This window comes from Lactuca serriola, chromosome 3, assembly GCF_051521515.1.
Source record: "Lactuca serriola cultivar US96UC23 chromosome 3, Lser_US96UC23_V15, whole genome shotgun sequence".
In the NCBI taxonomy this organism is placed as follows: domain Eukaryota; kingdom Viridiplantae; phylum Streptophyta; class Magnoliopsida; order Asterales; family Asteraceae; genus Lactuca; species Lactuca serriola.
In genome coordinates, this window is record NC_136410.1 from 267,437,258 (window position 1) to 267,509,346 (window position 72,089).

The 72,089-nt window shown below is 33.5% G+C and overlaps 3 protein-coding genes across 3 annotated transcripts; 2 read left to right on the forward strand and 1 right to left on the reverse strand.

The window, feature by feature from the left end:
• Positions 1 to 22,610: 22,610 nt before the first annotated feature.
• Positions 22,611 to 25,921, forward strand: LOC145093981 (ras-related protein RABD2c-like). The gene is made up of 8 exons (XM_079032234.1): positions 22,611 to 22,792; positions 23,744 to 23,816; positions 23,952 to 23,999; positions 24,092 to 24,139; positions 24,249 to 24,320; positions 24,540 to 24,695; positions 24,771 to 24,874; positions 25,577 to 25,921. Exons 1-8 carry the CDS (start codon positions 22,779 to 22,781, stop codon positions 25,668 to 25,670), a joined length of 609 nt encoding a protein of 202 aa, XP_078888360.1. The 5' UTR covers positions 22,611 to 22,778; the 3' UTR covers positions 25,671 to 25,921.
• A 4,415-nt stretch (positions 25,922 to 30,336) lies between these two features.
• LOC145093982 (RGG repeats nuclear RNA binding protein A-like) lies at positions 30,337 to 33,387 on the reverse strand. Its single transcript, XM_079032235.1, has 7 exons — positions 32,960 to 33,387; positions 31,875 to 32,217; positions 31,587 to 31,652; positions 31,379 to 31,508; positions 31,142 to 31,300; positions 31,010 to 31,066; positions 30,337 to 30,919 (listed from the first exon to the last, which is right to left on the reverse strand). The coding sequence occupies exons 1-7, from the start codon at positions 33,147 to 33,149 to the stop codon at positions 30,710 to 30,712; spliced, it is 1,155 nt and encodes a 384-aa protein (XP_078888361.1). The 5' UTR covers positions 33,150 to 33,387; the 3' UTR covers positions 30,337 to 30,709.
• A 10,730-nt stretch (positions 33,388 to 44,117) lies between these two features.
• LOC145093983 (RWD domain-containing protein) lies at positions 44,118 to 47,448 on the forward strand. The gene is made up of 7 exons (XM_079032236.1): positions 44,118 to 44,452; positions 44,945 to 44,983; positions 45,141 to 45,278; positions 45,366 to 45,511; positions 45,609 to 45,709; positions 45,944 to 46,056; positions 46,852 to 47,448. The coding sequence occupies exons 1-7, from the start codon at positions 44,312 to 44,314 to the stop codon at positions 47,230 to 47,232; spliced, it is 1,059 nt and encodes a 352-aa protein (XP_078888362.1). The 5' UTR covers positions 44,118 to 44,311; the 3' UTR covers positions 47,233 to 47,448.
• The last annotated feature ends 24,641 nt before the right edge of the window (positions 47,449 to 72,089 follow it).

The following is a 72,089-nucleotide window of genomic DNA, read 5'->3' on the forward strand; positions in this document are numbered from 1 at the left end:
AAGTTACCTTCCATTAAAATGGATTAACAAGTTCAACATATTTCTCATGGCCTAAAGCAAGTAAGTCAACACGAGAAGGAATTTAGTCAACACAAACAACAACTTGCCACTCTTTTGTAACAATGTAAACATCAAGTGTAAAAGTTAATACAAACAACACCAAGTCTAAACCAATATCAAAGAAAATGAAGTAATCAGAATGTGCACATGTACACATGGCAGTTTAGCAAGGATAAAACTGGATTAGACAAACTTACCTTTCTGTAATGAAGCTAAGCTTCCACTCTCCCCTAAAGTACATAAAAGATGTACAATGATTGAAAGCCTTATATGTTCAGTAACATCAGGTAATATATTTGATCAAATACTTTCTTGGAGTGACTGTCCCACTGCAAAAAACAACTTGTATTAAAAAAACGACACATTTACAGATTATGAATACAATTTATCATAAAGATTAATATATTATTACCTGTTGTTACTTTCTTTTTCTTTTTCCCATGTGGGGTACCAGTTGATGGACTTGATTTATCCGAAACATAATCAAGCACGAGTCTCCTCAGTGATGCACCATGAATTTGGAAATGTGCTCAACTATAAAGATTAAAATATACTTTTTTTAATTCATAAAAGAAATATTAAAAAAAATTAGGGTTGTGGATGCTTACATTGCTGAGAAGTTTTGCTCCATACCATGCAGAATCTACACCATAAGGGGAAGTGATAACACGAATTCCATTGGATATGGAGGGAGGTAGAAGATCATGTAATTCCTTTTCTAATCTTTCTACAATTAATTGAAACATGAAGCATTTATAAATAAATATTATATTAAAAATTGAAAACATTTATATTTATAAATTAACTTATACCTGGTAACCCTGGTAAACATTACCATGCAGTGCCTCCAGCCAACACAACTGTCCTGAACCAAGTATGATCGGTTCTCATTTTGGCATCATGGCAACGCTCAATGCAATCTGCCACTGCCTGATGTAGACTCATTGTATTTCTGAGACCAAAAAGGGTAAAATTGGAAATTATATAAAAATAATTTAAGGGCATAAGTTTATAGATATTAAAGTGGATAAAAGATTACATTCATTTGTTGATTCTGTCATTGTAAACACTAACTTAATCCTTGTAACATGATTCTTGCGTATTAGTGATTATGGTAAGAGGATGAAAGACTAACATACCTGTCGCTCTGTTCCAAGAAATCCGGGCATCAAAAAGTCAAAAAAAGACCACAACTCCAACACATTATTCTGCATAATAGTTCCAAGACATCTGTCTCAAATGCTAAACATCTATACAAATCACATTGTAGTTTTGAAACTGTGAAGATATATGATGTGCACGGAAGTACTCACTAATTTTAATATTTATAACCTAACAAACTTAGACTAATTATGCACTTATAGGCAGTGTACCTAGTCAGATTACAGTATAGCTTAAGTAAGTCGGGTGTCGATCACAGGGAACGGTGGTGAATTAATTTAAAATATTTGATTATAGGTTACAGGACACACGAAAGGAATAAAGAAATGGTTATTGAATCTCAAACGAACAATTAATTAACAAATCTCGATAAACTAACAGGAAAGCAAATCTCTTCAGGTACTTTGGTTTAGATAAATTACATCTAAAAAGCATAGACAATTGCATACACAAATTTATTTATTCATGTTCACTGATTCCTAAAATGATTAGATTTGCGTTCACTATAACTAATCCTTTAGCAAACAAGTCAATTCAAACAGTGATCAGTTGATTAAACTAACATGCTTCCTAGTGTTTAGTTCGTATCGAGCAAGACTTGTAATAATAGTTAATCAAATTGGCCATTCAATTAACCTCTTGTTGATGGTCATCAAACAAGGCTCACACATTAACATACTTATTTCCAAGTTAATCCTAGTTTCGCATTCGCTATTTCTAGACTTATAATCTTGATGGTCATCAAAGTCATAAGACACAAGCAATCAAGCAGATGTTCATACAACTTAATTTACTTGACAATTAACAACAAATAATTATCATTAACACATAAGGATCTTTTAACAAGCTTGGCAAGATAAATTAAACATAAACAAACAATTCAATATAGCAATTAGTCCAATAATCAAGGTTTCATTCAACCATAAATAAAAGGTAAAAGGTTTTTACACCTAAATCAGAAACTAAACACATAATAGTATCACAATGGAATGCTAACCATGGTCACGTTAACAACCCATATGATTACCGACATGTATCTGCTCTCCAATCCTTCCGATCTCCGCTCCCGTTAGCTTAACGGCCTTCCGGCCGCCTTCTAGACCCTCAAAACGGCTTAACAGAAGTTAATTATCGACTAAATTAGGTTAGAAGTCGAATCCCCCCCTCTGGTTAGCTGATAATCGCTTTTTATAACCCTTGGAACCGACTTACGTACGTTGGGCGTAAGTCGGATTACGCTGGGCGTACTGAGAATTTTGTCGCGAAGAGGTTATCCGGATGCAAGCCGTTACGCTGGGCGTAACCATATACTACGTTGGGCGTAAGTCGTATTTGGCCATTACGCTAAGCGTACTTAGCAATTACGTTGGGCGTAATTTCCTCTTCCAGCATTTTTCTTTCTTTTAGCTTCTAAGCCCTAATTCCGCTCCAGTCTTTTCTTTTACGCTCTATTGACAACTAATAGCAGCAAATCATAATTTAAAGCATTGTAAGTACTTTTAGTTCTAAAAGAGAATAATAAAGGCTAAAATATTAAGATATAATATATAAAAATATTCATAAAAATACACATATCAAAATACCCCACACTTAGCTTTTGCTTGCCCCCAAGCAAATTTAATTTTATTTTACCAATATTGCACTAAACAATCCATTTTAAACTCAGTCATTACGTCAAGACCGCAACGCATGCATTTGTGTCTAAAATTTTCCTAAAAACCCCCCAATATTCCAAATACTTACAATCCTCATAAACATTCACCCACTTATCCCGAACAATGCTCATTTTATGCATCCCTCCGAATCCATCCGCAGAAAACCTCCTATCCTCAAGGTATTTTTGGTTGAGCAACCCAAGCATACATAATCTAGAATTACAATTTATGATACCACTATGGAGCTCTTTTGAATTCTTCACTTCCTTGATAATTTGATCTTTGATTTCTTTGAATTCATCACCTTGTTTGATTTGATTTCTGGTATCTTCAATTTTTGAACTCTTGGAATTTTGATCTTTTGATCTTCACTTTATTTGCTCCAAAATTCTTCAAACTTTTCTTGCAATTCTCTCTTTTTTTTTTACATGTACCTCACTTTTTTCACTCAAAACCCTACATGCTTAAGCAAGGGCACTCAACTTCAACCTTTATTGGCTAAAGATAATAATTTTCCTGGATACATTTCTGGTACACGATGCTAAACATATTGCATCCTTCGGGCTAAGCAAGGTCGTGTTTTTATCTCATGATTTCACTGGAATAAGGAAGCCACAAATGCACTAGAACGTATATACGCTCAACTAAACATTTGAGTTCTCATCGGATCATCTCATACAATATTAGCAAAATTTTAAACTATCACTAGATTTTTCTAAATTAAACTATTATTTCAAGTTTTTAAAATTTTTAAATTTCCCTAAATCTAGCAATTTTCAAACTATTATTTCTGTAGTGACAAAGAACATGGTTTGACATGCGGAATTAAAGCTTGCACAATTGAACATGGTGATTTGGGTGTTTAAGAGATATATTGAATGTATATGGTGTTACAAAAAAGGACTAGATCTAGACTACATAATTAACACACACTTACACACTCACTTTTACATCTCTCAAGCACACCTCTACAAGTGGACAAACCCACTATTTATAGAGGTGTTTACATGTCTCTCTCCCACTCTCTAACAAATGGGTCTAAAGGCTAAAGCACCACATGCAAGTGGGTTTTACAAAAGTCAAACATTTACAAAGTCATGAATGAATAACTTTGCAACCCCAACATTCTCCCCCTCAAAGTTAGGAATGAATGACCCACTTCAAATCTTCCAAAATCAAGCACTACGCGGTTCGAGCCTCAAAGGTGACACATGTCGAAATGATCTTCAATCTTCAATTCTTTCATGACTCTTCAATTTGGGCTCTAGGATGTGAGACCATACAAACCAAGCAACAACGAATGATTAATTCCAAATAATCACCCAAAAGTTGCGCATAAAAACACACCCCAAAAATCTTCAATAATACCAAACCCATTTCGAATACATCACTTCCGAACTTCCAATTGCATCATCTCGTAGCTTCAAAACTCCAAGATCACTTCGGTCTTCAAATCCGCGTAATATGAAAAATTCAAGTTCGAATTTCCATATAAAACTTCTCCCCCTTTTTATAATCAAAATTTGATTATAAAACTCCATGGAAAAAGAACGTGCTCTATTCGGAATTTTTCATGTCAAAACTCCCCCTTAACATGTGGCATAAACATTGTGCTTCAATCCGAAAAATCCAAAAAATATTGAATTTTTAGCTTCATTCACGGATCGCCTTTGACAAAATTTCTCAAAAATGGGTAGAAATTGTCAATTTCAAAATTCTGCAGTGACCCGTTGCGCCAAAAACAGCCAAATATGCGAAACACACTCCCATTTGCGAAACTGGGTAAAATGTGTAAATTCGCACAAACTGCAAGGACCAGATTTGAAAATTCTGCAATTTCAGCATTTTATGACCCCATTTGCGAAGTTGGGTATAGACTGTCAAAAATGCGAAACTACAAGTACTCGTTTTGACAATTTTCTGAATGTTCTTCAAATTTGCGAAGTTGGACTACTTGTGTTATTTCTTGAAAAGGACAAGGACCAAATGCGAAACTTTTTAGCTTTCTTCCCCAATTCGCATTCTACTGTAAAATTCGCATTTTTATTTGCACAATTTTCGCATCTATCTCACCAAATGCGAACAAAACAAGATCAAATGCAAATCCAATGAAGATCCAGATGCGAACTCAAGATTTTAAATGCGAACATTTTTCTTGAGATCAGATGCGAACTTGATACAGATCTTGGACTCCAAACGTGCGAAACAAAACCATCAACATCATTCAGTTTGTTCATCCAAATCCATCCAAAATCCAGACTCAACAACCAAACACAAATGCGAGTCCAGACTCAAAATCTATCGATTTCATCAGACTTTGCATCTACTTGCGAAAATCAACAAACCAAAATCCAAAAACTTTCGCACATCGACCCAAGAACAAAAATCTTCAAAATCAAATTCCAAGTCTTCGTTAAAATCAAATGCGAATTGCTTCAACTGTTCGTTCTTAACATCCATCCAAATCATGCGAATCCTTAGAAATCAAAATTAATTTTTCGTCATCTGTTCATCAATCGACACCAAAACACAAACTCCTCATCAAATCATCAATTTCTTCATCTGTTTGTTTCATCGACTACAAAGATATCGATCGACTCCAAAATCTAGATTCAAACTTTCAACAATTAATTCCATTCAACATTTGATTCCAAATTATTCCATTCTTTCCATTCGAAGAACATTCATCCAAACATCGAATCCATCGTCAACAGTTAAAATCAAAATCACAGATCATCACAAATGAATCTTGATTCTAAACCAAATAACCCATATAGACAATACGATCAGATATCGAACTTAATCTGTTGTTACCCAATCATTGACCTTCGAAATCGATAGTTAACAAATAAACTTGACCTCAAAAGCAAATCGAATTACAGAATTCGATTTTGACTAAATCGACTTCATCATACCAACAGAAAACACTATCAATATCAACGGCTTCAATATTTTCTTCAATCGAAACCCAATATCATATCCTTCATAACCGAAATATCAAATTTTGACTATCTGAAGTTCGTTTGACTTGTAATTGAATTTGATATAGATCTCTTGATCATAATCAATTTTACAACAATCGATTCACAAGATAAATGAAAACTCATCGATTGATAAAAACGACAAGAAGAAATCTCATTCGCTATTAAGATCAATCGAAAATACAACATCTGGGAGCGAGTGAAGAACAAGAATGAACGAAGTATTTCCGATTACGATTAAATGATATTTTGTGCTTCATGAACAGTAGATAATTCTGATTTTGGGCTCAAATAAAATAGACATGAACAGTAAATGCTCAATATTCATGAATTTGATATTTGGGCTTATAATGTTTATCGAATGAACAGTATATGATCAAAAGAATGGACTCGGATTTGAAAAAAATATTCAATTAGGAATTTGGGCTCAAATTAACCAAACAATTTTAATCGAGATCGAAGAACCAAATATGAGATTGAATCGGACATGATCAACAAAAAATTTATTGGATCACAACAAATGGGTTTTTCAAAGAAAAATTTGATCCAACGAGTCAAACGATCAAAAATTTAAAAACGTAACGCACGATTCAAATATTACGAGAGATCATAGAGAGAGAGACTCACCAAAATTGTTCAAGTTGCGACAAAAATTGCCAAACCGAGAATCGTTCTTCAAAAATCACCTTGATCTTGAAGACCCGCTCTGATACCAATTGTAGTGACAAAGAACATGGTTTGACATGCGGAATTAAAGCTTGCACAATTGAACATGGTGATTTGGGTGTTTAAGAGATATATTGAATGTATATGGTGTTACAAAAAAGGACTAGATCTAGACTACATAATTAACACACACTTACACACTCACTTTTACATCTCTCAAGCACACCTCTACAAGTGGACAAACCCACTATTTATAGAGGTGTTTACATGTCTCTCTCTCACTCTCTAACAAATGGGTCTAAAGGCTAAAGCACCACATGCAAGTGGGTTTTACAAAAGTCAAACATTTACAAAGTCATGAATGAATAACTTTGCAACCCCAACAATTTCAGCTTTTTTCTTTAATTTACTTTTACCGACCCCCTACCCCACACTTATTTCATACAATGTCCTCATTGTATGCATAAAACTAATTAAGCACATAAAAAGGGAGAAAAAGGAACAAACTCCCCTGGGGTAGTTGTGGCGAGATCGAATGGGGCTGCTACACGTTGCTCCAAATATTGCTGAAAGACTGAAAACTGGAACTGCTGCTTCTAAATTTTCCGATAAATAAAATCAAGAATGCCGACTTCGAAAATGTGGTGCAAAAGATTGCAAACAAATGCAATGTATAGTAACCATGACGTGGGAAAGTGTCGACCACGTCGTCTCGTCAAGAATGATAGCCTCTTATCGCAATGAAAACTCCCCCACAACATAGGAAAGTGTCAACCATGTCGTGGCAGCCGGGATAATACTTCTACCTCGCGTCGAAATAAAACTCTATGGTGTAGGAACAGCTCATCCATACCATAAGAGTTAAAAATAAAATGCCACTCTTCTAAATAATCGCTCACGAAATCAATATGCACCCCACACTTATGACAAATCGTGGGTCTTGACTATAATCTTCGAACTCTCACACGGCTCTCTTTAGCAACAGTCAGACCTAGCTGCTGAACTTACTGCCACCTTTCTAAGGGCGAAAATTCTGCAAAGATCTAAACAACCAAAGAGCATCAACATGGAAAACAAAAGTAAAACACCCTAAATTAAACTTAATTACATACCAAATAAAAATAATAATACTAAGCAACACAAAAATAAACTAAAAATAACACAAACATAAAAATAAAAATAAAAAGGATAACTAAATCACTCGTCATCCCCGTCATCATGTTGCTGTGTCCCAGATGTACCGGCTCCATCAGGTCGTGACTGGAATGGTGGAGGGAAAGGAACCGAGTACTGAAACCCCTGGTGGGCAAAGAATGCGGTCAACACATCCCCATACCACTGCTGTTGTCTCTCCACGTGTGCAACACACTCTCCCAGGCTCTGAAATCCCTTGTCCATGCGCTGAGCCAGGTAACGTATATCAATCTCCGGCTCAGGTCCCTGCTGCGCTCCTCGAGGAGCAGGTCTACGCCGCTGGGCTCGTCGCGACTGTGGCTCGACTGCACCCTCCTAGTCCGCCACGTCATCTGGTCGTACCCGCAAGACACCATCCTCGCCCCGCTCAAGTACACGCATCGACTCCAATAACTGAAGGCTCATCGGCCTCATATCATGAAACACCATCGATCTCGTAATCTCACGCGTCAACAACTGATAGGATCAAGCTAATCGCGTGATAAAATGTCCCCCGCAAATCGGGCTATCCTCCTGAAGTCCCCTGGCCCTCCTACCCAAATACGCGGCTCAAGCAACTGGAAGGTTCAGGTGCCTCCCTAGAGTAACAAGTGCCCATAAGAAATACAAGTCTGTAGACGACACTCTCTCACTATTCTTATGGTGCGTGAGAGATATGGAAATCAGACGGTGCAGCAATCTGTATGTGATAGACCGAATCATCATCCCTCGTGCAGTAGATCGCGTGTACACTCCCCCTGTAATCTCGGCCCAAAAAGTGTTTTCATTGTAGTCATCTGGCCGGCCCGTGAGACAATCAGCAAGGAATGTCGGGAAGTGGACATTCCTCGTCTCTTCTGTTGTACATATCCCAACTCGAGTGGCAAGCTCAATCACACTGCACTCCCGACTCACACCACCCAGTCTGAAGGAAAAGGCTGCCTATCATCATGTGTCTTCCTAGGGTCATAGGAAACTGTAGCATAAAACTCTAGCAAAAATTCCCGATACACAGGCTCCTGGATCCTGAACAGTCTTGCCCATCCCTGACATACGAACAAATGCACTCCACTCGCGTTCGAGTGCGTGTATTGCAAAAAATCATGGATCAACGCAGCAAGTCCAGTCCGGGTTGCCATTTCCCAGTCAAATGAAGGTGCCATGTCGATCTCCTTAGTGAGCAGCAGACTCAGATTGTTGACATATCGGGCCCGGGTTGCATTGTTTAGAGTTTGCGGGAATTGTAAGAAACGGTGATCGGTCACGTCCTCGGGTGGGTTGGTCCATTGAGTTCTTCGGGCCATAATCTGCACAAATAAACACCAAACACAAAACCAAACAAAACAATCACAACATTAACAGATTTAGACTGAAAAAAATAATGGTGTTGGGTAAGACTGTACGCTGGGCGTACATCCAGCATACGTTGGGCGTACGTCCAGAGGCTCGAAACTGTCCCCCTGTTTGTTCTAAAGTCATAATAATACACTACACAAGTATATGTGCAGTCCCTGTTCGTTCAGAAATCGTAACCCATAACAATGTGAAAACACACATGGTAGTAAACGAAGTTTGTTTAAACATGGGGGGTCGTAATAATCGCAATCAAGGGCAGTAAATTAGGGGGGAGGTCGAACACATGGCTAACGTCTAGAACTGTATGCGTTCAATCGACGGTTAATACACGAGTTTAAGGTCAAATTAAGTCCCAAGGTTTAGTCGAAGGACCGAAATTGGCCTTATTAAGAGACAAACAAACTCAGATTCGTGTGAAATCGAACCTAATTCAAGAAGTGCATAAACCCTAGATTTGTTTTAGGCTTAATACCTCTATTTTCATGAAAATAATCCCAAATCAAAGCAATAGGGTATCCGAATAACATACCTTTGTGTCGATTCTACAAGAAAAGAAGCAAAATTGAAGATCTTGTGGGGTATGCGATCGTCTCAATGCGTGTGCGAAGGAAGAAAAGTTTGAAAGAATAACAAAAAGTCAAAGGGTAAAAAGATATAACCTGTCGCCGATTTACGTTGGGCGTAAATTCACATGTACGCGGGGCGTACCTCCAATTCCGAGAAGAAGGCATCCGCGATCAGAGGTTGAGTACGCTTGGTGTAATTACAGTTACGCTGGGCGTAATTTAACTGAAAATTTTCCTTTTCCTTATTTGAAATTCCTTTTTCCAACTAATAAATTTGGGAACTTCTAAATATAAATTTTTTAATTGCTTCAACAACAGCCATGACTTTCCAACGAGTGACATATTAAAAAAAAATGAGACATCATGATCACTTGTTTTTGTCGAGATCAAACAACAACGGTTGATTAAAACCCTTGCACGCAAGAATTGGTTTCTGAAAACAACCACTTTGGGGACCCGTTAGAATATTTCCTTTGTTTTCTTCGCACCTTTAACTAGAAGTAGAACAAGAAGTGACCTTCCTAGTCAAGAACAACAAGAGCTCGGTCTTCTACTTAACCACCACAATACGCCTTGCTATACTACGCCCCATGGATTGAGTTGGAAAAATCAACAAAGTAGTAGGCTAAGCAGGTCAAAAATTCCCTAATCGCTTGCATTCTCGAAACCCATGCAAAAAGTAAAACCAAACAATGTGTATGATCCCAAATTCCTGCAAATAACAACAAGAACCTTCCCGACAAGTGAAATGGTATCATCGAAAATAAAACTAAAAATAAAAACTAACTAAACTAAAAACAAATAACGAATAATCAAATAAACTAAATTAATTAAAAGCCGTTCCCCGGCAACGGCGCCAAAAACTTGATGTGCACGGAAGTACCCACTAATTTTAATATTTATAACCTAAAAAACTTAGACTAACTATGCACTTATAGGCAGTGTACCTAGTCAGATTACAGTATAGCTTAGGTCAGTCGAGTGTCGATCACAAGGAATGGTGGTAAATTAATTTAAAATATTTGATTATAGGTTACAGGACACACGAAAGGAATAAAGAAATGGTTATTGAATCTCAAACGGACAATTAATTAACAAATCTCGATAAACTAACAGGAAAGCAAATCTCTTCAGGTACTTTGGTTTAGATAAATTACACCTAAAAAGCATAGACAATTGCATACACAAATTTATTTATTCATGTTCACCGATTCCTAAAATGATTAGATTCGCGTTCACTATTACTAATCCTTTAGCAAACAAGTCAATTCAAACAGTGATCAGTTGATTAAACTAACATGCTTCCTAGTGTTCAGTTCGTATCGAGCAAGACTTGTAATAATAGTTAATCAAATTCGTCGTTCAATTAAGCTCTTGTTGATGGTCATCAAACAAGGCTCACACATTAACTTACTTATTTCCAAGTTAATCCTAGTTTCGCATTCGCTATTTCTAGACTTATAATCTTGATGGTCATCAAAGTCATAAGACACAAGCAATCAAGCAGATGTTCATACAACTTAATTTACTTGACAATTAACAACAAATAATTATCATTAACACATAAGGATCTTTTAACAAGCTTGGCAAGATAAATTAAACATAAACAAACAATTCAATATAGCAATCAGTCTAATAATTAAGGTTTCATTCAATCATAAACAAAAAGTAAAAGGTTTTTACACCTAAATCAGAAACTAAACACATAATAGTATCACAATGGAATGCTAAACATGGTCACGTTAACAACCCATATGATAACCGACATGTATCCGCTCTCCAATCCTTCTGATCTCCGCTCCCTTTAGCTTAACGGCCTTCCGGCCGCCTTCTAGACCCTCAAAACAGCTTAACAGAAGTTAATTATCAACTAAATTAGGTTAGAAGTCGAATCCCCCCTCTGGTTAGCTGATAATCGCTTTTTATAACCCTTGGAACCGACTTACGTACGTTGGGCGTAAGTCGGATTACGCTCGGCGTACTGAGAATTTTATCGCGAAGAGGTTATCCAGATGCAAGCCGTTACGCTGGGCGTAACCATATACTACGTTGGGCGTAAGTCGTCTTTGGCCATTACCTTAAGCATACTTAGCAATTACATTGGGCGTAATTGCCTCTTCCAGCATTTTTCTTTCTTTTAGCTTCTAAGCCCTAATTCCGCTCCAGTCTTTTCTTTTGCACTATATTGACAACTAATAGCTGCAAATCATAATTTAAAGCATTGTAAGTACTTTTAGTTCTAAAAGAGAATAATAAAGGCTAAAATATTAAGATATAATGTATAAAAATATACATAAAAATACACATATCAATATAATAAAGGCATCAATGAAGATATAACAGAGGAATCAATGAATTTTTCAATCTCATATACCCAGTGCCCCATATCATCACATAAAATTCCATGAAGGTTAAACCTTTTTAAAAAGGCTAACCAGTTTATACCCTCTTGCTGAACCAGGGTGACTTTCAACTACTTCTAGACAACAGGCATTCACTCAATCCAGGAGGAGGAGAGACACCACGTGCAAGGGGTAAAAGAAGGACAAGGTCAGCAAAGTTGTGCGTGACACTTCTTCTAACAAAATGATCACAATCACTCATACACCTTAAAAGAGGGACAACTAACACCCTTGCATAAGGAACAAGATCAGTGCCTAATCCTTGAACAAGCAGACTCATTAGCATCCATGCTCCTTGTCTAGCATTCACAGATGCCATGTCACCTAACATAGGGATTACGTTTTCAATTACTGAGCCCATGATGTTGACTGTCATTGACTTTGCCATTGATGTGATGCATCTTGAAGCAGATAGTCTCACAGCAACATGAGAATGGCGAACACAAGTGAAAATGCATGGGAGGAGTGTCATTAGTTAGGGGCGTAATGTCTCATCTGATACTACCTCTCCTCCACCTGATCTCTTTCCAGGAAGCTTAAAGTACAACGGCGAACTGTGTAAAACCAATTTCAATCAGTAAAAGAATAAAGTGACTCATCAACACACACATATACACATATAGATAGACTAAGAGGTATCTAGTTCATAAAATTACATTTTTAATAGGAAAAGGCCATGAAATAAGAACAAAAAATGAAAAGGTTTTACTCTAAAACCAATTATGGCCCCTGATTCTTAAAAAAAATAATAATAACCATGAATAAGAACCAATTATGGCCCCTGATTGGGATAGCTCTTCCTCCCTTTGAGCTTGTTGCTTAGCCAATATCTGAAGGTGTGGAAGGTGCAACTCCTCACCAGGTTTGTGTTGAGGAACACTCAAGATAAGAGCAGCTAGATCCCAGGTGGCAACTTTTGATGTAATACGGATGCCTTTTGATGTACAATTTATAAATAAGAAAATACAAATACTTTTAAAATATTTTTCCATTTAAATAAAGAACAAATTTATCGACTTCCTAATATAGAATGTATGAAAATTAATAAACAAATAATGAAATATTACATGGTTTTCACATATGTTGCTCGAAAAATCTAGATTTTGTTCGAGTCATATACAAAAAATATTTTACAGGAATTTTATATAATAATTTATTAACCCAAAAAAATAATATATGCATTATTTCTACGAGTAGTGCAGTACAACACATCAAAGTATACAATTTTTTTTTTACTATTTTGCCCCTGAGGCCTTGACAGTTCAGTGTTGTTGTCATGTTCATCGTTTATGAATTCACAAACACCATAAACTGTTAGTTTGATTTACAAGATGCAGCACAATGAATTCACAAACAACAACAATAAAGAGAGAGAGTGAGTGAGAGAGAGAGAGAGAGAGAGAAAGAAAAATCATACAATAAAAGCTAGTATGATAGCAATTGCAAATTTAGTGCCACCAATACCATCCAAAAAACCAATAGTAGTAGCAAGAGCAGTCACAGTTGCTGAATGTGATGATGGCATGCCACCAGATCCCACAAGCTGCTCAATATCCCATTCCTTTTCTTTATAACAAATGATAAGGTTAAATGTGGCAAGCATCAAAATCAGAGTTTTGGGAAAAAAAGTTGGACTGCCAGTGCAATTTGGCAAGCATGGACCATTTCTGTTACTTACCTTAGATTAAATTTGGCAAGCATCAAAATTAGAGTTTTGGAAAATACTATGTGTATCATTATGTACCTATGGTGGCAAGGAAGAGCAACATATGTGATTGTTGGATTGGCCTTACATATGGGGCATAATGTATCATCCCCCTCAGAACCTGAAGACTTGTCCTTTGAAAATGGACGAAAAAGACTTTTCATTAAAGATGAATGGAGAATAGGAAGTAGCAGCAACAACATTTCCTGCAAATGCATAACAATGGGCATGTAAGTACTTCATTTATACAAAAGAGGGAAGATTGGTAAAATTTCATCCATGAAGCAAAATAAGTGGATAATGGAATTGAAATCCATGAGTTTATGGAAATGGAATGGAATTGAATTCCAACATAATTCAGTTCTTTAGTCATTTGCAACCAAACACTGGAAATGGAATGTAATTGAATTCCAATTCCAACTAACCAATATTCATAAGAACGAAAATTACTGAGAATTCATTCCACGATATGGAACCAGTGATTCTTTTGTGAAACATTTCACGATTTCCATCTCTTCCATCACTAATCTCTATTATGATTAATGATTTAGAATGTTTAACAACTCAATCTGATCTCTGATGCTGTTTCTATGAAGATATACCTGAATGCTTTCGCAAAAAGGATGAGAGACTTCTCCAACATGAATCAATGGGTGTGTGTTGTTTGCTCTGCATTTATGAACCTAGAACCCTATATTTTAGGGGAATGAATTAAAACCCAATATACATATATATCAAATCACGCAACATGAAACAATTGAAAAACTAAAATTGCTCTTTAGCTTTAATTTTATAATTAGGATAATGACAATTTACCTGGGAATACAAATGAAGACGAACAATCACCAGCCATCATCTCCTGACAACCCCTTGACAACCTTCGAACGCCACCTCACACCCTCACCTGCAAATCGAAAAAAAAAATAAGAAGGGAGAACAAGGGTTGTGATCGAACCAGAGGAAGAAAGAGGAAGAATATGCACATCTTTTCTTTCTTCTTTTTTCTTTTCGCTCTCAAACTTTGGCTGTAAATAGGAAAGCGCGAGAGATATTGAGAGAATAGACACAAGAGAGACAAAGATATTGATTCAGGTACGGTTGAGAGGTAAGAACATATAATCATTTGAAGAAGAAGGAATTTGTATGCGTGAGGGTAGGGACGAGGAAAACTTGTTTCCTATGAGATCCAGAGCACAAAAGCCCTAGTTCTTCCAATTTTGGGATGACGTGTCTTTAACGTCTCAGAGGGAGAAAATGGTGGATAAAAGAGGATAGTCGACATCGTTGACCACTGTATGGCTGCCAAGCTCCAAAAATACGAAAGGGAGGAAGAGTTACAACCACATAATGAGGTCTAGGGTTTACAGAGAAAAGGAGAAGCAGATAATGAAGGTTGTCGGCTGGTGGAGAGGATGAGTTCGTTATTCCTTCCCGAACAACAACAAATTGATCAGAGAACAAAACCGAGGTCTAGGGTTTACATGGAAACCCTAAAAGATGGATGAAACGCGGGGTTTTTAATTTTTTAGGATTTCATTCCCCCCTGCTATTAAAGGATGGAACGCGCGTTCCGTTAAAATTTATAAAGCGGCATCCTTAGATGACACACATGTTCCCTCCGTGTTTTTTTTTTGTTTAGACACTAATTTAAACGAACGCAATAATGCGTGACTTAAATCCTTAATTTTTTTGAATAGATGACACTCTTTTAATGTCACTCTTTTTCGGGTAACATAAATCAATGAGTGTCGTGGTTTGCGCGTCGTAAAAGGGTCTTTTTCTTGTAGTGACACGCCATCCTTTTGGAGTTGGGCGATGTGTTTCTTGTTGATGTGCCCAAGACAACAATGCCATGGGCATGACTTGTCTAAAATATTAGAAGAGTCAATATTATACACATTTTTCCTAATTTATTCACACAAACAATGGTCTCATGCACACCATCACAAGGATAAGCTTTAAAAATAAACGCACCATTAAAATATATTGAAATAGCACCATCATTATTATCAAAACCATAATGACATCCTTGTCTAAATAAAGCATGAAAATACATAACGTTTTGATCCATTTATGGCGAATAACAATTTTCCAAATCAACCTTAACACTATAAAACATAAGCTCATAAGCCCCAATCTTGGTAACAACCAATCTTTGCCTATTTCCCATGATCATGTTTAGCTCCTCATGCTCGATCTCTTCACTTTTCTTTAGTCCCTGCATATATGAACAAATGTGTAAACCACATATTGTATCAAGAAACCAATAATTAGAAATACAAGTGTTATTAAATTGAATAGAATACGTACCAAAAAAAGAGCCCAGTGCTTTCCCCTTGGCCTATTTCACTTCCTGCAAGTACTTAGGGAAGCTACTTCTCCAATGACCCGTTTGGCTTTTGGACATAATAAAAACACACGACCTATTTTGGATCAACAACATGGGGAGTATTGAAGTTGGCATTTCCTTTGGATCCACTAGACTCTCCATAATGGGCCTTCCCTTTCCATTTAGATTGAGAAGGGGCCTTTCTCTTATTTCCTCCGCTTAGTTGGATGGCCATGATAGGGGCAGTTGCAGAACTATTGGAATGAGAATTTTTCATTCCCGTCTCAGCCGTTTGCGACAGATTATGAAGCTCAATCAATGTGGTCTCAGTATTGTTCAAATGATAAGTTAAAATGAACTGATCATAACTGCAAGACAGAGAACTGAGGACCATGTCAATGTCAAGGTCCTTGTCAAATTTCATGTTGATCTTTTCTAGCCTTTCCATGTGCCTTTTGCATTTTCTGCACATGAGCGCACATACATTCCCCTTCTTGCAACTTGCACGCCATAAGACACTTGACCACTTCATAATGCTCTTGTCTCACCTTTTTATGAAACATTTGAGACAAGGTCGTGTTAAGCTCATATGGCCAATAATCCTCATAAGTTTTTTGGAGCTCAGGTGCCATGGTTGCAATTATAATGCAAGAGACCTTGGTGGCATCATCCACGTGTTGATCATAATCAGCAAGCTCCTCAGGAGTAGCAGTTTCTTTGTTAATTTCTAGAACTAGAGTAGTGAGAACATACTCTTTGTTCTTGTACTGAAGCATCATCTTCATATTTCTCATCACGTCCATGTAGTTTGGACTGACAAGCTTGTCCTTAACCACACACGCCCAACTAACGACTCATAAAGATTGATGTGTGTTTTCATGGATTAACATACATTTTCACATTTTCCTAAAGTAACTAGAGTGTGATTTAAAAAAAAGGTTCTATTACTTTATATCATTATACTTTTAATGAGATTATGTCTTATCGAACCCGTTCTGCTAACAACCCTCCACCACATAGGAGAGTGGTGGGTGAAAATGACACTCATTCAACAGTCATTTTATAGGTTGTTTCCTTATACCCTCTCTATAGCATGGCTTCGTAAATGAGGCGTACTAGCAATTCGAATGATTCATATTATACATATAGTATTAAACATTTAATACATAAGTATAGGGGTGTATTTTAAATATTTTAAAAAACAAGGTTTAGAAACTAATTATTTAAACATTTTAATTTATTAACAATTTAAACCAATTATTTATTTTAATATTAATTTTTTAATCAATCAAATAATTAAATGTAATTAAAATCATTAAACTAATTCACAAATTCAAGATTTAGGAAATCAGATTACCAAGTTAAATATTCAAATTTTATACAATTAAAATAATATTAACTAATTTGTTTTGTTAAATTCTACTAATAACGATTTTGTCAAACCCCACGTCGTGGCTGCGACAGAATAACGATTTTGTCAAACTCCAAATTTGTTTTGTTAAATTCTACTAATGCGCTTTCAATTGTTAGACAACCTAATATTTTGATACCAGTAATGGGTTTAACATGTAATAATGTAGAAAAATTCCTTATATTCTTAAGGGTACATGCAACCTAATAGATATATGTCATAACACTATTGAAGCAAAATACTATTGAATAACAAAACTTTAAACCCTAGTAAAAATTGAAATACATAAAAGGTTACATACCTCTGATTTGTTATTATAAACAAATCCTTTGATTCCAAAAATATCAATATGAAAGTCTATTTGAAAACAAGCTCCAATTGTATGCGAGCCTCTAATGGTTCACACCCACAACACAAGAACCCTAGAAAGATTAGGAGAAAGGAGCATATTTTCGGATTTGGTATAGAGAATAGAGTGGCCGAAAATTCCAAGGTATCATACCCTATTTATAGATGATTAGGAAACATCTAGAAACCCTAATTTGAACATAAAATAATATTATTTCAAAGAAGGCATTTATCTAGTTCGTTGATTATCTAAATGGAGGCTTCCAGAAACCCTAATAGGGTCTCCTATAACCGTCCATAGGAAGAAGGTTCTGGGACCTCTCCTCTGCTCAACTTTTGAACAACTACAAATTTAGTCGTTCAACCTTTAATTAATTATAATTAACCCATAATTAATTGCAAATTAATTCTAATTAAGTCTAAATTAATTATAACTATTTCTAATTAATATATTAATAATTCATTTATTTATATCTCCTATAATCAATCTAAGCAATTTCTTGGTTACGAGGGCAACCCAAAAAGAACTTTACTTTTATTCATCAACATTGTACCAATTTAGTTAAGACCTTAGACACCTTAATCCAACAACCTTGAATCTCTTAGTTGCAAGTGGTGCTTGACCATGCACCATCTCTTTCTTCCTCCGTCGGACCTCTACTATGGACTTTAGGATCATATTCTCGATCTGCATTGGAAACACCCACCCTTCTCAAATGGGATCAAAAATGCGACTTGCGACATGGTCTCCACTATGTTCATCAGACCAACAAAAAAATCATATCTCGAATATCCCTTCATTGTAAAACAAAAACAATTCACAGCGAATTGGACTTTGTCTCCTCGGGGGCAGAAACTGGTGTGTAAAACACTTTCCCTCTCTTTTATCTAGCGACTGATAACAATCTGATATCTTCTTTCTCGAACATGGGAGGCTAACATATGTAACCCTATAGCAACAAATGAAAACATAAGTCATTAGTCGACCATCCTGACAAGGGTTGCAATCTTCATGTCGATCATTAGAATTGTCTCCTTCTTGAATTCCACTACTTAAATTGGTCTGAACCATTCAAACCCAATTCACCATGGCCACTTAGGCCCAGATAAATACTATAATCATTCTTATTTCACCTTACTATAGGCAAACAACCGATAGAGACGAAGACAAACTACAAACAAACCCAGTTTCATACCATGCTATCTACCATCTACCAACTCCTTACTAACCTTTTGACTCTTTATGATCCCCGTACGGATCTTGTGCTTCTGGTAGTACGAACCCATATTACCTTCCATACTTATCCGCACTCGTCCCAAGAATTACCCTAAAGTTTCAAAGTCACTACACTCGACTATTGCTAGGTTTACTAACACACACCTATATGATCAAAATAGTTACAAGTTAATATTCATAGACTCTTATTTTAGGATTTTTTTTCCAACTACGCTCTCGTACTACTAGAAGTCTCTACTAACATTAATGGCCGCCTTCTTTATTCAAGCTATATATAACCCAAGATTAGATAAACAGCTGAATAAATGATTCCACCCTAAGTGCACAGCCAAACAAGGAGCATGAAATAAGGCTAAATCAAGCATTCTAAGGCTATAGAATCCTAGTCATACAACTCTAAGCATACACTTAGAAACTAACAATGTCAACATAAACTTCAATTAACACATAACAAGGAATTCCCATGCTACAAGACATATTAAATATTAGGCAATTATAATACGCGATTCTTGAAAGATGCTTAGCCTACTTACCAACATGCATTTCTAACAGAACACATATCAACATATATATATATATATATATATATATATATATATATATATATATATATATATATAAACAAGTATGGATATTTCAGGAGATCACTTTCCTTCGAGCTTCGGTTGACTGTACACATCACATATCTTTTCCCTTTTTATTAAATTCTTTTTTCGAAAACATTTGTAAAAATTCTCATGTCCTAGTTTAAGTTTGGAATCACACAAGTGTTCATCCAAATCCCTCAAAACAAGGCTTTCATTCCAACTTGTAACGCCCCAATTTTCATAATAAATTTTTAATTTTTAATTGAAGATAACTACCCAATTTCATGAAGCTAATATCAAGATAAAATCATTTGCTCATAAAACATACTCCAAAATCTTGGTTATAAAGAAAACATCGCGGAATCTCAAATCATAAAATTGTTGATGTATGTGTACAATCACATTTTTGCCTTCTCACAATCCGAAGAAGTATATGAAAACATTTACTCCACAAATATAAGCATAAAGCTTAACGAGTTCTCCAAAATATCACATACAACACATAATATCCAACATAATAATAACGAGTATGTTTCAACTAACCGGTGTGTTTCAACCTAACGGTATGTTTCAACCCAACGACCAGTTTCAACCCAACAATCATGTAAACATACACGCAACAAGCATAACCCTACTAGTCTAGTTAAGCATACAATCATGACATAGCAATTGTCTTAAGTAATACATTGAGGAGACTCGCCTCAACGAAATCCATAAATCACTATTGTACGCGGATAAATGTAAAGGCCGATCTCACAAACAACCTAGACATTAAATAAAGGTCAAACCTCTAAGCAACCAAGATCTAAACTTTAAGCCTGTAAAATGACTAAACGTACCATAAATCTTGCATGAATTAATATGATTGCACAAGGTCCTAACTTTCCAAGTCCAAAAGGTCTAGAGAGCATTCCAAGGTACTTAAAACGTGTTGGAGTTCTCTCAACTCCATTGACATAAGAAAAATGGACCAAAAAGTGAAAATACAAGAATTAACTAATTCTAATGAACTAAAGAGCAACGTATGAACTTTATACTCACAAAGGTTCAAAAATTAAGTGACTTTGTTGAATCTAAACTTGGAACTACCTTTCTTGTAACAAGGGAAATCTTCTTGATCTTCAAGCTTCACCAAAATGGAAGAAATAAGCTCTTAAATCACCAAAATGCTCAAGAATAAGAGGGAGAGGGTTAGTGTTTCTTTGGAGGCTGAGAATGACATCTCCTAGGATTTTGTGATCTTTAAATAGGCCTAATTCTCGAGAAAAGGCCATTAGCCCACAGGCAGGATGCATCGCGTCCTATTAAGTATGTCCCGTGTCGTTCAGTATTTCTAGTATTGCAGATTCCAGAGAATTAAGCATTTAATCTTCTAACTTTGGTTCATACTTCTACCTAGGGATGGGTATGAGATGGAACCGGTACCGTTACCGATTTCTAGAAAACCGAATTTGATCGAAAACCAATCTCGAATACCGAACTGAATTAACATTACCGATACCGATATTGTGAATGGTACCAGTTTTCGGTACTAGTACTGGTACCGACAGTACCGAATCTCAAATTTCATGATTTTGGAGTACCGAGTATCATCACATGTTTTTAAATTCGGTACGGGATTAAGATTTGGTACAAACTGCTCATCATTACTTCTACCTTTCCTTGGACTTTGAAACCACCATTAAAATAATAGAAAAACACAACTGGAACCAGGGTGTTACATCAAAACCCTGCCTAAAGCTTAAATCCCTCAAAGTTTGACCAAAAGTCAAACTAGTCAAAAAGTCAATGGTCAACGTGTAGTGACCCATCTTATGGCTGTGTCGCTAACACTAAAAGATAAAACAGTCGCGATTGGCCATCACGACTTGTGTCGTGACACCTTAAGGTTCGCGTCGCTAATTTCGGTCAAAACAATAAATTTTCACCAAGCTCTTAATCTCTTAAGTCCAAAGCCTAAAACTTCAAATCTGAACCTCATAAAGATTATAATGGATAAAGTTTCCAACTTTATCCAAATCGAATGCTCAATCTTTCACAAACTCTAACTCTAACTCAAAATGAGTTCCAAAATGACTTGATTCCTTGCATGGATCCAAAGGAGTCCCAAACATGCATTCAAAAGGCCTTGGAAATGTTTAGAGGTCGATTAATGACAAGTCTAATGTTCCAAAGTTCTCCAAACTCCAAAAGCTTCTAGCATAAGGGACTAAAGAGACCAAGAACACATCTATATTTTAGATCTTAACATGAAAACACCTAAAGCAAGGATCTTGTTCACCTACATAGGTCCATAAACAATGTGGAAGGTTTGATCTTCTTTGAAATGGACTCATCACTGCATCAAATGACACCAGATGCTACTTTTCTTCACCAACAATCCACTGAAGGCTCAAGATCTCCCAAAACATTCAAAAAGGGGGTAAGGCTTTACTATACGAGGATGGAGGTTGAAAGATAGATCAAACCCTAAAAATTTTGGTTCCTTAAATAGGGTCTAAAATCCAAGACCTAGGGGTTTGGGCCCTGGCGTCCACGCATCGTAACTCACCCCAACATCGTGTCGCTACTTATGACAAAACCTATATCTCGCGTCAATGATTCCACCCCCCCCCCCCCCAAAAAAAAATAAATTCGAGAATAACCCGTTTGCGACGAAATTTGTAACACGTGTCTACCTTGGTATATGTGGTGTCATTTTGTTTTTTCTGATTTTAGGAATTCTTTTGTAAATTTATTTTATGTAACTTTTTATATAGTTGCTACATGTTTGTTAAATACTCGATATATATTTTACACATGCAACCTATCATTCGTCAAATACGTTGTCGTGGCCGCAAAAACTAAGTTAATAACCGTACTAAGTTATAAACCTAAAAAAAAAAAAAAAAAATCATGTTTTATTTCCTTAACATAATAACTTTACTCCATTCACGTGCGGATATAAATAGACCTCGATCTTCTTTACCAAATGTCTTTTGCTTCGTTCATTTTCCTTTACGTGTCCCCCAAATCTCTCTCTCTCATAGCAGCTTGGCCCCCGGCGGTGATCCACAAGATTCGGTGGTGTTTTTTCCATCACAAAACCTCATCTTCTTCCTGTAGATTCTCATATATTTCACCCGATCATAATCCACAGCCATGACTCCTGAGTAGTAAGTTCTTCGCCTTGCATCAGTTTCAAATCTTTTTACCGATTGAGTCTTCTTTTAGTATGACCAATTCTTCTTCTTTTTTCATAATAGCCTACATAATTCTTCAATCAGGCGATTTATGTAATTGGATCGTGGTTTATAGATTTGATTTAGATGATTAAATTATGATATATGAGAGATGGATAAAGTTAGGGTTTTGAGTTTTTGACGTTTGATTGCTGTTGGATCGGGTTTGATCGTATATAATTTGTATACATATCGAGACGCGAGAGGGTAGATCACATAAGATCGACCTTAAAGAGCTTGTAGAGCATTATACAATCGATCTCATAATCTGCTACTCAAGAAAGGAGTATCAGATCAGGTGAGTTCGTAGTGTGTCAGATGGAGTATTAGGAGATAGATTCCAAGCCTTTTCTGCTCGAAATTGAGAGTTTGATGTTTGGTGCAAAATTTCTACCATAGGCTTTGGTCTTTTCTATCTGATGCAATAAGATTTTAATTGACCTAGCTTTGTTCTATAGCATAAAGCATTGAATGCTTGCTGTTTGCACTTGTCATTAAGGATCAATATATCCTTTTACCAGTGTTTTAGTCATTATAGAGAACAAACAACCTTGCTTTTGGTTTTGTTGCTTGTACAAGGTTAAGATTTGATAAGTTAGTTAGCGGTTTTTTCTTTAGAAAGTTTATTAAGAGATTAAGATCCAATTGAGAATCTTATTACTCAAGTCTTTTGTGGATGTGCCATTTAGCAGCTCTCAGTAGGCTACACATAGAGTATTCTAGTCATTATTTTATCATGTGTTACAATTTGATGCAAAATCTCAACCAGTGTGATTCAAGATATTTTGTTCTGTTTTTTTTTCTCAGACACTATTGGAACCATATCATTCTGTTGATTTTAATATCTAAATTATTATTTATTTACCACCATCATTATCTTTGCAGTGACTACCTATTCAAGCTTTTGCTTATTGGAGATTCTGGTGTAGGAAAGTCATGTCTACTCTTGAGGTTTGCTGTAAGTGCCTTCAATCTTATACACAATTCATCTTATTTAATCTACAAATGTTTATATTACTTCTTTTGAGATATCCCTTCAATCTCTTGATTTTCTTACCTTTTTTTTTTTTTTTTTTTTTTAAATTTGTTATAGGATGATTCTTACTTGGACAGTTACATAAGCACCATTGGAGTTGATTTTGTAAGTAAACATTCCTACAAGTTAATTTATATAACCTGAATACAAATCTTGAAATTCAGTTTAACCTTTTTTTTTCTTAAATTTTCTGATAGAAAATCCGCACTGTGGAGCAAGATGGCAAGACTATTAAGCTTCAAATAGTAAGTTCATGTCATGTTTTTATCTCTAATTTAAATTACACAGAATCTTCTTTCTTTGATTTGTGATTATACTTTTTCTTTTTTTTTTTTTTTTTTTACTAATGTGTAGTGGGACACTGCGGGGCAAGAACGTTTTAGGACAATCACAAGCAGCTACTACCGAGGGGCACATGGCATCATAGTGAGTGAACTTCTTGAATTACCTATTTTGCCCCTTGTGACATTATCATCTTTGCAAATTACTATTTGGTATTGACTTGAATCTATAAGCTAGTGTTAGTATCATGGAATGTAATGACTCATTCCATCCAACTAATTTCTTTATTTTGTCTATAATGAAGGGTATTTTAGACATTTGACAAAGTGATATATGATTTTTTTTTTGTTGTTATGTGATCAGGTGGTTTATGATGTGACAGATCAAGAGAGTTTTAATAATGTGAAACAATGGCTGAGTGAAATTGATCGTTATGCAAGTGAGAATGTGAACAAGATTCTTGTTGGAAACAAATGTGATCTTGTTGCAAATAAAGTTGTTTCAACTGAAACAGCCAAGGTATAAATTTTTCTAAATTGTATGTATAATTAATTTAATTACCAAATTTATATTGTTTATATTTTATATTTTCAGGCATTTGCTGATGAAATCGGAATTCCTTTCTTGGAAACAAGTGCAAAAGATTCCACCAATGTGGAACAGGCTTTCATGGCCATGACTGCTTCCATCAAAGACAGGTACTCAATCATTTATAAATTTCCAAAAAATTATAAATCTGTTTTTGTAATGAAGTGGATTTTTTACATGCATAAATTGGTATAAAAAAATTATAACAAGTTAAAAGTTGGCTTTATAAATTTGTAAGAAATTCAACTTTGTTGCATAAATTGGTGAAAAATAAGTCCAATGATCAAGTCATGAACACTTTCCAACACTAAACCCTAAAGGCGTGTTTGGTTTGCGGATTCCAACGGAATTGGAATTTGAGATTCCATTCAATGGTTGCCAAATAGACTTAATTTATTTTCATTCTTTCTTTTTTATTAAAGACCAAAATGCTCTTATTATATACATATATACTCTTGAGATAAATAGAAATATATTATTGAATTCCATTCCGGCTAACCAAATTTTCCGATTCCGATTCCAATTCCAATCTTGAATTTACCTATTTACCAACCATTAATTTTCAAGCCCTCCTCAAGAGTTCTTTACCTAACAAATCTTGGAGGGCATTTTAGACATTTACCATATGACAAAAACACTTTAGCACAAACACAATTTTCTTCCACAAATGGGAGTAGCACTCAAACTACAATTTTTCTAGGGCATTCTTGATGAGAACAAGGAGGGCATTCTCGTCTTTTGTCCTATGTCCATGTCAAATGCAGTTTAACTTGTTTTGTACTGTATTTTAAAGATTTGATGTATGGATGCAGGATGGCGAGTCAACCCTCATTGAATGCATCAAAGCCACCAACGGTCAACATTCGTGGTCAACCCGTCTCACAGAGCAGTGGATGCTGCTCTTAGTGTGATTGCTTGTATTTGGATGGATGACGTGGAAAAAAAATGTAAAAGTATCGTTTGTGTTAGCCATGAATTCTTTTTTTTTTTTTTACTTTGTTGGGATTGTATAAAAGTCAAGAATTCTTTAGTTTAATGTTTTTAGTGGTTTGTTTGGTATGTCCAAAAAAAACACAAATTTGTTGTCATCGATTTATGTGTTTGATCAGATACTATTTCGAATTTGTTAAAATCGTGGTTTAAAGTTTTTATTTTTATTTTTTCATTGTTTATACTTTATATGCAATTAAATATATTTGAAGTCGATTTTACTTAAATCAAGTCTTATTCAAGAAATTTACCATTTTGCTAAGGCAGCCATTATTAACTTGTTGGTTTGTCAAATGTTGGTATGTATTATAGCAATTAAATGAAAACCAGAACTTTTTTTTCTTCTTTGTGGTCAAGAGGAAAAATCTCTAGTGAATTAAATATATTAAAGACAAAAATAAAAGAACAAAAAGGACACTTGAAAAGCAAAGTTTAAGGCTAAGGATATGGGGAATGGGACTCGTTAGGATGCATCACCCCCTGGCTTTAGCTTGCGTCAAGGGGCTCACTATGCATTTGACTAGGCATTTATCCCTCTTTTAACCAAATATTTTTAAAACTCAACCTTTTTTAATATAAAAAAAGTCTCATTTTTACAATAATAATAATAATAAATAAAATCAAATTTTCTTTATCCCTCTTTTAACCAAATATTTTTAAAACTCAACCTTTTTTAATATAAAAAAAGTCTCATTTTTACAATAATAATAATAATAAATAAAATCAAATTTTCAAAATTTTTTCTAACCACTATAAATAAACAATTAAACCTCAACATTTCACCACACATAAATACCATTCTTTCTCTAAAAAAAATTTCTCAATTCTCCAAATACATGTCTTTATCTAGCCAAACCAAAACCCCAAAGAAGAAACAAAACAAAAAAAAAACTTCAAACCCCGGCAACACATCTTCACCAAACATTGTTATCGATTTTCTCTCGATCAACTCATCCATTCACCCGCTAGTTACTATTATCTGCTCCACAATTGTATCCATTTTATCCATACTTTTCTCAATTCCAATCTCAACCCATACCATTTTTCCAACCCCAACCCCAAACAATTTTCCTATCACAACCATACCCGATCCATGTCCCGAACTTGATCTGCTTGAGTCGGTTCAAGAAACTCAATTCAATGGATAATGAGTGTCGCTTTACTAGTCAAGTATACCTAAAATGGAGGACTGTAAATAAAAATTCAATGGAGTTCAATGACATCTACATGAATGTGACTTGCAAGCCGCAAAGCGGTGCAAATGAGGTGAATGTCATAGCAAAAGCTCGTCAAATTTATAAGGCAAAAGTCGATAGAGCTTTTGCGAATGACGCGTTTTGGGAAGGTGTGAAGAATAAACCAAAATGGCTTGCTCTTAAAAGTGCTGATGATTTTGCGAGTATGTCCAAACGAAGTTAAACTTCCGAGACAACCCATAGTCAGTCTTCTTATGTGCATATGTCGGATTGAACTGAACAATGACGATCCATATGAAGTGTCAACTTGTCCTATGGGACAAGATAAAGCAAAAAAGAAAGTTAAAAGGTGTTCAAAGTCCATCGAGTAAAATGGAGGCGACGAGGAACGAGCATCAACAGTTGGACAATAAGCTTGAAAAATATTTGGAAGTGGGAACGGAAAGAGAAAGGAATCATGTGCTAAAGTTTTTTTTTTCAAAAATGAAGCAAAGTTGTCCGAAAAGAATCATCGGAATGTGGCAAATACAAAGGCGGAGATTGCAAAACAATATAATTTGGATAAGTAGTAGGATTTATGTCTTAAATCTAGTTTTAAATTATGTTTTAGGTTGTGTTTTAAATTTTAAAGTCATGTTTTAATTTATTAAGCCGTATTTTAAGTTTTAATTTATTGTAACCTTTTTATTTAATATTAAATGTTTGCGTTTTATAAAAATATAATTTGTTTAAGGTTAAAAAATCAAAAATAAATCTAATGTACTAGAGGTACTATCACTCCTTATGAAATGTTAAAGAAAACATGTCAGTGAGTGACAACAAAAAAATGATATGGCAGCATAAAAAATGTTACCATGAAGCCGAACTTTAGAACGTAGGAAGATGAGAGATATAGGAAAAATCATACAACTAAAGCTAAGTACAAAAAAAAAGTCTTAACAATGCTCAAAATATTTTCCTTCCAACAATCTGATTCCATAAATATTGTCCAGGGGAACCTCCTCGACTTCCTTTTTCATTTTCCACTAAGATATTTGGAGAAGATGAATCTCGAAACTATTATCTTAGGGATAAGGGTAGATTTTTTGCTTTTTTTTTTTCAACCATTTGGAAGCCATGATTATCAACACCATTGGTGGATAGCTCAATTGGATTTGAACTAGATATAAGAACCACATGGATGGGACAAATAGTGCGGCTATGGCCAAAAACTTCGCAATGGTCACATCTCTTGCGAATTTATCTCAAATTCACATATTTACTAAGATCCACACATATAATTATCATTTAACTAGATTTATACACAGATGATGAGGTTCATACTGTGAATTTGAATGAGTTGTAAGGTTAAAAAAATCATTTTTTTTCTATATCAATATAGATTTTTATTTATAGAGAACAAAAAAATTTAAATTTTGATATATTCATATTTATTTTCGACAATAAAATAAGTCCTATAAATTAAAAAACCAAAAAAAAATGTTATAATCTTATGCATGCAGTCCAACTAAAAATATACAACTTTATATTTGGTCGTCAATTGTCTGAATTTAGATGTTGAATTTTTTTTCATTGGTTCCTGTTAATTTATGATATATATATATATATATATATATATATATATATATATATATATATATATATATATATATATATATATATATATATATATATATATATATATATATATATATATATATATATATATATATATATATATGGAAAATAAAAAAAACCCTAAAAATTATAAAAATACATAAAAAGAGACCACAAGTCTTTTTTTTTTTTTTTACTTTATATATAAAAAAAATCGCAGTTGTTTTTTTTTCTTTTAATTCGTTGAAAAAAATTAAAATTTGATTTTTTTTTCAAAAAAAATTTCAGCTAAATTATATAAAAGTTAGCGAATTTTAAGAAATAAAGTAAAAAAAATTGTGATCTCTAAGTATTTATATATGTATTTTTAGGATTTTTTCCATTGAACCTAAACTTTTATATATATATATATATATATATATATATATATATATATATATATATATATATATATATATATATATATATATATATATATAATTTTAGCATACATATTAAAAATATATTTAATAATGTTTTTAAAAAGTTTTATTTTGGACCGATTCGTCTTTAAAGTTGTAAATGCCATGCTTTTAAAAAAGAAAATACAAGATGGAGTTTCAAAATAATTAATCTATAAAAAATAAAAATATTAATATAATCAATTATTATAGTTTTTAACAGAAAATTAACCGAACTCAAAACACCCCCAACTAACCCAAAATAATTAGTCTATAAAAATAAACTTTATTCTTTGGTTTTTGGTTTGACTCATTAATCTTAAGTTCATTTCATAGTTGACTAGCAAAATTGATAATTAAAAAATAAATTTTTTTAGTAGTTGAATTGACATGTCGATCAATCAACATCTTTTTTTCTTTTTTTCTTTTAAAGATGTCAAGATCTACATAATGGAAAAAGTCCCCCGCTCCTTTAATAAAGGATTTAAAGAGAGTTATAAACATTTTTTATGCCTTTTCTATAACTTTCAACATGTTTGACATATTTTAACTTCATTCAACCTGTTTTTTTAGCCAATTATTTTATCGATCCCCACATACCCAAATCGCACATCTTCTATATCATTCCTTTAAAAGATGGACTCCACTGAGTTCTAATCATATCAAATAAACAAGACTGACAATCACATCTTTAACATCATATAACAAACCCAAAATTGTCGATAAATACTATACCATGAGTCGCAAGACAATTGAATCCATGATATTTTCTTTTTAACTTGATAAATTTAGTAATGACATGTCTAAAACGCCGATTCTTTTTTATGGATTAAATACTTAAATTTGATAACTATAACAATGATTCTTTTTACTTAAAATAGACATAATGATTCAATAGATTAAACCAAAAGAAAAAAAAAAACTTGTATACTAAAACACTAACCTTTCACTTATTCGTTCTTCTTTTTCCTTCGTAACTTCTAGAGTATAAAATTATAAATATTGTTGAAATGGATAATTATTATGAAACAAACCTAATGTATTTGGTAACATAAAGGTTATGTTAGTCTTATTACTTTTGATAGATTTAATATAATTCAGACATTTGTTCATGTTAGTTTAAACAAACGCTTAAGGATTCCATTCAATGACCTTAACAAACAAACAGTATACTTTCATTCAGAGCCTTATAAATCATTAAGAGGTTATTACAAAATATTTTTTGTGTCATTTCCTCAAACATGCAATATTTTTAAACATCATTTATCAACAAAACAAAGGGAAGAAGCCTAAAAACCAATAAAAGGAAACCATAACATAAAAAGCATATAACAAAATACAATAAAAAGAAACAAGTAAAAATTGTCATCTATCTATTTCATAACAAAACTGAGAAACAAGCGTTTTGAGTTTTGACCCACAAATTAATTGGTCTCCATATGCCTCAAAATCTCTAAAAAAAAAAAAAAAAAAAAAAAAAAAAAAAAAAAAAAAAAAAACTTGAAAAGGTTCCCACAAAATAAACGACAAAACAAAGGTTACAAGTAGAGAGCATATAGGAAAAACCAATAAATCCACATTTAAAAACGTGACAAGTTTTTAGCAAACCCTTTTTTCTGATACATGAAAGTTTTATAAAAAAAACTTCCATTATTTTTCTTGTATTCCCGCCATTTTACTAAAACTTTTTTTTATAAAATCACTATGGCGGGCAGCGGGCAGCTCACTTGCCCCCTAGTGTCGGGAAGTGACTCGGGTCTTCAATTTTAGGAGCTTCCGGTGCATAGTTTGACGAACCACCACCACCACCGCTAAACCGCCCACCACCACTACTGCCGCCACCTCTAGCACCGCCACGTCCACGCCCACGGCCGCCAGGGTTGTAATATCGCTCGCCTTCAGCAGGTTTCAAGAACTCGTTGATGCTGAGCGACTAAGCAACAAAAAAAACAATTGAGGGTAAAATTGTCATTCTCAAAATTTCAACCAATTTGAATAAAAATATAACACTCAATGTTGTTACCTTTTTAGCCCTCTCTTCTTTCTCAGCAATCTCTTTACGTTTATCTTTCTCAGAACCCTAGAAAAACAAATCAATATTTGGTTACAATTTTTTTATAAAAAATTGGAGATTAAAAAAATAAAAAATCGTTACCAATTTAACAAAAACATCATCGTTGGTTTTCTTGTTGGAAAGCTGCTGCATGGATGCAAGCTCTTTGTCAACTTCCACTTTCCTTTCTTCAGTCTTTAGTGACTCAAGAGCTTTTCTTTTTTCCTCAAGAACTTTTTGATATTCTTCAAGTGTCATTTCCTGATTTACAAATACCAAAACCTTTTTAAAAAACATATTTCTTAAAAATAAAAAATAAAAAAATTGATATTTATTTACCTTATTCTCAGGCTCCTCCACACGTTCATTTGCAGGATTCTCTTTCTTCCCATCAACTGCTTCTTCTTCAGCATTTGGCTTTTCAGAAACCACGGTTTTCTCACCTTCAATCACTGCTTCCTCAATTTCACTATCAAAAAAAAATATTTGTTTAAAAAAAAAGACAAAACTAATTATAAAAAAAGTGAAATAAATAAAAAATTTATACCGATTGATGTCATCAGCTTGTGTTCCCCAGTTCCCACGACCAGCTCCCTCGCGTTTGAATTCATTCCTGAACATAAAATAAAATGTTAAATGCAATAAATAAATAGCAATGTACTTTTTATATATTTTGTTATAGCTTTATATACTTTCATTTCTTCATATTAACTCATTTATCCTTTAAAATATTTTATGTATCAAATATGATTATAAAAACTACTTCAAAAAATAAGCGATTGAAAGTAGAATGATATAATTGGGTAAAGGGTAAAATGGTAAATAAAAGTTTTACCCGCGCCCGGTCCCACTACGGCGTTCATATGTGCGGCGAGGACGTTCACCCTCCTCTGAGTCTCCATTACCAAAAGAACCACCACGGCCGCCACGGTAACCGCCACGAGAACCACCATAACCACCAAGACTACCAGCGTTACGTCTCTCAAAAGATTTACCATCCGCCTCTTCACCACCACCACCACCACCACCGGAAAATCCACGATTACCAAAACCACCCTCGTTGTTTGATGAATCTCTATTGAATCCTCCACCACCACCACGGCCACGGCCATACCCACGGCCGCCGCCACCACCACCACCACGGCCGCCATAACCACCTTCGTTTCTTGATTCTCTCACTGCTCAAACCAAAAGAAAGAAAGAAACGTAAAGATTATTGTGATAAGAAATCAAATCAATTACTAAAGGGGAAAAGTGAAATTACTTATTTACCCCTACATTCCCTAATTTATACACTTTTATTAGTTTGTTAAGTAATGAGAATATGTCAGGCTCAACAAAATCAAAAGGTAATATTAAGAAAGAATCAATTTGAAAGACATACCAAGACACCCTTTTAGATGTTTTCCCAAATCTTATTATTTTTTATAGATTTCAAGTTGCAATATAATAGATATAAATTAAGATCCAAACACCCCCTATGGCTTATTGTGATTAAAAAAATATTGGCTTTATAATCTTTTTATCATTAATATATGCATCCACTAAAAGGATTTCAACACTAAAAAAACAAATCCAGAAACCCTTTTCCATGCTTCTCCAAATCTTGTTAATTTTTTATAAACTTCAAGCTGAAATAATCGATATAAATTAACAACAAAACATCCTTTATGTATATTTGTGATTAAAAAAATGGTCTTCTATTTTTTATCGTTATAACTTGCCCACAATCTATTCATATTGCTTCCACTATGGATATATCAACACATCAAGCACAAAAAATCATACTTGAAATTGAATCGAGTTGAAAAATAGTTGATAAGACTAATGAATTATTTAACAATCTAAATCATCCAATTAAACACACGTATATACATAAAAAAAAGTATGTGAACAAATGAAATAAACTCAGAAACTCACCGGCTTGAGCTGGAGGGAGAGGTTTAGATGGAAGTTTGGCCGAAGGCTTAGCCGGCGGCGCTGCGGTTTTACCGGCGGGAGCAGCGGGTTGAGCTTTCTTCGCCGGCGCAGAAACGATCTTTTGCACAAGTTGTGAAGGGTCGTCGTTGTCATCGTCTCCGAGCAAATCGAAAGGGTTCGCGGTGGCCATCTCTTCCTTTCTTTTCTTACACTCGTACAGAACCCTTTGAAACAAAGTTTCAGTCTTTGCAACAGATAAGAACCCTAATTCCAATTCGTAGTAGTCATGTCTAATTCAGATCGATTAACCCACAAAAACCCTACAAGTTGCTTGAAGATAGAGTGAACGAGAGAAAGGGTTTGGTGAAACCCTAGCCGCAATGCAGAGTGGAGATATAGAGAGGGTAGAGGATTGTGGAATAATTGAACCTAATCTATAAAAGTTTTGAAGTTTATTTCTGGAAAGGGGTTATTTTGTATTTTGATCCCTGTACTTTTAGTTATTTACAGTTTGACACTATTCTTTTCTTTGGCAATAGGAAATAAATATATATATTAAAATAAAAATCTCTTCCAAGTTGGGTCTTTTGAGTTGGATTGATTTGTTCGGTTTCAAACTTTATTCAACTACTCAAACTTTACAATCAAAGTCAGTTTCACTATTTGAGTTTTCATTTATAAAATAAAATATAATTTACCAGCTTCAAATATATTTTTATGATAAGAAATATAGTTATGAGTTAATGTTTTATTTGTTTCCCTTCGAAAATATTTGGTTTGAAAATCAACCCAAATTTTAATTTTAATTCACAAAATCAAAACATAACTCATACTAAAAAAAGATCTATGTAGGTATCTGGGGTAGCCTGTGGTATCCTTAAATTTTCAGTCCAAAACGTAGTGAAAAAAAAATTGAGAATATTTTTTGTGTAGTGTATTTTTTTGGTACGCTAACCCATAAATTTACATGTGTTTTGGTTCCGTTACTGACCCATATATATATTTCAAATTTGGTCATTTAAGAGTAATTATTTCACCTCATGATAATTTGATATGCCTTTTAATATGATTATTAAGTCATTTAAGAATCAAAATCATATAATTGGTTGTATAAAGTGGTTGAATTTGGATACTCAAAGTTTTCATGCCTATGAGGATCACATGTGCCCATTCATCAAAGATATGCTTCAAACACTACAAGAAAATCACAAGACATTGAATTTAGCCGAAAACATCTCAAACTTGAAAGTGAGCATGAGAATTAGGGTATATAGCATGACAAAATAATTTATACCCAGTGAAACTATATAACATAATATAATAAGATTTTTGGATGATAAAAAGTAATGAGAAAATATTCATAAGATATGTGGATTTATGAGGTTTTAAGATGCATGTTTTGTAGCGTTGTTTTTTGAGATATACTTGGGAGTCATTTGTGGTATTTCGGCAAAAGTTTTTGATATATATATATATATATATATATATATATATATATATATATATATATATATATATATATATATATATAGAGAGAGAGAGAGAGAGTTAGGTTCATGTATAAAGTCTAAGTATTGTGTGAACGTGTGACTAATTATTGACCAATCAACATATAAGGGTAATTTTGGAACTTGATATATATTTATTTTTAATAACTAAAAATATAATACGCTATTTATAGAACTTCTCTTAAATCATGGATCAGTTATAATTTCTAATATACAGCCTAAAATTTATGCTTCTTTCATCTCCATAACCCTACATCCATTGGTGGAGGCAATCTAATAAACCTGAAAAATAGAACCTTCATTCATCGCTTCACAAGTCATGTCGGTCAAAGGCTTGTAAATTTTTATTGCTCTCTGTCGCCTCAAAGCTCGACTCAACCTCCTTGCATCTCATCGGGTCATCGTTGTCCATGTCCATTATCGGACTGCTCAAACGGCGGTCACACTATTTGACGACCAATCAACTAGTCCGCTTCTTTGCCATTTTCAACTCTTCATTTCCCTGTATGTATCTCCTTATTTCAATCTTTTCCTCATTGTGGTTATATGTCTCTAACTAACAGACTGAGAGAAGTTTATACAATTTAAGATTAAAGACTTTTGAACCACGAAAGGTTTGTTTACATTACCTCTTATGTCAAAATATGTTTATCAAGAGTTAAGAAATCAACAAATACATCAAGGAGGTAATAATTCTATTCCATATTTGAACAAAGAAAGGTTTGTTTACATGACCTGTTATGTTAAATCATTTTTTTTTGTCAAAATGTGGATTAACAATGATATTCTCAAAGAATGTTAACATTTGAAATTCAAAAGTTAAATTTGAAATATTTTTCGTTTGTATGTACTATTAAAAATTGTTGCTAAATGTTTTATTGATAATATAATTCTAAGAATGTCATATGAGAATAAAGAAGTTTTGTTTTAGAAACTTACATTTTAAGCTAACACATTCTGTAAGAATCTGATAGTTATTTATTCATAGATACTGTTTTCGTAAATTTTGTTTAGAATAATTGTTTATGCCATTCTTACAGAATCTAATAGTAGGAAATTGTTATCGTATCTTAAAGAATTCAGAAATTTTATTTACAAGAACTATTATCTCACTCTTAAATAATTCGGGATTTTGTTTCTCAAGAACTTTAGTTGTTTATAACAATTTAGGAATGTTTTTTTACAATTATTGATGCATGGATTTTTGTTGTGGTTGGTTGTTATCTCATTTTTAGAGAATCTGATTGTAGATATAAGAGTTCAACAAAGATATATTGAAACTGATTCTTGAAGATGGAAGTTTGAAGACCGAAATGCATAATGGAAACTAATTATTGAATGAAGTTGTAAATAAAACATGTGTACAATAAGAATGTTTCATGTATTGTAATTTTTGTCCTTCTTTATTTTTATGTATTACTTTTAGAGAATGATTTTTTTTCTTCAAAAATGTAAGTTACACATTTGGATCGTGTCAATGTAATTTATGAACTTGTAATTCGTATCTTATGTAATATATTCTTAAAGAATTAACTTTAATTGTTAAAAAATTAACTATAACTCTTATAGATTTAATCATGGTTCTTTAAGGATATCTTATGAGAATGTCAATATCAACTATTCTTATCATCAATAAGTTTTAACTAAGTTAATTGATTCCTAATGTTTCTCATGAAATAGAACAAACTTTATTTTTGAAAATAATTCTTAACCATGAATATTGAATATTCGTCAAGAATATAATAAACTATATTCTTGTATTCTTAAAAAATTCAATACGTAAAAATTTATTATACCATATTGTTAGATAACACGTAAAAAAAATAATCAACTTTTTTTAAAATAAATCTCCAGATTTTACCAAGAATATTAAAGAATATTGTAATTAAATTAAAATGTAAAAAAAAATAGAATTTTATTCTTTTAAAATCTAATTTAAATTGCATCCATTAATATGCTCACTTTCCATAAATTATTGTTAACCAATTTGACTAATTTACCCTTATAATTAATTATGTGTAATTATATAATACATGCTAGCCCATGGTAATACCATGTGCCCCTAAGATCATAACCCTTTATGTTTTTTAATCTAATGATCAAAATTTAGTCATACACTCACACAATACTTATGATTCACATTTAATCATAACCATGTATATATATATATATATATATAGAGAGAGAGAGAGAGAGAGAGAGAGGAATTATCATTTAAGAACCTATAGTTTCCCGAAAACCCGAGAACCAAACAATGTCCGTTAGATCAAAATAAAAGAGGGTCAAGATGATATGTGACATTTTTGTAAATAGTTAAGGAAAATAAGACACGTGGGTAAAGAAATTGGAATGAATCAATGACATTTTAAGAATTATCTTAATTCCCTGATTACACCTCTTATTTACGTCTCTCTCTCTCTCTCTCTCTCTCTCTCTCTCTTCCCCCTATTTCACGTCCTCTTCTTCACTGTCTTCCGTCTCCGTCCCTCCTCTCTTGATCGACCACCTCTACCTTTGCAACTAGTACAATTCTACTGTCATTCATCTCCAAATCATCGATGAATAATCCACGATCCAAGAGATCGATTCCCGTCGTGTTCATCTTCGATTGCAGAAGTGTTCATCAAAAACCTAAATCGTTCGGTGGTGGATCAACTAGTTACTCGTGACAAGCTGACAATTATTTTCTCTAATTCTCCATCTTCACCTTCATCGTCTGCAATGACACAAAATTGTCAGGCCATCTGTCTCTATTCCAGATTTACATTTTGAATTTGAAAATGTATCTTAAGAAATTGTTATACTTCATCTGCAATCGGTTTTGCTACTGAATGCTAACTAGGTTTGACATATAAAACATCAAAATTCAGCTCTTTCTTTGGGACATATGTTGCAGTTTACATGTTTTGTGCTTTTCTAGGATAAAAAGTGAAGTATATTTTCATAAACACTTCCATGTTTACTGGGAAATTGAATGGTTAGAAGATTTGAAATTTATGTTAGAAAGTAAAAACTAGTTTTGTTGATTGTATAGATGTGGTAGGATCAGCAATAGGAGTGACAATATTTTCAGCCATGCTAGCTTCATGGGCCCTCACTTTCACCATCCGAGGTGAACGTCTTTTTGGGCATACATGGGATGAACTGGTAATGTATAATGTTGCTGGCAGATATGGTTTGACAGGTTGGATTTAGTGATTGGAATTGGAAAACACTAGACTCATAACTCATTTTGTTTGAAACTCCAAGAGATAATATGAATTATGTATTATTCGACTTTTAGAAGTCACTTAAATACATATAACTTGAATTTTTTATTCATGTCATCAAATAGGTACTCGTGACAAGCTGACAAATCTTTTCTCTAATTCTCCATCTTCACTTTCATCGCCTTCCACTGATTCTCATCGACTTCATACGGTACCTTGTTTCTTGTTTATATCATATCCTCACACTACATAAATATGTGTATTGTTTGCTTTCTGATTTTGGTTCTAGAAAGTTGTAATCGTATCGATTTTTTTTTATTTAATTGATTTTATAACGTAGGAGTTGGATGATCTTCCTATTCGTTTCTAAAGTTTTATGAACCTGGTGTTAGGTTTATAAAGTAGATCGACGTGATTTAGAAATCGGTGAGTTTATTCAAATGTTGTTAGCTAATGATGTTTTTTCATAAAGTGAATGTAATTAAGAGCATATTTTCGATTTGAGACCTTGAATTTCACTTTATATAGACAAGAAGAACAAATTGTCATTTTGAGGTTTTGTGTTTCACAAGATTAAGGGGAGCTCTATGATGAAGTGTACTTTGATACACCTTTAGATTTCAAGGATAATTTAGATCAATGAACTTTTCTCAACATCTGCTTATCATGTATATGAGTCACGTGTACAAGTCAATCAGGAAATTTTGCCTCAACTCAGTGAGTTTTTGCATATGATTTTCATTTGTTCATGCTTTACAAAAACATTGTACTGATTATTCAACTATTTAAATCAATGGATAATCACAAAAATGAACAAAATACAAAAACAAAATATATTATTGATCTTAATTTTTCAACTTATTATTATTTAAAAAAAAATAACCTTATCTTGAATGTGATGTTTTCAAATGTTTCAGGTGACTTGTTGAAGTTTTTAAACGTGTCACTAGATGAAAAAATCTTGCCAACTACATATGGCCAATTGAAGTCTCCTATAAGAAAGCATCGTTTAAAGGTTATTTTTTTAAAATATTTTACCTTTATATGTTTTTTTTTAAATATGCATAATAACAAATTTATATCAATAAGTAACAAACATCTAGTTGTAAACTGTGGAGTTCATTGCAGTTTTATTGAAAACTAGAAACAAAGTTACAGAAAAGGAATTAGTCATCTCTAGAACCATAAAAATAGTTCTTGATCTTTTCTTCAAGTAAGCCACAATCATGTCACAAAAATGTCAGATTTAACCATTTTCTAAATATAATTAATTAAACTCTATATGTGGTGCATATTTTAATTGTTAAATTTTCCTATTTAGATACAAATAAAGTTGTGCATGGTTTTGGATATGGAAATTTCAACTCTAGGAAAGATTTAGCATTCCATACTATTGAAGACTCAAGACAACATCAAAGATTTAGCATACTTGTTATCAACAACTTCAACTCTTTTGTTCCTACTACAAAGTACAATCAAAACAAGTGGTTCACCTTATATGTCTCCACATTGTAGTCACGCTTCACCAACCACATTGTTTAGTAGGATGACACAAGTAAGCTCTTTTTAACATTGTACTTTCATAATTTGCTTATTATAGCATCTTACTTTCATTTTTTCCTATTATAGTATTTTACTTTTAAAAAAGTGAAAGTATAATGCTATACTTTGGTAGATTATTCAAAGTATGATAATGCCTAAATAAGAAAAGAACTGAAAGTGAAATGTTGTAATAGAAATAAATGAAAGTAGGATTCCTATGTAAATCACAATTATATGCGATTACATGTAAATCACACCTAATTCACATGTAAATCAGAAGTGAATTACATATGAGTTACATGTGATTCATATGTAATTTACATACTAATCACATGTAATTCACAAGTAAATCACAAGTGATTCACATGTAAATTACATGTGACTCACATGTAATTCACATGTGAATCACATATGAGTTACATGTGATTCATATATAATTTACATATGGATTACATGTGATTCACATGTAAATCAGGTGTAATGCACATGTAAATCACAAGTGAATTACATATGAATTACGTATATATGTACACATTCATATATTAATCACATGAAAATCACATGTAATTCACATATTAATCACATTTTATTCACATGTGATTCACATGTGATACACATTTGAATCACATGTGATTCACATATGAATCGCATATGATTCACATGTGATTCATATGTGTATCACATGTGATTTACATATGATGTCATATGTGAATCGCATATGATTCACATGTTAATCACATATGTATTTTTGTGATTGTTTTTGCATCAATCATTTTTTTCCTTATACATTTGGAAGAAATTTTGGTGAATATTGAAGAGGTGAAAAATGATAAATTGAAGAAAATAAGGAAATATCAACATGAAGACATGGAAACACTTTGAAATTTGAAACATTTTGTATTTTTTTATATTTTATTTTGTATCGAATAAAATTCTTGTACTATTAGGTTTATAGATTAATTAATAAAAATGAGATTTTTTTATGATTTAATTACGAATATTATAGGATAAGAAATATGTATATATGTATTTGAAAATATATGCATATATGTACCTAAAACTTTGATTTTTATTGTTAAAAAAACAAGAGTATTTTTTTTAAAAATATTCTAGTTCTTTTTTTTTTTTTTAATTTATTGTTTTTTAAAATGTACTTTAAAAAAAATACAGTTTTTTTTTTTTAAATTGCAGTTTATTATTAAATGCATTTTTTTTAAAAAGTGCAGTTTTTGTTTTAAAAAAACTTGCAGTTTTTTTTTTGCGGATTTTTTATTTAAAAACGCAGTTTTTAAAAAAAAGTGCACCTTTTTTTTTTGAAAAAAATGAAAAAAAGTTGCAATTTTTTTTTTGAAAATTTTGTAGTTTTTTTTTTATTAAAATTGATGTTTTATTTTTTTAAATAAAATGCATTTTTTTTAAAAAAAGTTTTTTTGAAAAAATTACAGTTTTAAAAAAAGAGTTTTCATTTTTTTTTTCAAAAATTCATGTTTTCTATATATAAAATTAAAAAATCTGCACTTTAATTTTTTTTTGAAAAAAACTATATTTAAAAAAATCCGAAAATTTGATTTTCTATGTAACTTTTTAAACATTTATATTAATATGATCAACAACACAAAAAATTAAATATTAAATGAGATTGGTAAGATGACGATCATGTTCTTAATGAATTAATTTTGATCCACCGTTCCACTTTTAGTTCTCTGGTTCTCGAGAAACTATGAGTTCTCGACCGATCTTATATATATATATATATATATATATATATATATATATATAAAGAGAGAGAGAGAGAGAGGATGATTCAATTGATAATGAGAGAATCATTCTCAGCCACTCATTTAATGGGCTTAAAAAACATTAAAATACAGTGAAAAACTTGTAAATAATCCAAAAACATTAAACCGTCAGGGCACTTTGTAATTTTATCGCATAGTAAATCTTGACAACAAAACCATTATTTCCCTCATTGAACACATCATCATTTCTCCATAACAAGAAAATCATTTGCAGAAGGATTCAATCACCGGAAGCATTCTCAAGCATTCTCACTGTTGACTATGAAAGGTAATCATCGACGTTTTTTTCTTCGATTTTTAATGATTTGTAATCATTTCTAAACTTATCACTTGATTAGTTGAAATTTTTCGAAAGTATCTAGAAAATGTCACGATCATGGTGATTTCAAATATTCAAACGAAATTCAAATATGATATACGAATCTCAATGAAACATCGTTCGAAGTTTCGCGTTAACTAGGTTCCGATTCCTCATTTTTCGTGAACCCGATTTCAGTTCGAGCTAATAGTACTGGAATAGTAAAATCAAATGTTAAATCAAAGTCTGTGTTTAGGAACATGCTCAAAATTAATTTACGAGATGTGTAGCTATCTCAAACTGAGCTATGTAGTGTCTGGTACTAGAAAAAAATCAGGTATATACCTACTTAAAAATCTTAAAACATGCATAACTTTCTCATACGATATCCATTTTGGACGCTATTTATATATATGAAATCTTGAGAACATGTTCTATCCAATTTGATCATCCATGTCCCCCATGTAGGTCAAATGCGGAAATTTGATTTTAAGGCATCAGATGTCAATGATTTTTTATTTGCTTCCTGTTTGATGACGATGGTAAACTTTTCGAGCGTTTTAAGGTATCCCGAAGGCATTTGTGAGTAACATGATCTCATCTGTACTTAAAATCATCGAGGTACTATGTTGTAGGTCCTACTACAATGTGTTTCACAGTAAATTGACTGTCAATAGTTTTAGACCTAAATTCTGAGATGTCACATAATGTGACCATAAAAAAGTAGTGATTTTTTCTTTCGGATTACAAATGCATAACTAAATTATTCGGTTACAAAATACGAGTAATACATTGTTTAATAATTCTCATTAAGGAGTCAGTGTAAGAGGATTCACCGTATCAGTTCTATATGTAGCTTAATACATTATAGAAGTCAAATCAAAATTAACTAGTTGGTGAATGTCTTACATGATAAAAGATCTCAGTGCCACTATCATGTGCCCGTAAAATATATAACTTTTTTTTAACCATTTCCCACATGTATAGATCCTACGATTGAGATATACAAATTCAATCTATAAAAGATTCATAACTTCAAAGATGAAGCTAAAGACGTGTCTTGCTTGACAAACTTAAGACTTTTGCATCTTCTTATGAAGAATATTCTTAGCATAACGTGCAGGATCAAGAAAAATCTCCCCTGCGCAAAAAATAACATTATTGTCATTAAACGCTAAAAGTGGTTATCCTTAAATAACGATAAATAATCTATAAAAATGTATTTACACATGATGAATCGACTTTCAAACATATGTTGAACTGCCTCACGGACAACCTTAATGTCTTTCGTTATTGGTAAATATTATGTACCCACCGATAACCTTTTCACGACCATGGGAATATCAATTGTCATTACATTAAAATGAATTATAAGGAAAAGGCCCTTGCCCATTTCACAAGAGCGATATTGTCAAGCCAGACAAGTTCATTCTCGTTAATTTGATTGATGATTACATGTTGAAGTCTACCCAAACACAAATGAAAAATCATACATCCTATAAGTTTTGCATGTATGCTAGAACAAAAGTTCCACTACGCTGTGCAACCAATTATAACCTATAAATTCTTAGCTTCATTCCTACAATAATACACATGCTATGAACATGAGAAGCCAATACTAAGGGCTAAGTTTATGGAATTGGACACATCGCTTATGAAGGCGACTTACTTGGTGCCCATAAGGCATTTCTTCAATCTCTCAAGGAACCAAGTCCAAACGTCGTTCGTTTGAGGTGTTGGAAAGACAAATTTATATTAGGTTCCCACCAACAACATATTGATTTATAACATTATATTGAACAATATATACCTTTACAATTGGATCATTATCCAACAAATATAGACGTATATGAGCTGAAAGTTGAAGAATAATCTTTTTTAAATACTTCACATCGCCCTCATCATCTATCTATATAACATGCTTCATTATGAAATGTTGGAATGACAAATTTATATTAGGTATATCTTCCAAACTTTTAATTTATTTTTCCAAACTTAATAAACATGAGAAATTTATATCGAACAAAATTTCAACACCAAAGTTTACAACAAACGTTGTAACGTATGTAAATTTGCTATCTTTCAACAATAAAATACTCATCTTGAATAATTTAAGATGTTTTTAACAAAATAAAAAAGGGTTAGTTGTTGAATTTGCTAACAAAATCAGACAAATAAATTTGGAAAAGTTTGTTAGCAAAACCAAGCAAAGGAATATGCAAAAATTTGCCAACAAAACCAAGTCACCACCTGCAAAAACCTAGATTTTTGCAAATATACGTCTTTAAAAATTTAGAAAACAAAATAAAATCGCTGACCATCTAAAGTTTTATAGGAGTCGACCTACGAAAATTATGACTATTTTGGTCAATTTGCTAATATCTGACGAATTTTTAGAAATCAGTTGGTATGATTAACCTAATAAAGTCACATTTTGTTTGTGAATCAAAATATCAAATGCAACATAATAACTCATAATAGTCGAATAGTCTCGGCTACCTTGTATTTGTTGACCAAGACTATAATTTCAACGAACTTTTTGATTGTGAGCCAAACAACTAAAAAAATAAAAATTGCTTCATGTTTCTAACATGTGTCGGGTAAAGAAATGGCTAAAGGCTAAACGTTTAATAAAAAATGCTTCATTTCTAGTCTCTCGTGGTTTTAAAACCACACATTAGGATCTTAAGATTACAAAAACTAATACATGTTTGTGGTTTGATTTTGATCTAAAACCTGACCATATATATCACTAGTGATATTAAAAGTTATAAAAAGTTACAAGCAAATAATCCAAAAAAAAAAGAAAGCTTTTAGAAATGGATCCGCAGATATTCGAAAAAAAGATGCATCGTGAAGGGCTCAAATTTAGGGACTATTTGTGGATTCATCAGCAAAATCAACCCAGCAGCAGAAGAGGCATATACCTCTACACACCGACCACCAGACTGATTCCAAAGATTTGGGGGTGAAAATCCCCACAAAATCAGGCGCTAATGGCAGAAGAAGAGGAGGTATTGATCGAAGTCGAAGCTGCAGAATCGGTGTATGGCGACGATTGCGTAGTTCTCGCACAATACCCTCCTCATCTCCACCTTCTAATCAAGCCTCGAACCGCAGATGTTTCCTCTCAACAGGTTTCTATTAAGATCTCGCAGTTTCCTTTTTTACTTGCTGAAGTACTTGATCGATCATTCGAAAAGGAGCTAATTTGTGCCGGATATATTAAAATTTAAAATTTGTTGCAGTTGTTGTATTGCTAGATGTACAAGGTCTTATGTACATGTTTGAATTCTTATTTTTTTGAGCTATGTGATGATTTCGTGCCAATTAGATGAAAGAGCTGGAGTTGTGTATTCTATTTTGTTATGTAATGAACTAACGATTAATATCTATGGTGAAGAACATTGCTCATTTCCCCCTAGGGTTACTAAATGTACCATAAGCCTCAACTCCTCACGAGAGCTTCACATATGATGATAGATGTGTTTGCAACTTTGCATCAGTTATTTCCTTTTAACATCTAGTTAAAATTATTTGACATCCTTTATATGAACACATATTTAATCTCTCTGACTCTTGATAGTGATAAATCTCAAGTACACTCATGTTCTTGTTTCTCTTTGCAGTTTGTTGAAGCAGTTATTGGGATAAAAGCAAGTTCTAAGGTATTTGCATCATCAAACAAAAATGTCAAGTCCACATTACTTCTTTGTTTATCTTCCATATGTGTACAATTCATCTAACACCAAGTTACATGATCATTACATATAGGAAGTAACAGTTTTATGATATACTCACCCTCTCTCTCTCTTTTAACTTCAGTATCCAGATGAACCTCCAGAAATAATGATTATAGAATCCAAAGGTTTAGATGAACAAAGGCAAAAGCATCTCATAACCAGTATCCATGAAAAAGCATGTGAACTCTCTTCAAACTCAATGCTTGTAGCACTTTGTGAGGTATCATTGTCATTAAAAATTCTGTAAGGACCTATTTTAATTTTTAGCAAATATAAATCTTTATTGATGTAGTTGAATTTTTACTAGGAAGCAGTTGAGAAGCTCACTAGCATGAATCACCCTGATGGAGATTGTCCTTTGTGTTTATCTCCTTTGGTTGTTAATGAAGAGAGTGCTTCAAATATTTCTCTACCTTTTATGAAATTAATGTCTTGTTTCCATTGCTTCCATTGGTAAATAAAAATATCTTATTCTTCCCTAAATTCTTATGAGCAAAAGCAAATGATGTCTTTGTGAATTATGAGCTCTAATTTTGTTCATCTTATGCAGTGAGTGCATTATCAGGTGGTGGAATTGGCTCCAAATGCATCAAGAAGTTAATCATCATGCTAATTCATCTACACATGGACACCAGATTAAAACTCAATCAGGTATTCTACTTAAGGGTATTAAAAATGTATTATTATTATATGCTTTTTATTTGACTATAAGTTGACCAAAAGTATTGTACTTAAGGGTACCAAAGGTGGGCCCTACAGATTCACAAAAAAGCATATCAAAGTTTCTCCCAATTGTAGCAACAAATTAAATGTGGATCACCTTTTTCTTTCTGTCACTAGTGAAAAGGGTATTTTAGACTTTTGACTGATATGTTTATTGAACAGAAATGCAAAAAAACATGGAAGATCGAATGGGAATCTGCCCTGTATGTAGAAAAGTGTTCCATTCCAAAGACATTGAACATGTGCTCAACTTAGTGGGGACTTACTCTCAATTGGTATCTCCACAAAATTATAATTTACTTTTTTTTTTCTTATTATACAAATCATTATTATTCATATCACAAAATCATCAAAATTTCATTACTTTTGAGATTCATGTTGCATAAATTTGTCCCTAAAGTTTAAAAAACATTTGAGAATGTGACAACAAATTTTAAAATTTTGGGACTAACATTTTTGAATGTCTGTTTAATAGTTGCTGATTGAGTCAGATCCAACCTCTTATCAGACCTGTAAGAGGCATATCAAACTCATACATTATAAAAAATAAATTTCAGAGTAAATTACACGAATGGTCCCTATGGTTTTGGGTAATTTGCACGTTTGGTTCCTAACTTATTTTTTTTTAACTTGGAAGGTCTTTACTGTTTGTTTTTGTTGCGTGCTTGGTCCCTGTCTTACCTAAAAATACTATTTTGCCCTTGATTTTTTAATTTATTTAAATAAACACACCCTCAACCCCACCTCCACCTTACCTTACCTACCCCACCTTATATAAATAAATTAAAAAATCAAGGTCAAGATAGTATTTTTAGGTAAGACAGGGACCAAGCATGCAACAAAAACAAACAGTAGGGACCTTCCGAGTTAAAAAAATAAGTTAGGGACCACACATGCAAATTACCCCAAACCATGGACCATTCGTGTAATTTACTCTAAATTTCACAATTTTGATCAAGATCAAATAAAAAAGAAACAACCATGTACATACAAAGTCTGTTATCTTTTGGACCAAGTGAACAGTCTGAATGTGAGTAAATGACCATTTTACCCTTGGATTCAACTTTCAGAATCTCGATGACACCGAAGATACAAAAAACGATACGATTCTTAATTCGGATTCAGAAAACACAAGGCGAGAAAAGTTCGAGGCTACGATGAAGCTACAACAGGAGAACAATGGCTTAATCGAGCCAAAAAAGACTGAAGTTCTCATGCCCGGAATGTTTCTTCCCCGCCCTACCACCACCATCACCACCACCGCCACCGCTGCCACCGCTGCCGGAGAACAAGCGGTGAAATCTGAGACGGATAATGGTGTTCCGGCGAATAAGCCGAGTGGTAGTCACCGGAGAAGCTCAGGGCCGAGAAGCAAGTATAGAGGAAGAAATTCAAGAACTCAAGTTAATAATAATAGACAATGGGTTGTTAAAGATAATGGAAATGTTTAGTGAATGTGTGTTTTTCAATTTTTTAAATTTGTGGAAGAAAATTACAAATTTTGTCCCTCTACTTGTGAAAATTGCGGATGTGGTCCTTCAACTAAGGGTTTTGTACTTAATAGGTCCCTGACTTGCGAGGCAAATTAACCTTCAAGGTGGTGTTCGGAATTAGTTACTTTTATTTATAACCTTGAAATATTTCAATTAAATTAACCTTTTTTGTTATTTTCTGAATATAATTAGATCTTTTGTTATAATTCTATTTTAAGATTTGTGGTATTTTATTTTTGTTTTTGCTTTTGCTTTTGCAACCAATTTTCAAAGTAATAAAAAGTTTGGCTATTTGACATAGTATATATAATGTATATTTCAAATGACCTGAAACATGTTGAAATATAATTTATTTGATTCAAGATTATTTTTATAAAATAACATTTTGTATTTGTTATTTGTTATTTTAGTTTAATTTTGTTTCTAGCTATATGATTTCATTCCCTCGTACCATTACTTTGTTCATTACAAGCTTTTATGATTTCATTGAACACATTTAACTGGTAACTTTGAAAAAAAAAAGTAGCAAAAGGGGTATACGTTGCTATATTAATTTAGTGAGAAGTTAATATTTTGTATACATATATGTAGTTCCATTAAACAAGTGGCAAATTAGGATACCTCAGTTTATGTATATTGTATAGTCTTGATAGCTTGTGTTTAGTTGCATCAAATTAGAAGCAAGTTTTAACTCTGGTTAATAAGAATGTGAAAATAGGAATCTTAAGAGTTAAAGACTAGTTCATTAAGGTGTGAATCCTTTGGGAATGAAAGTGAGCTTGATAATGTCTAGAATAAAAGTCTTGGCCCAATACATTCAGCAACAGAATGAGGTTCAGGCCCAATCATTTTCAACATCTAGTTCTCGCCTTCTCGGCCTGGTAAAAAGATAAGAATAATAATAAAAAAAAAACAAAAACAAAAATAGTTTTTCTCTTATTGCTAATTATAAATATATACAATAATTAAACATACGTTTGTGCTACCTAAAATGCACCATGTACAATAAGCAGCTGCCGTAGCTTTGAATTGCTTTGAAATTAATTTACTTAAATTGTCCTTATAGTTTTACCGTTCTATTCATAAGTCACCCATGTACATACCATTTTTTTTTCGCACTTTTTACTCTTACAACCCAATTAACTTGTCATTTGCAATCTTTTTTCCTTATTTTTTTTTCCGGTTTTTATCCTTATAATACATATAATACATATGGTATTACAATAGATATCCTTTTTTTTACTTGCCATTTGAAAGTCCTTTCATTTTTATAGTGAAAAAACTATATTTATATAAATACACCTTGCAAGATCACTATATGCAATGGTATGAACTTTATATAATTTTCTACCAACAAATACAACTATACCTACTTTTTATCAACACAATTGTTAAATTTAAATTAAAAATAGATTGGACCCGCCACAACAATTTTTTTTTTAAAATACTTATGTCCTCTACATTTTTATAGATTATTCAAAAACATCAAACTTATAAAAATAGTCTCTAAACTCATCTTAACTTTCCTTAAATTGGGCATTGTACTATTTCTATTTAAAGTTACATTTTTATTGATTATTTAAAAACCATCAAATTTAAAACAAATAGTCTCTTAACTCTTCTCAACTTTTGATAATTCACTCAATGCTTATTTCTTTTAAACTTTTAATGTTTTTTAAGTTATGATATCCGTATGAAAAACACACGTAGGAACCCGCGGCAAAGGACAAACTCAAATACTAGTACGGTACATTATATAAGCATTTCTGGATTTTGTAAAAAAGACCTTGAAGTGTTGTTGAAAAGAAAGAGTAAGAACAATGAAAAAAAATGAATAGCTTGTGGTGTACGAGGAGTCAAAACAAAAATTTGGATAAAAAACATTTCTATCAGAATGGGGTTAAATTTTTTTTTTGGCTGTTCAAGAATCACACTTGTCTTTGTCTCAGATAGATACTTTTAAACTATATCCCTATAAAGTTTTGAAAATTGGTCTAATCAATCATTAAACATCTTTTTTTGGTTTTATAGGAGCATAAAGTGAGTTTTGTTGGGTCTAATAGTGAAGGTGTAAAGGGTTACCCCTTATGCTAGCTCATTTTGATTTCACAAGTATAAAAGATAAAAAAACATCCCCACCCCACGTTCATCCTAAGTTCACCATCCATTGATATATCTCTCCTTTCTCTTTTTCTCAAAAAAAAAAGTCGTTGGAGTCCTTTGACCCTCCGCCGGAAACATTCGATCTGCCGCCGACAACCTCTTACCCACAACCGAAGAAGGTGTAGGATTTCGTCACCCTAAAGCCTCCCATCTCCCACCCATTATCCCCTTACAGTCAAAACAATTTAGAATAAATCCTAGATCTCGACACCGTTGCCATTGTTTCTGGTGAATAGAAACCATAAACGAGGAATGTGTAGGGTCTCGTCACCACCATCGAGGCTCGGTCCGACAACTATGTTGGTGGTGTAGTAGACCGGGCTGGATCCTGTTAAGATAACAATAATGGTTTTTTGGTCTGCTTATACCCTTACCGTCAACTATGAGCACTTATTTTCTCAAAGGAATGAATCTCTTACTCAATCTTTCAATCGTTTAATTGTTTAATTAATGACATGAGAAGATTTGATATCTTCAAACACAAGTCTGTCTAAGTTCTAAAGTTTTTAGATTTTCTCGATGACAAATGGGAATATAATGTTGATATGCTGAAGAACAGTGAGAAAATCCACTCTAGGGATTTTCATAGCTTGTATGGAAATTAAATTTTTTTTGAAGAGACAAAGGTTCTGAGGAAAGAGATAATGAAGGACTACTTCAAAGAAAGATCTTTTGTGTTGTTCACCAAAGAGTTAAGTTTTTCCCCTGAAAGTGAAAGTGACAAGTCAGATAATTCTGATTCTAATGAAGAGTACAATGCCAAACTTTACTCAAGTGTTGCTATAATTGTGAAGCACTACGAGAAGAATGAAAACAAAAAGTTCAACAGTGCAAGAAAGTTTCCTGCAAAATCTAGCTCATCAACGTCTAAAAGGTCCGACGCTGGTGACTCCAAAAAAGATGATGGGAAGTGTTTAAACCGTGGAGGTGCTGATCACTTTGCTCGAGATTGCAAAGTTAAGAAGAATAATCCAAAAGATGAATCCTATGAAACAAAGTACAAGCTTTTGGTTGCCTCTCTAAAAAGGCAAAATTTGGAGTCCAAGGTTCTTGTTGCTGAAGAAGAAGAATGGATTGATGATGAAGAATCATTGAATGAAGAGGTTAAGAAGGATGTGTGTTTGATGGCTTCCACTGGTGAGTTTGTCACTGATGAAGGTAGCAGCAGTTCAAGTACATTTGAAGCTGATATTGCTAAAGCTGCCAATGATTTAAAAATTCAGAACTGAAATTCATCATCCTTGTATCATGTTAAAATGTTTGTAACTTGTTATGAAAGTGAAAAATCTATAATGTTTGATTATATGTGTCTTGATCTTTCAAAATCAAATCAAGAACTCATTAATCTAAGAAATAAAATTGAATCTCTGAAAACTGAATTATCCAACAACAAGAAGTATCTTTCACTGACGAGTCTATAACTTCGTAATGTTTTTATTATCAATCATGATCTCAACAATGAAAAGGACTCTGCCATTGAATTTGCTTAAAAATGTAAAAGTATTACAAATAACTGGGCTCATTCCCATTTTAAAACCTTCAAAATTGTCAATGATCAAATACCTCGTTAGTGTGAGAAAATTATTGGAGGAAATTTTGATGAAGTTGTTGATACTTTCAAACAAATTGAAAATGAGCAAAATTTTCCAACTAAAACTGAACTTATTCATGAATACAAAACTAAATTTGTAAGTGGTGGAACTGTAAATCATCAAGACCTTATAGACAAACATTGTGTCATAAATTATGATGGTCTTAGCTCGTGTGTTTCTCCTCTAACCACTATTGACCTTTTGTCAAACCCCTTGATTGTGAGTATGAGTGTCCTAAAAATGCTTCTATAATCAGTTTTTCCTATCTCTAATGGTCATATTCATAATGTTAGGAATATTCTTTGTGAATTCACTGAATGTAATACTAGTGACTATGATGCTCATGATTGCTTAGTGACCTTTGACACCGATAACTCTGAATGTTAATCTTTTGAGCATAATACTATTGTGTCCACATTTGTAGTTCTGATCATTCTTATTTTTCTAGAACTAAAGGAAGAGTTTTTAAATTAAACGAAAATGCTTCTACTATGTGGAAACCTAAGTTATTTGAAAAACGAAAATCTTACTCTAAAAGAAAAACATGTTTTGGAATTAGGAAGTGCTATAGATGTGGTGATCCCTCTCATAAGGCTAATAAATGTACTTTTGGGGAAAAAAAACAGAGAAGAAATTTTGATTAGAAAAAAATGGTTGAGGAAAGAAAATTCCTTGAATTATCTTCTTGTTGAGTGTTATAACATTTTTGGATCTGCTAAAGCTTCTATTGTTAAGCCCATTGCAAAATGGGTCAATAAAGTGTTCTAATTGTGTATGAGTGATTTAGGGTCAAGAGCATATCTGGTATCTCGACAGTAGATGCTCCTGACATATGATATGATTTAAGTCTCTCGTGGAGGATTATGTAAAATGTCCCTATAAACATTCTGTTGAATGTGTCTAAATCTCTCTAAGTATCTCATCAACGAGACCATCTGCTGAGATTACATTATGTCACTCACTTACGTTGATGATTTGGAATCGTTCATATCTTTAGGGTGAGACTGCCTGGTCATTTTCAAGAAAAATGTGATATAAGGCTTCAGTGTTTTTCTTTTCATATTATCTAATCTCCAAACCCTTTCCTTGGAAACATACTGATGTATGTATCAAGTCAAGTGTGAATCACCGTGCATTACCCAATGGACTACTCTAATTGCTCTATCATCATTGTAAGAGTTACTTGTCTGGTCCTTTAAAGTCAAAGGGTTATTCTTATCCTTGACATCCTTGTTTGAAGTATGACATGGTACCATTATGAATTGATTCCATGATTTTTACTATCCTCTTCCTTGATGTTAATGATTGGCTATCAAACCAACAATTATTGAAATGTCTTTCCCCTATGTTAATGATATTGTTGTGACATTAATAGTGAGTGAAACATTCTTAACCTTGATGTCAAGGAATTTCCATATTAAACCATACGGTAAAGGAGTTTCAGCAATCCAATGTCAAGGAACAAGTTGTATTATCCCATACAACATGGGATGCATGACAAAGAAATTGAAGTCTAAGACCAACTGTGATAATCCATACAGTAAATGAGACATACAATATTCCACCTTATTCTGCTGTGCAAATATTCTCTCACTGATTATGTTTACAAGAAGTTTTTCAGTGTGCTCTTTGAAACGTTGAGTAATGATAACTTTTGGATTACCATGGAATGGCCAATTATTGGGTTTCGAGAATTTCAGAAAACTTTTCTCACACATGTTTACTGATCACGTCATTAGATTGTCATAATCTTTCCATACCTATAAAAGGAAGATGATTTTCAATTCAAGGGTTTATGATCCTCATCTCTCAAAAATTTCTTATCAGTAAAAACCTCGAAGAACCCTAACATGCGATTATGTCTTCGTCACTTTTCGTATATATTCCCACTAATGACGCTATTAAGGTTGATAACACACAAACAACTCCTATTGTGATTAACTCCACAAATGTTACATTCTCTCAAGTTATTCCTGTCTAACATCGAAACAGAGGATTGGTGGCCTTTGTTCAGATTCTTGAAAATCCATCCTCTAAGATTTCTGGTTAGGGTCTATTGTGTATATGATTAGTGTGGGGAGTTCCAGTATCGACAACTCGAGTTTGAGATTGTCTGTCTTCAGGTTGAAGGGAGTCTTCTCACTATACTGTGTAGGATGCTAGTTTTCTCTATGATTCTTGCATGTGTATGTTGGGCTGCGACCATTTATTATATGTTAGTCTGGGTCCATTTACATTTGCATGATTGGGATGGGCCTATTTGCATTATTGGGCTGGGCCTATTTGTATGTACGTTGGGATGGGCGTATTTACATGTTGGGTTGGGCCCATTTGTATGGTATGTGGTATTTTAGGGAACTCACTAAAATTTGTGCTTATGGTTTTGTGGTTTACCATTTTCAGGTACTTCCTGTTCGAAAGGGAAGGGCCCAGCTTAACTACACAACGTTTCCCCAATGATTTTTTGCATTGATGACTTTTGTTATACTCTGATATTTAAGATACATTTATATTTGGAATGGTTTTGAAAAACATGATGTATGAATTTCATGGCTTAAAATTCAAAAATTTTATTAGTATTTTGGGATGTTATGTAACGCCCGTAGATTCGGGCTAGTCAAGTTAGAGACAATGAGCCTCAAAAATGAGTTTTTGATGGAAGATTATTTAGAAGGATTAATATTAACAAAGTTATAGTATATGTCACAAGGGTTCCGTACATATAAAGAACGCCGAAATCCGAGATATAACGAAGAAGTTATGGCCCGTCGAAGTTTTAAGGCAAAACCGACACGGCACCGGGAGACGTAAATAATGAAATTTTGATAAGGGACTTTTTAGCCTTATCGATCCTAATAAAAGTTGTAGTATATGTTAAACTGAGAACATACAAAAAAAGAACGCCTAAATCTGACGTCGTATGAGGAAGTTATGAATTTTCTAAGATTTGGCATAGCAGTGCACGACCCGAAACTCGAATTTTAGTTCGAGCGGTTTTTGGCCTACGCGACCTAAATGAGAATTGAAGATCTCATTAATAGGAACTCAATGGTAAAAAGACAGATGAAAACAGAGTCCGTATGTAGAAGTTATGAATTTTTCGCGGACATTTAACAATATAATCTCCTCGTACTGTTAAATTTAAGATCGGTCGAGAATTAGCCGACGGAGTCAAAATGAAAGTTGTAGATCTTATTTTTACCTACGCATGGATATAAATAACGTCAAAAATGGAGGTCGTATGTGAAAGTTACGGATTTTAGAAGTCGGAAGTGTGCTGTGCGAAAATGGGTGATGTGGCACAATCTTGGCCATTGCTTTCTCCCCAAGTCTTGCCACTAGATGGTGACATGTGGCACCAAGTCCAGCCATTTTCACCCTATAAATAGAACCTCTCCCACCCTCATTTGCTTCACACATTTCTCATTCTTTCTTCTTTTTACTCTCTCTAGCCATGAAACCCCCCGAAAAGACTAGGGAACCTCCCTAGCACGAGGCGGAAGCCCTGGAGTGCTCGAAGGCTCCGAGAAGAAGAGCTTTTCGGCTCGGGAACGCTGCTCCAAGCAAAGCCCGATTTTCTATAAAACCCGCTGTAAGTGAGCTATGCATACGCTATTTTTAATATATCATTTATTTAATTATAGTAACGTTATTAGGAACCTATAATAAGTACTTGGGCTATTATTATGGGTTATATAAGTATTTTTTAACGCTTATATAATAGTAATAATAGCTAGACTATTAATTAATCTCGGCGAATAATAGACTAAACTCTAGTGGTAATAATACTAGATTTCGTTGAAAGAAATTATTTTTAAGAAGCGAAGCGCTGTCTGAGTTTGAATTCACCACCTTTTCAAGTGAGTGCATAGTCCCTTTAATGAACATGATTTTAATACAAGTATCGATTGAAGTATTAAACATATGTTTATGTGCGAATTGTTTGATGTTGCCTGGGATACTTGTTAAAGAACATACCTGATTATATATGCTGATTTAGGATAAAGAGTAAACCTAAATTAATTATGAGGAATATTGGGTAGTGTTTTCTTACGAGTACGAGTGAATTATACTCAGAGAATAAAACCTTAGTATATGTCATTGATCCGGGAGCATGGATTAGACATAGTCATTGTCCCTAGTCCGAGAGTATGGATTAGGCATAATCATTCATCATTAATACGAGAGTATGGATTAGTCATTTGTCCCTAGTCCGAGAGTATGGATTAGGTAAAACGGCTAACCTTAGGTCCGAGAGTATGGATAGTCTTGTTGTGAGGATCAACGGGGTGGAATAAGAGTTGTTTATATATATATGGTGAAATTGTATATTTTGTGAGTTTTAAACTATATATATGGTATAAAATTGTGGGATTGAAATCCCTATGTACTCACCAGGTTTCCCAACCTGACCCACTCAGTTTATTTATATCACAGGTGTTGATATGAAGTCACGTTACACTGAGAGATTAAGGAGATATAAATCACTAGTGATAATGAATGTAAGTTCTGTTTATGCTTATGTTTCTGTATTGACGATGACATCCCAAATGTTTTGAAATTAATAAAAATACTTTTCTTCGGAAGTGCTTTGATAACGTATTTATCATGTTTTACTGGGAACAAATTCTGCAACATTTTTATTAAAAGAGGTACTCCGATTTTTATAAAGCATAAACAAAATCGGTCTTTTCTGGCCGTGAAAATGAGGATGTCACATGTTACACAAAATATCCTGATGTCCTTAATAGAAGATTTTCTCTGGATCGTATTATAAAAGTTAGGTGCTCTAAACCTAAGGGAGAAAGAATTTTGACTGTGAATTTAATGAGAAAATGTTCAAAAGGAGAATACCCTGAAAAAATTCATGTGTCTATAAAGCTCCCACTGAACATCTTTTTCATATGATCCTGGAATGCAAAGGAAAAGCTGAAGTTGATTACTATCACTGGATTATCTCTTATGAGCTTGACAAAAGACGAGATGGAGTAGCTTGTGAATATTTCAAGTGGATTAAACCAGATGTTAGTTCAGATGCTGAATAGATTCTTTTTGAAGATATTATAGAATAGGTTTTGACATCATCAGATTGGGGGAGATTGTAAGGTCAAACCTTATAATCTGATGAGTTAAACCTTTATCACACCGAATAAGCCATCAGCATCAACACAATCAAACGCTGATCAAGCTTCAGGAACAATATAGTATGTTTCTTATTAGTTAAGTTTTGTGACCCGTTATCTTTGTGATATGATCTGTTTTGTATAGTATATATCTTTAATATATGGTATTTATCATAGTTATTTAAATCCCTGATATGTAGGGATTTGAATCTAGAATAGTCATCAACCTGGTATATATGTTACACCAGGGGTGCATGTAAAACAGTCGCTTTGTGCATTCTCTTTGTGAGAGATTTTCTTAATCAAAATTTATTTTTGATTAACCTCTTCCTGTTCTTGTCATTGTTTGATATTTTCTGTTCTAATCTCGATCCTTCACATACAAATATCTTTTACTTAATATATAAATAATTTTTGTTGTCTAGAATTTATCTAAAATATTCAAACTATAATACATAATTAAATATTTTATTTTTCTGTTTTTTACTAAAAAAAATTTGAAGTATAAAAACATCATTTTATTACTTTTTAATTTTTACATGATATAATTTTTAACATTTATCTTCATTTATCTTATACAAATATATTTATTTTTATAAAAAAATATGACATGTTATTAAAAAAAATATGTTGTTACATAAATAATAGCATGCTACTATTTTATTTTAAAAATATAAGTATGCGATTTTGAGTTAATTTTTTTTTTCGGTTTTGGTTTCATAATATAACCATGGTAAATTTTATATTGGTTCGATATAAACTTATATTTAATTAAAAAAAATTATTTAGTTTTATCAAAATTTTAATATATTCCTTAATAAACACATAAACTTTTCTAAGAAAAATTAAAAAAACATATGTTAGCTAATAGTTAACTACGCCACTACACATGCTAAAATAATTAACCATATGAATAATACGACATTAAATTCTGTTTAATTCATTTTATGTAATGAAAAATATATTTTGAAACGTAATTAATGTTATATTATTTCCTTTTAATTCTGTTTAATATGACATTAAGTCTATTTAATTTATTTTATAGAAATATCTAACAAAATTATTTTCTATTAAATAAAATGAATTAAACAAAATTAATGTCATACTATTCATATGGTTAATTATTTTAGCATGAATACCACCATAGTTAATTTCTAGCTAACATGCATTTTTTTAATTTTGCTTTAAAAAGTTTATACCTTATTAAGAAATATATTCAAAATTTGATAAAACTAAATAACTTTTTAAAATTAAATATCATTTTTTTATCGAAGCAATATAAATTTTTTATTGTACTTATATTATGAAATCAAAACCGAAACATATTTTTATCTTTAACTCAAAACCGCATACTTATATTTTAAAATAAAATAGAAACATACTACTATTTCTATAATAACATATTTTTTTTATAATAACACATCATATTTTTTTTCGTAAAAATAAATATATTTTGTATAAGATAAATGAAGATAAATCTTAAAAATTATATAATATAAAATTAAAAAGTAATAAAATGATGTCTTTATACTTCAAATTTTTTAGATAAAAAATAAAAAACAAAAATATTTAATTATGTATTGTAGTTTGAATATTTTAGATAAAGTCTAGACAAAAAATTACTTATATATCTACAAAATATTTAATAACAAAGCTGTAAAAAAATTACGGAAAAATTTAAAAGAAATTTGAATTAAAAAAGTAAAAAAGAGGGTCGAAAATATAAAAAGAAAAAAAGTGAGAGACTAACATTGTAGTATTTAAAATTGTCCTTGCGAAAAATTTCATAAATGGTCCTTTAGTAAGTTTCACAAAATGGAAGAAATAGTCCTTATCCAAAATTCTTTCAACCTAACGGATCCATCTAACGGACATTTACGGTAAGGACCATTTGTGTGCAAAATTTGCTCCTTAGGGACCATTTCAGGGAAAAACGGTAAACCTAAAGGACCATATGTGAAATTTTGTCTAAAGTGAAATATGGATCCTAGCCTTGTTACATTATTTTGTTTTGGGTATTTATTTTTAAGTATTAGTCAAACTAACTAAAACTCTCTTTTGTAGACGTCTCTTCCAAATAATAACAATAACCTTTCTAGTCCTCCTCCACTTCGTCTACCACCTCATTCAAACTTTTCTTTGCTCTCTGTTCTGTCAAAGGAGAAACTCACGGGACCTAATTATCTTGATTTGATCCGCACCTTAAGTATCACCTTAAGATATGATAACAATGAGTATGTTCTCGATGAAGATATGCCTAAACTTGATGATGATGTTACTGAAGAACAAATGGATGCATATGAAAAGATTTATGATGTGTTGAATAAGGTTACTTGCCATATGTTAGCAACCATGTCCTATGAGCTCCAAAAGATCTTTACGAACCTTGGGGTGTATGGCATAAATTACCAACTCATGAAAATGTTTTAGGAGTAGGCTAGGCAGGAACGATTCAAGATCGTAACGTCCCTCATGGTGTGCAAACTTCAAGAGGGAGCATTTGTGTGTATGTATGTTTAGAAGATGACATCGTACATAGATAGATGGGAGAATCTTGATGTCCAAGTTCCCAAGGAGTTATCCATTTATATGGTTCTTAACTCACTTTCTGGTTTATACCAACAATATATTATAAACTATAATATGAACAATTTGGACAAGACCTTGATGGAGCTACACAACATGCTTAAAACTATTGAATCGAGTATGACTAAAACTCATGGATCAAGCTCCACCACTCCTGTCTTGGCCATTGTCCATGGTGATGCTATAAACAAGAAAATTTCTCATCATAAAGGAAAGATAAAGCCCAACGCTGGACAATCTACCCAAGGTTTTAAGAGAAAAGTTGATTTTGAGATGGCTCCCACTAGTGACCAAAATGAATCCATTTGTTTCTACTACCAGCAGAAAAGGCATTAGAAACATAGTTTCCTGAAATACCTTGAGGATTTGAATAAGAACAAAGTCAAAGAGTCTAACACCTCATGTATGTTTATGATTGAGCTCTATAGTACAACTTTCAATTCTTGGGTCCCTGATATAGGATGTGGAACTCATATTTGTTCTAATATGCATGAACTAAGGGAAAGTAGGAAGTTAAAGCATGGGAAGCCCAACATAATCATAAGAAACAGACGTACTGCTGTTGTTATAGGGATTAGGGATAAAACTCATGCTAACTAGTGGTGTTTATATTAGATTATTAAATTGTTTCTACTCGCTAGAAATGACACGAAACATTATTTCTTTTTATGCATTGTTTGAGTATGGTTTATGTTTTTCTTTTGATAATAATAATGGAAATATTTTGGATTACAAGAATGGTTGTTTATGTTTTAAAGCCAGTCCTTACAATGGTATATATGAAAATGTTGTTTGCGTAAATAAGAATGATAATATAATCTTGAATGTTGATTCCTTCGAAAGTGTGTTGGATAAATTGTGTTTCTGGCATTGTTGTCTTGGCCACATTACCAAGATCCAATCGGACAAGATATTGGAATCATTTGACTTAAAGTCGGATGATGTGTACAAATCTTGCTTACTTGGAAAAATTACAAAATCGCCATTCACAAGTAGCTGTGAAAGAGGCAATAATTTGTTGGACCTTATCTACACAGACATGTATAGACCGTTCAAATCCACCATAAGGCATGGTGAACAAGACTTCGTTGCATTTAATGATGATTTCATTAGACATGACTATATTTATTTGACAAACATAAGTCAAAAACTTTTGAAGTGTTCAAAGAGTTTCAAAACAAAGTAGATAATCAATTGGGCAAGAAGATCAAGATACTCCGATCTGATAGGGGTGGAGAATATATAAGTCTTGAATTCTCCAGTCATATTAATAATTGTGGAATAGTTTCACAATTATCTCTTCCCAGAACACCAAAACTTAACGACGTTGCTGAGAGAAGAAACATGACATTGTTAGATATGGTTTGATCCATGATGAGTTGTGCTACACTTCTAATAAGTTTTCGGGGTTAGGCCTTAGGGTCAATTGCCAATATCTTAAACCTCATACCAACTAAGAAGGTTGCGAAGACACCTTATGATATACTGAGTGGGGATTTTCCCTCACCAGCACATGTGAAAGTCTGGGGTTGTGAGGTATTCGTTTGTCGTGAGGCCCACGACAAACTGGAACCTAGATTAGAGAAGTGTTACTTTGTTGGTTATCCCCAAAAGTCTTTTGGATAGTTGTTTTACAAGCCTTCTGAGAATAAGTTGTTTGTGGCTCGAAGGGGATTCTTCCTTGAAAGGGAGATTATAACCAAATAAGCCAGTGGGATCCCAGTTGATCTTGAAGAGATTCAAAATTTAACCAAAGAAGAACCTATAGTTGAAACTAAAACTCAACCAGAGGTTGAAACACCTCTGAGGAAACTAACGTATCTCCATCTTCTCTTTGCAGGTCTAATAGAGTTCGTCTCCCTCCTAAGTTTTATGATATTCATATTACTGTAGAAGGCGATGTGCTGATTAGTCCATATATGATAACTAAGTTTGGAATTTGGTTGATCCTACACCTGGCCTTAAAACCATTATGCATAAGTGGATATTCAAGAAGAAGACCGACTTGGATGGGAATATATACACATTTATGGCCAGTCTGGTCGCGAAAGGTTGTAATAAAACTCAAGGGATTTATTATGAGGAAACCTTCTCACCATTGACTAAGATTAAATCTATTAGGATATTGCTTGACATAGCTGAATTTTATGATTATTAAGTATGTCAAATTGATGTAAAAACCATCTTCCTTAACAGAAAACTAACAGAGGACGTGTACATGGCACAACTAGAGGGTTTTATACATATAAGATATTCAAAAAGAGTGTGCAAGCTTGAGAGGTCCATCTATGGAATCAAACAAGCTTCTAGATGGAATCTTTGTTTTCATTAAAGGTTAAAGAGTTTGAATTTCAAAAAGCGAAGACGATTCCTGTGTTTATGTTAAAGTTAGTGGGAGTGTTGTAGTCTTGCTAGTGCTGTATGTTGATGACATACTACGTATAAGAAATGATATCCCAACATTGCAAAGTGTGAAGACTTGGCTTGGGAAATGGTTTTCTATGAAAGACTTTGGAGATGTAACATATATACTTGGTAAGAATCCATAGAGATAGATCAATGTGTCTAAAAGGACTTAGCCAAAGTACATACTTGGATAAGATCTTGAAGAAATTCAAGATGCAAGACTCAAAGAAAGGGTTTCTACCCATGCAGCATGCCATAAAATTAAGTAAAGATCAATGTACCAATACTAGTGAAAAACATGACATAATGTCTCGAGTCCCACATGCTTCTGCTATAAGATCAATCATCCAAGGTTGTCAAGATCGAGATCCTACATATGATCGTTTTTTGATTTTGCAAGACTAGGATCTAGATCCTAAGACCCCACAAAATAAAACATAATTTCAACTTATGATTTTAAAACATGAAAGTATCTCAAACATTCAATTTTCCATTCAAAATCTATAAAGTGGTAAATTATTTTTTAAAAAAAAAAATCAAGGGAAGGTAGGATCGGATCGGATCCCGATTCTATGATCCTACCTATGTCCTACGATCCTACATGCGACCATACCCCAAATATGATCCATATACGATCCGACTCATTTTTCATACCTAGGATCGTCGGAGCGTACAATCCTACAATCAAGATCGTGATTTGGACAACCTTGCAATCATGTATTCCATGAACTGTACTCGAATTGATGTATTGTATGCTTTGAGCATGGTGAGTCGTTATCAGGACAAACCTAGTGAAAGTCATTGTATGGAAGTAAAGCACATTCTAAAGTATCTTAGGAGGACAAGAGATGTGTTCTTAGTATATAGAGGCATAGAAGAGTTAAGAGTAACATGTTGTACTGATGCGAGTAGGGTTGGAAATTGATGACACGAAACGACAAAAATACATGACACGAAACGAAATTAGGACGAAACTGAAAATTGAATTCATGTTTGTGTCAAGAGTAAAAAAAAGACGATGTCATGTCGTGTTGTGTTTGTTGAGATTCACTTATGTATCAATAACTTATTCTCTAAGCTTTCTCGTCTTCTAAGATTACTTATTCCCTAAGCATTAGTATTATTATCAAATTAGGATACTTATTATTTCCTTTTTATAAAACTTATGTTCGGCTACATATAGCCACCTTTGTAATCGTTTTTGATCAATATCAAAGCAAAATTTGGGAATCACATCCTAGTTTTCTTTAAATAATGGCTCGAGATATTCCAAAAGGCCCAGACATGAAGAAGGAGAACAACACCATCGATATCATGTTGCCATACTTCCTCACTGCCGCCGATCATCCCGGGTAAAACTTTGTTGGTGAAAGCTTGTTGCATGATGGAAACTACAATGATTGGCAAAGCGAGATGACAAACTCTTTATTTTCCAAAAATAAATTCGGGTTCATTGATGGTTCCATGCCAATACTGGTGGAAGATGCAACTAGCCTAATGAATAGGAAACATTGCAACGCCATGGTATGAGGATGCTCATTAATTCTATGGAAAAAGAAATCAAAAACAATGTCAAACATGTGATAACGAATCGTGATATATGGGTCGGCCTTGAAGAAAGATTTTGGAAAGAAAATGATCCTAGAGTTTACGATCTCAGACACACCATTACTACCATACACCAAGAAGTAATGAAGGTCTTGGCGTACTACACTAAACTACAAAGCATTTGGGATAGAATTCAAGCAATCAAATTGAGTACACCGTCACTACCATATGCCAAGAAGGAAGACTTTTTAAAGAAAATTCAATTAATAGATAGAGATAATAGTAGTCATTTTTGTGATTCTTGTTTTAGGGCCAAATAAAGTATAGTGCCTTTTCCTACTACTTTTTCTAAAACAACTGAATGTTTTGAGCTTGTTCATGTTGATATATGGGGTCGTTACAAATATGCTACGCTAAATGGGGCTTATTATTACTTATCCATTGTTGATGATCATAGTAGAGTTGTATGGGTTTATCTAATGAAAAACAAATATGAAGCTTCTTATTTTCTCACACTATTTTACATGGCCAAAAACAGTTCAACAAAAATGTCAAATGGATACGAATGGATAATGGTTCAAAATTCAAATCACGACACATGTTTTATTTTTACAAAGAAAATGGAATACATATGGAAACATCATGTCCTTATACTCCTTAACAAATGGATTTGTTGAGAGAAAACATCGACACTTACTTGAGATGGCACGAGCTCTCCGTTTTCAAGCATGTCTACCTATAGAATTTTCGGGTGATTGTGTATTAATAGCAACAAAAATCATCAACAAACTACCAACCAAAGTATTAGAAGAAAAACCCCACATAAAATCTTACTTGGAACAACACCATCATACAAACATTTAAAGCATTTTGGTTGCCTCACTAATGTCTATGATTTCTTAGGAAAACAAGATAAATCCGGCGAAAGAGGGAGGCCTTGCTTGTTCTTAGGATACCCAATAGGACAAATATGATACAAACTAAATGAATTTAAGAGTGAAAGATTTGCATAAGCATATATGTTACTTTTTTTGAAGATGTATTCTCATTTGGAAGCAACTATGAGATGAATAAAAATATTGAAAATATGGATTTTGCTAAATCTTTACAACAAATTCAACAAGAGATCGACAACAATGTTTATTCAAAAGAAAAAGATTATCTTGAAGCTACCATTGATTATGACTTAAACAACAACTTACATTCTAATCAAACAAGAAAAAAAGAAACATCAAGAGAGACCGCTTCCATCGGTAAGACAAAGCTCTCAACCAAAAGCTACACCAAAACACTTAGAAGAACTTTACACAGAATTACCACCTTCCTTGGATCATTCGAAAAACACATCTACAACACATCCACTCTCTAACTTCGTTTCATATGAAAAGTTCTCTAAGTCATATAGAGCTTTTCTCGCTTCCATCACTTCTTGTGATGAACCCATGAATTTTGCTCAAGCGGCTTCAAATACAAAATGGAGAGAGGCTATGAGTAAAGAAATACAAGCACTTGAAGAAAATGGAACATGCATCTTAATCGATCTCCCTCCAAGAAAGAAGGCCATTGACTCAAAATGGGTATACAAAATAAAATACAAATCGGATGGGGAAATTGAATGATATAAAGCCCGTTTAATTGTAAAATGTTCCAAGCAAATTAAAGGAAATGATTTTCATGGGACATTTGTTCCGGTTGTCAAACTTGTCACTGTTAGATGTGCACTGACTGTAGCATCCAATAAAAATTTGGAAATTCACCAATTAGATGTCAATAATGCTTTCATACATGGAGATCTTGACAAAGAGATATACATGAAGCTTTCACAAGGTTTCAACAAAAGCCTTGTGTAACACCTTCGGCTAGCGATGGAAACACCGAACTGTGCGATGTTTAGGGATGTTGGATCCGAAGACAAGTATATTGAACAATATGTGAAAATATTACACAATTACTTCTTTTATTCATTATTGATAAAAAGGATTACATCACCCGACCTCCAATCACCCCCTAAGCATAACTAAACAATAAGAAAATGAAATAAAGCTTCCATCGGCTAGGTGACGACTTCCTTCGACACTCTACTTCCACTGCTATTTATTTCCTGAGAATACATGGGTTTTAAAAACTTCGACGTAATGTTGGTGAGTTCATAGGTTTTTAGGGTTTTATACTTTTGAGAATAGTTTTTATAACTCATTAAAAAGGTTTCTATTCTTAGTATTTTATTTTCCTAGGATAAGCAACTCTTCTAGTAATTTTATTGTATAACTTTTCCCTTATAGTTTTATTATCTTTTCATACTTTAATGACTTCTCGAGCATTCTCCTCTAGGTACTTTAATTGTTTAAGGTTGATGGGTAAGGTTACAATGAGTCCCTATAACTGAGCTATATAACTTAAAATTTCCCAGACTTGACGCTTCATCGGACATCATGAAAAGACTATAAAGTTATGCTTGTCAAGGTTGTATCTAGCAGTCGTAGGTGAGAGTGTCAATCCCGTATAGACGTATACATACCTTTAACGCTCACTTAAGATTAACGATTATAGGTCCGGGTTAGTCGAATATCAATCAACTAGGGATGAATAATAGGCCTCATTTAACACTTAGTTTGTTTACCCTTTTTAGTTATGATTATTTATTTTTGTTATTCTTTCTTTAGTTTTTCCTTTAATATACTTTCCTTAAATAATTATTCACACACACACACACACATATATATATATATATATATATATATATATATATAATTATCCTTTTTATAGATATTCTTTGATAGGTTATAGTACAATTAAGTACATTACCTATCTTTATGTTTCCTTTAGATATAGTTTATTCCATAATTATTTTGATACGTATATATCATACCATATCTATAAATTAATTATTAGATTCTTGATATTCTTAGGATATTAGAGCAGAGTAACAACTACGTACAATACTTATCCTAAAATTTAGCCAACATAACGACTAGAAACTAGGTTATTCTAGGGAATAAGCCATCATAGCAACTAGGTACAATCCTCTAGTAAAATCTTAGGCATTATAATGACTAGGCATAATATCATATTTAAAGCTTAGGCATGGTAAGTACCAGACATAATAATATCCTAATGCTTGTAGCCAATTTCAAAACTATTAATATATTACAAGTAATAATCATTTTGTAAAAATCATTGAAATCGTTTTATAGCATGTATTCCCCCATAAAACAGTTGAAAACGGTAAAAGTGGGATCGTGAAACTCATCCTAGTAGCGTGATACTTTGATGTAGGATAGATTCGGGCACGGGACCTCGAAGATCGCCTTGGGTTGGAGCGGCTTCGACCAGGGAGAGAGGATAGATACATAAGATGGGTGTACAGATGGGTTCTGTGAACACCTCTATTTATAGCAAAGTTTTGTGGTATGCGCGACACAAATATTTGTGCGTGTTGTGCATGAGCCTCTTGGATCCATCCGGGAGTCCGACGTGTCACTCTCTCGCTGGGCCATTTCACTTACAATCTTCGCGAATTTGGGGTTAGAATATGCACCGAGCAAGGTGTGCACTTGACGCACATAATAATGATTTTGTAAAAATCATATATTCTGTGTATGAGCACAATCTTTACCCTCTTTATATCTATGAGATGGTCTCAACTAGTACTACAACTTTCGTTTAGATTGATTTGGCTAGTTTTAAATTTCACCTTTTAGCCTAACGGGGTTAAAATAAATGATTTTATAATAATCATATCTTCTTCATACGACCTCTGTTTTCGTTGTTCTTATGTGTTTCGAGAAATTCTACGACTTTCTTTTTGGTGATACTATCCAAAACCGACCAATCTCTTAATCCTATTTCGGTGTTAATAACTTTAATTAGAAGGTTGATTTTACTTTTTACTAAGGTCATAACTCCTCCATTCGAAGTTAGATTTTTATGAAGCTTATATCCCTGGAATCACATTGTTGTTTACTTTCCGAATACATTAACCATCGTAGAAAACGACATGACTTTTTGGACACTCATTTTTAGCCTATGAGTCGTTTTATCCTTATACGTAAGAGTATACTCAATAACATTTATTTATAAAAATAAAATATTAAATTGATACTCTATTACATTTATTTTTCTAAGCTAATTTTAACGGTGGTCAATGATGAAGTTTTCCCAATTGTCACATTCTCTCCTCATTTAATGTGACATCCCCAAAATCACGGCCAGAAAAGACCAGTTTCATTTATGCTTTTTAAAATAATTTCAGAGTAAATCCTTTTGATTTAAAAGAGTTGCAGAATTTGTTCCCAAAACAAAATATGATAAAATAATATTTATCAAAGCATTTAATCAAGAGATGCATTTTCATTATATAATCAAAACTCGGGATGTCATGTTCCGCTACAGACCATAAAGCATAAACGATAACATTACAAGTCATTCAACAAATATATACATATACAGACTTGTAAACAAAACAAATTGATGATTCATCCATCTTATGCCCTCGCGCCACTACCTGTAATACAAATAACTGAGTGGGTCAGGCTTGGGAGCCTGGTGAACATATAGGGTTTTCAACCCACAATAGATAAATTATATTTAATTTCACCAATCAACAATAACCCGATTACCCATTCCCGTTATCCTCACTTTACGTCCCTAAAACAACATCTATCTCAAGGGACCTAATCTAGGATTTTCATCGGGACGGACATTACTGCTAATGGGTTTCCTCAACAATAGATGTCCTAAAGGCAATCATGAGGGGGATAGAGTACACCGGTGAACACATCGTTCACAACACCTACAGGTTATGAACCTGCTAGCGTTCCACATGACTGTCTAGAAAGAGTCTGTGGTCGTTATCCATACTCCGCTGAATAACTAGATCAACAACAACAACATCGAGGCCTCTCATCTGTTTATTACACACCAACTATCTACCCATGTTCTACCCAACATATTAGTAGATAAAAATATATATTTTTATACATAGTTTAAAACTTGTATAGCATTTTCATTCAATACATATTCCACATAACAGATGAAGCACACCCGCATAACACATATTTCATAGAGGATAAATTAGATCTATGAGATAGAAGAAAGTGAATATACATTCACACACATAACAGCAAAATTATACACATAACACGTATTTCTTATAAAATACTTCATAATTATGCGTTAGAAGAAAGTAACTACACACTCACTTGATCAGAAGATGATCGGACAGCACTACGACTTGCAGAAGTAATATTCTTCGGTAGATCTAGAAGATCTTCACAAAAACCGGGCTCCTCGCGGGCAGAGCTTCGGCTCGGGAATCACACTTCTCGGGATCCTCGGTGCTTCGGAACTTGCTTCGGCGCTCGGGAGTAATACCGGGGCTTCGGGATACTTCTGGCACACAAAAAGATGCAAAACGGGAGAAAGATGAGAGAAAATGAGCAAATGAGCCGTCTGCCCTTGCATCCCTTTTATAGGAGGCTGAGGCCTCGCAGTACTCTGGGCGTACTCATCCGAAATCGTCATTGCATGCGTCATCCGAAGAACTCGAGTGCGAGGGTCGTCATGCTTCGTTGTAGGCTGGGCGTACGCCAGTACGCTGGGCGTACTTCGGATAAGTCCGATGACTCCCCTTCGGATAATGTCGGATTTAATAATTAAATTTATATATTAATTATTTAATAAACTTCAAAAATTCATATCTTCTTCATATGAACTCCGTTTTCGATGTTCTTTATATCCACGCGTAGGTGAGACTACGCTCTACAACTTTCGTTTAGACTCCGTCGGCTAATTTTGAATTTATTTTTATTATTTATTTTTAGTAGGCTGGGACAGGAAAACTTCATTATAAATTCATAACTTCTTTATCCGATGTCCGTTCTCGCCTATCTTTTTATCGCTTCGCCACCACTAACGAGATCTTCGATTCTCGTTTAGATTGTTTCGTTTAAAAACCGCTCGATCTCAAATCGAGTATTCGGGATGCATACTGCTAAGTCGAAACTTCAGAAAATCATAACTTCCTCATACGAAGTCAGATTTGGGCGTTCTATATATATATTCGAAAACCTCGTTTCGGCCAATACAACTTTATGTAAAGATATTGATTTTATTTTACACTTAATTTTGACGCTTATTTTTATTCTTAATTAATCAAATCACATAATTAAGCAATTAAGCACAAAACACATAATACTCAAATAATACACTTCTTTTATTTCAAAACGGGTTACAAAGGTTAACCTAGACTATTATATCAACATTAATGACAAGCCTAGAAACACAGGCGTTACAATTCTCTCCACCTTAGAATGATTCCGTCCCTGGAATCACACATCAACAAACTAATGCGGATAGCGACCCATCATGTCACTCTCCGTCTCCCAGGTGAGATTCGGCCCATTCGTGTGTTTCGATCGGACAAGCACTAACTCGACCATCTTGCGTCGTAACTTCTTAGTCTTTCGGTCAACGATTGCCTCTGGTTCTTCAATCAACCTTTTGTTCTCATCGATTCTCAACTCCAAAAGTGGAATCATGTCGGGAAATTCTCCCTGAACTTCCTCAAATAAAACACATGAAAAGTGTTATGAATTCCATTCAGTTCTTCTGGTAGTTCGAGCTTGTAAGCTTGGTTCCTAATCCTCTGAAGAACTTTAAACGGTCCAATAAACCTTGGACTTAACTTTCCCCTTTTACCAAATCTTATAAGTCTTTTCCACGACGAGACTTTAAGTAAGACCGAATCCCCAACTTCAAAAGTTATCGGTCTTCGCTTTTTGTCAGCATAGCTCTTTTGACGATCCTGAGCTGCTAACATTCTTTCCCTAATTATTTTCAACTTTTCAGCAGTTTGATGGACTATCTCCGGTCCCATAAACTGCTTTTCCCCAACCTCAAGCCAACAAGACGGCGTACGACACTTCTGTCCATACAAAGCTTGATAAGGTGCGATCTTTATGCTTGAGTGGAAACTATTATTGTAGGAAAATTCTACCAAAGGTAAATGTTCATCCCAATTACCTTGGAATTCCAGGGTACATGCTCTCAGTATATCTTCAAGTGTTTGTATCGTTCTTTCGCTCTGACCATCAGTCTGCGGATGGTAAGCTGTACTTAAACACAACTTGGTACCCATTTCCTCTTGTAGACTTTTCCAAAATCGCGAGGTGAAACGGCTGTCACGATCTGACACAATCGTTAACGGAACACCGTGAAGCCTCACAATTTCCTTCACGTAAGAATTTGCAAGCTTATCCATAGACCATTTCTCCTTGGCTGCTATGAAATGCGCACTCTTAGTGAATCGATCAACGACCACCCAAATCATGTCGTGACCATTCTTTGTTCCGGGCAGTTTAGTGACAAAATCCATAACAATGTCTTCCCACTTACCCATAGGCACAGGCAATGGTTCTAAACTCCCGTACGGTTTCTGATGTTGTGTCTTGACTCTCGCACAAGTCACACACTCGGCCACATACTTTGCAACATCAAGCTTCATCGTCAGCCACCAGTAGTAGGGTTTCAGGTCCCTATACATTTTAGTGCTACCGGGATGAATCGAGTACATGGTCTTGTGATCTTCTTCCATCAGAAGATCTCTGACTCCTCCTATCTTAGGTATCCAAATCCGATCTTGGAACACCTTCAGTCCATGACTGTTTATACCGAACACCAACGTTTTGCCCAAACGTTCTTCCTTTCGGTCATTCTTCTCAGAAGCTTCCTCTTGAGCTTTCTTTATAATTTCCACAATGGTCGAGACAACTTCTATTCTCAACGCTCTTGGCCTCTTCCTTTCAAGGTTGACTTTCCGACTGAGAGCATCAGCAACAACATTTGCTTTACCGGGGTGGTAAAGTATCTCATAGTCGTAGTCCTTAAGTAACTCTAGCCAGCATCGCTGTCTCATGTTCAATTCTTTCTGATTAAAGAGATATTGGAGACTCTTATGATCAGTGAAAAGTTTGCACTTCGTGCCATAGAGGTAATGCCTCCATATCGTCATAGCGAAAACTACCGCTGCCAACTCCAAATCAAGAGTCGGGTAGTTCTTTTCATGCTCTTTCAATTGTCGAGACGCATATGCGATCACCTTATCTCTTTGGGTCAAAACACAACCCAATCCAACCCCATACGCATTGTCACACCCCAAAACCAAGAACGGCGGAAACGTTCTGGGGCGGAGGACGTCATGTACAGTATCACACCAATGAAAAGTAGTAAACAAGCAACAACATCATCCATTGCATTAATAATATAATTATTATACAAGTGTGTTCTGTCAAATTTTGATAAACACTAAAGAATAAATCAAAATGAAAGTGGAGTCTTCAACGAGCTCCATCTTCCCTAATCCTTGCATCGGTACCTGTCTATGATGACCTGAGGATACAAGTAATTTTGAAAGCGAGTATCAGCTTTGAAACTGGTGAGATCATAAGTATTTTAGTGTCTTAATTTGTATGTAAGTATTTGTATGTAAGAATTTGTATATGAACTGTAAGTATTGAAAATGTTTGTAAAACACTGTAAACGTTTGAAAAACCCTAGAAATCCCTATGATTCCTACTATTATAACAGGGAGTCTTCTACCAAGACTTAACTGATCTCTATGTAGCCTTCTACCAAGGCATCTAGTGTCTGTGTGTGTCTCTTGTAAGAGTGTGTATTTTCCCAAGTCTGACTACCATTAATTAAAAAGATAGTTTCTACATTACCGCGCGTCGTGTAAATGTTCACGAAGTGAATGTAATGGGAAAAAGAAATAGTACTATGGTGTAGCGTTGAACTACAACCGTACCAATTACCTAAAGTCTAGGGTAATTCTTCTAAGTACTGTAGTATTTGATATAAATAACTACATCGGTACTCAACTGCCTTATTTGAGGGATAAGGTATAATGTGATGTCTAGATCCCAGACTATATGCTCCCCTATCAAAGGGATTTTGGGACCTACCCACGACCCCTGCATGTATGCAAGCCATGAGCATCCACATTACTATGATCATGTATACTCGATATAACGATCACAATTGCATTGTGATTCATCGGTATAGTTAGATCCTGAACTGGTTCCATGCTATAGCACCTAGTGACGTCTGTTCTATGTATATGTAAGCGTACTCATGTAAGTGTGATCATGTAATTGTACTTATGTAAGCGTAATCATGTAAAAGTATATGAACGTATGCCTTTGCTAACCAAAGGCACTGAACTGACTGAAAGGAACTATTATGTCCATATATGTATACATGATATATAACTAATGTTTAAACGACCTTCGGACGGTACCCGATATCCCACCATACCACATCTCAAGCGCAAAAAGGAAATAGGGTGGATAGCCTTCCTAAGTCTTTTAAACATTACTTATATAACTATACAAATATA

Excerpts from the sequence above, each read along its gene's own strand:
- LOC145093983 (XM_079032236.1), top strand. The coding sequence starts at position 44,312 with ATGGCAGAAGAAGAGGAGGTATTGATCGAAGTCGAAGCTGCAGAATCG. Across the intron at positions 44,984-45,140 it reads GGATAAAAGCAAGTTCTAAG|TATCCAGATGAACCTCCAGA; the intron begins GTATTTGCATCA and ends TTTTAACTTCAG. Across the intron at positions 45,512-45,608 it reads TGTTTCCATTGCTTCCATTG|TGAGTGCATTATCAGGTGGT; the intron begins GTAAATAAAAAT and ends CATCTTATGCAG.
- LOC145093982 (XM_079032235.1), bottom strand. The coding sequence starts at position 33,149 with ATGGCCACCGCGAACCCTTTCGATTTGCTCGGAGACGATGACAACGAC. Across the intron at positions 32,218-32,959 it reads TCTCCCTCCAGCTCAAGCCG|TGAGAGAATCAAGAAACGAA; the intron begins GTGAGTTTCTGA and ends TGGTTTGAGCAG. Across the intron at positions 31,067-31,141 it reads ATGATGTTTTTGTTAAATTG|GGTTCTGAGAAAGATAAACG; the intron begins GTAACGATTTTT and ends TTGTTTTTCTAG.
- LOC145093981 (XM_079032234.1), top strand. Across the intron at positions 24,140-24,248 it reads AGACTATTAAGCTTCAAATA|TGGGACACTGCGGGGCAAGA; the intron begins GTAAGTTCATGT and ends ACTAATGTGTAG. Across the intron at positions 24,696-24,770 it reads TTTCAACTGAAACAGCCAAG|GCATTTGCTGATGAAATCGG; the intron begins GTATAAATTTTT and ends TTATATTTTCAG.